General features: G+C 43.1%; 1 protein-coding gene, 1 long non-coding RNA gene and 1 other non-coding gene across 10 annotated transcripts; 1 reads left to right on the top strand and 2 right to left on the bottom strand.

Annotated features, from left to right (window-relative positions):
• Positions 1-13253: 13253 nt before the first annotated feature.
• On the bottom strand, positions 13254-13382 carry LOC112545144 (small nucleolar RNA SNORA5). The gene has a single exon (XR_003088577.1). It is a non-coding gene; the product is annotated as a small nucleolar RNA SNORA5 (small nucleolar RNA).
• An 8809-nt stretch (positions 13383-22191) lies between these two features.
• Positions 22192-33402, bottom strand: LOC142826998 (uncharacterized). Of its 2 annotated transcripts, none has more exons than XR_012901320.1 (3): positions 33261-33402; positions 29299-29422; positions 22192-25069 (listed from the first exon to the last, which is right to left on the bottom strand). It is a non-coding gene; the product is annotated as an uncharacterized LOC142826998 (long non-coding RNA). The 2 variants fall into 2 exon arrangements; XR_012901319.1 differs by having other exon boundaries at positions 29299-29418; positions 33261-33401.
• On the top strand, positions 30827-43258 carry PDP1 (pyruvate dehydrogenase phosphatase catalytic subunit 1). 7 transcript variants are annotated; one of them, XM_006111014.4, is made up of 3 exons: positions 33638-33734; positions 34383-34417; positions 39017-43258. In XM_006111014.4, exons 2-3 carry the CDS (start codon positions 34387-34389, stop codon positions 40666-40668), a joined length of 1683 nt encoding a protein of 560 aa, XP_006111076.1. In that variant the 5' UTR covers positions 33638-33734; positions 34383-34386; the 3' UTR covers positions 40669-43258. The 7 variants fall into 7 exon arrangements, with proteins under 7 accessions (XP_075776498.1, XP_006111077.1, XP_006111076.1 ...); XM_075920382.1 differs by lacking the exon at positions 33638-33734 and adding an exon at positions 33890-33996; XM_075920383.1 differs by lacking the exons at positions 33638-33734; positions 34383-34417 and adding an exon at positions 30827-30850.
• Positions 43259-72089: the final 28831 nt, after the last annotated feature.

Below are 72089 nucleotides of genomic sequence, written 5' to 3'. Positions count from 1 at the left end.
TGACACGCTCTAGTCTAGCCTTTTACATTGACAGAACACAACACTTCTGCAAATCCCCACGCCTCTTCCTGTCTACTGCAAAACAATCCAAGGGGACCCCGATCTCAACGCAACAAATTTCCAAATTGACTGTAGCATGTATACAACACTGCTATGCTCTTCATAATAAAGATTTACCAGGTCCAACTAGAGCACATTCCACTCGTGTCACTGTGACATCTACCGCCTTCCTGAACGGGTACCCCTCAAGGACCTATGCAGGGCTGAGACATGGTCATCCAACCATTCCTTCGCCAGGCATTATGCCTCAATTAACAAATGATACAACAGTGGCTATAGCGGTACTATAGTCTGCTATAAAGCAGTAACTTCAAATCCCACCATCCTTAAGGAATATTGCTCTGTAGTCCCCATCAGTGAAGCGCACCCACAGAGACATCACCCAAAGAAAAAAAAGTAAGTTATTCACCTTGTGCACTAACAACTGTTCCTTGAGGCGTATGTCCCTGTGGGTGCTCCACGACCTTCCCTTCCTTCCCTCTACTCAGAGTCCTTGTTAACTCAGGTGTAGACAGGAACTGAAGGGGAGGGTCAGGCTGCTACACGAGGCGTCCAACTGTCACCAGCGCAAGATGCCTGCTGCACATGTGCAGCCCAACCATAAACTTCTAGAAAAAACTCTGAATTGCGGCTCCAGAGATGACCCGTCACCATCAGTGGAGCACCAATGGGGGGGGACACAGCTCGAGGAACAGTCGTTACTTCTGTTATAATCTCATGGTTTTAGTTCATAATCCCAGAAAATTTCAGGAGAGATATTATTTTTTTAAGTTTGAGTAGTATTTTGCTGAGTATGCATTCTAGAAAGGCAAACACTGAACTTCCTGTTTCAAATACATTTTTCACTGCTTAAAAATAATCTGAATGCTACAATTAGAAATGCTTAAAATGGCTAATCTAAAATATATTTTACATGTGCATTGGTAACTTTGGTTAATGCTGGAAATTATAGGTTGAACCCCTTGTCCGGCACACTCTGGTCCAGAAATATCCGTGGTCTGGCATGATTGTAGTTAGCCGGATGTCCACTTCATTGTGTGGCCAACTTTCTCACAGTCCCTTACAGTTTGTTTACAGCCACCAGTCCTGGCTCTTATTGCTTTGTGCTGATATTTAGCTCTAATTTACCCCTAAATGTCTTCTAAGAGCCCAGTAAGCAGTGGAAGTGTTGGTAATGCTGCTAGATAATACTGACCTCTCATGGTCCAGCAAATTCGCTGGTTCAGCACTGGTAAGATCCCAAGGGTGCCAGACTAGAGAAGGTCAATGCGTAGTATAAATCAGAGCATTATCAGCAGTGAGCATTGCAGATAATATCAATATAGAAAATATTTAGTGTAAAATCACTGTCTGTAGACAGAATTCAGGGAAGAAATGAATACTGAAATCTTTCTGCTTCGGGCAATACTTTCTGAATAGATAAACTAAATAGATTGATCTCTTGAATTCTCTCACTTGAAGGCCTTGTTTCCCACGTTAGAATAATTTTTGTGATTCTTCAGCATTCTCTTCAATTTTCAACATCATTTTAAAAAATGTGAACACCAGAACTAGAGGCAGTATTCCAGTAGGGTGGTTTCACTTATAGCATATGCAGAGGCAAAATCACCTCCCTAACTCCTACTACTTTTTCGAGTGGGGTCCCCGTGGGTGCTCCACTGTAGATGTCAGGCTTGTCCTGGTGCCGCAGATTGGAGATTGATCAGCAGTGGTCTGCCAGACCGTGCATGCGTGTTAGGCACCTCATGCTGTTCACACCGTTTCTTAGAGCGTGCAATCCAGCTCCCGCCAGTTCCTCCTAACCGTCCTCGGTCACAGACGGAGTGAGCTCCCTCTCATCAGATCCTGTCAGAAGTTAAACAGTTGTTATTTAATCATTGGATAGGTAGTTGTAGTGTTAATAGTTCTTAGTTTAGTTAATCTTAGCAGTATAATCTAAGATTATAGCTGTTTTAAAAAAAAAGCAAAAGAAAGGACAGATGTCGCAGTACTGCGCATTTTTGTTTGTTTGCTTGCTTTTTAAGGAAGAACAGAGAGAAAAGAAGAGAAAATCACCTGAGGAAAACCATGCTGGGATCACCCCATTTAAAAAAAATGTGACACTTGCTAGGAACTCATGCCTGCTTCAGATGGGCACTCCCGCTGTATTAGGTGTCTAGGTGAGGGGCATATCCCACAAAAATGTCCTCTCTGCTTCACGTTAACAGCACAAGCACAAAGGGACAGGGAGATGAGGCTCAAAATGCTTTTATTTAATAAAGCACTACTGCCTTCATAGACAGAGCCCTCCCTGCCCAGATCGGACTCTGTTAGAGCCGAAAAGCACTGGGCTGTCTCGCCAGGGCCTTGTACTCTTGCGAAAAAGAGGCCCTCTCCAATTTGCTCGCTGCCACTGACTCGTATTAGCATCAGAGATAAGCCAAGCACTTCAGGGATGGCTCCTACTTGCCATCTGGATAAAGCGAAACCAAGCCATAGCACATCGGCACCTAGGCCAAGCCTACCATGAAAATTGCGAACTGCGGCACCGCTACCAGTCTCGGGGCCAGATTTGACACCTACAATTACAGCTGCACTGTCGGTGCAGTGAGCACAATTGGCACCGCTAGCACAAGATACACCAGCAACGTCTTTGGCACCACAGCCGGCACCGGCATCGCAGCCAGCTCTGCAATCAGCACCGGCACCGCTGTCAGCACTGACTAGATTTCACACAGTTCGTCGCGTGTAGCCGCGGGCACGGAGTCCGCACTAGTGGACATTTAAAAATGGCAGCGCCCGGCAACATGCAAATGAAGCCTGGGAAATTCAAATCCCGGGCTTCATTTGCAAGTTCGTATGACTACATTAACCACCCTAATTCGAACTAGGGTGGTAGTTTAGACATACCCTAAGGGTTTTCCTGGTTCTACTTGTAGGTTACAGGACATTGAGGGACACATGCAATCTGAGTGATCTTGGGCAGTCTGAAAAGAACCATCTTGGAGCAGCCTGTGGTGTACCTCAGTGGGCTGATTGGGTTTTGTTTCTTTGGGGAGTGCTTTCTGGGGAGAGAATGATGTGTGTGTTGTGTTATAGTTATAGTTCTGGATATGAAGGTTACTCACTTTGTGCAGTAACTGGAGTTCTTTGAGATGTGTCCCTGTAGGTCCTCTACACTTGGTCTGGGTGCTGTCCTGGCACCTGGATCAGAGATTTTTCCAGCAGTCCTGCATAGATCGTGCACGTGCGTGCCATCACAGTATGCCATGGTGGTCTAAACCACATGTGCACATTCAAAGCCTTCCAGTTCTTCCTGTATATCAGAGGCCACCATCTCCAAAGCAGAGGAGAAGAGGGTGGATAGTGGAGCACCCACAGACACATTCATCTAGAAGAATGCCATTGAGTGCACAAGGTGAGTAATCTTCACTACTGCTGTGAGAGATATCCTGGTAGGTGCTCCATGCTTGATAACTAAAGAGCAGTTTTCCCCTAAGGAAACTAGGGGCTTTGGAGTATGTCACAATGCTGAAGAGAGCATGACACGTTCTTCTTCAAGGAGTGTCCTTGTGGATGCTGCCGGTGTTGGTCAGAACCACAGTTGCTCTCCAGCTTTTCAAACTTTATCTTGTTCTTGCAGATAGTAGTGTGTGTTATAGGGTTTGTATTTAGTAATAGTAGTAGTTTTTTCTAGTTACAGTTAGTTGTATTTTTTAAAAGAGAGAGACTTCTATTGTTGTTAAGGCCATTTTTTGCCTTAGCAATTTTTTTTCCCCCAGGATGTCTGGTTCCCCAGGATTCAAATGCTGCCTCTCCTGCAGGCTCTCAATTCCTGTCTCCAGCACTCACAGTGTGTATGGTGTCTGGTGCAGACACACGCTACCTCTCAGTGCCGACACTCTAAGCAGTTAACGGCCTGCACGCACAAGGGAAAGGAGCTCCAACTTAAACTTCTCTCACTGGAGAATACAGTGAGGCCAACCTCAGACCCAGAGCACTCTACTCCACCTTGACAGCCCTGTTTTCCCACCTCTCCCCTAATTCTTGAGTGGTGGACTTGGTCCACCACAGGGGAAAACAGAGCCCAGCTAGAACCCTGCCGTATGATAAGGAGTGGAAGCGCCTAGATCTCATGGGTAGGAGAACATATTCCTCTGCATCATTACAATTGCATATACCCAACTACATGGCAATGCTCGCAAAATGTACGCATCATATCTTCACGTAACTTTCACATTTTATTGACAGCCTTCCTGATGACAAGAAGGAACAGTTCAGGGCAGATATCAATGAGGGCACCCTAGTCTCTCGTACGGCTCTGCAAGTGGCCATAGACACATCCGACCAAGGAACCTGGTCAATTGTGAATGCTGTTCTGATGAAAAGGTCACCATGGCTACCCCTCTCCAGTTTGCCCTGTAAAGTACAGGTCACAGTTGAGGACCTGGAGAGATGGTACATGTGTCTATAAGGGCATGCTTATCTGCTATAGTGCCTCTTACAGGATCCCCATGGGCTCTGGTATTGCCAGTGTGAGGGATATGGCATGAGCAGAGGTATATAGAGATGCCCATACCACGGTGGTTCCCAGGGGGTAGACACTGCCTTTGGGGATGGATGTCTGGTGGAGAGAACTGGTGAGGAGAAAAGATAGCCTCATCCCCATCATCATCTTCACTTGAAAAATGGGATGGTGCCAGAGATACATAATGTGGTGTAGATGGTTTAGGAGAGACATCGGTACCAAAGAGTGGAGATTGTGGCATTGAGGCAACTGTAAAATCAGCGTGACTCATAAATGGTGGTGGTACCAATGATAATGGTGCCACCGTATTTGAAGTTGTGAGTGGCAATGGTGTTGAGTGTGGTGCCGGAGTCGTTGGTGCCATTGTGGTAATGGTCTGTTTGGCAGTCAGTGCTGTTGTTTGGTGGTCAGTGTTTTGGCAGTAGCGGTCGATACTCTCGCTGTGGGTGGCACCATTGGTGCTAACTTTGAGGCAGGCGGTTCGGCACTCTTAGGCTTGGTACTGGTATGGTGGGTGCTGGTCATAGCAGCACTATGACTGGAGGTGCTGGGACTCAGGAGTGTCATAAGTGCTCACATGAGACTCTCTGTGTCGCTGAGCAAGATCTTGTGACTGACCATTTCTTAGCATTAGGGTCCCTCCTCTTCTTTGAGAAGGCTTTTGAATTCAAGGCGGCTGGAGGTGAGGGAGCCAGAGTAGGCTGCTTACCAGGGTCCGAGGCTGGACAAAGGGATCAGTACTAATTTCAGTGTAGTGAGCAGAGATGGTCGCTCACTGACCCAGACAGGGGAGGAACCCATCTCCCAGCCTGGATGGACAGAGCCTGGTCCTGCCCCTTTAAATCTCCAGAAGCCAAGGGACAGGGCAAATAGTATAAAAATCCAGCCTAGGAGCTCAGTAAGGCCCCAGCCACTGGAGGAGAAAGAGGCTTGTCCTAAGCTCCTGAGCAGGAGCACCACTGATGACCTTGCTGAAGCTGAGGACTGCCCTGGACTGCTGAGCCCCCACACAGAAGAGGAGACCTTGGCAACCCTGTAGGAGGGTACAGTATCCAATAACCCCCAGAACCTGCAGCAACTTATTTTGGTGAAGGTATAAGCATGAAAATAAATTTTGGACTCCTGTTATAATTGCTTGTCTATTGCCCCCTTAGTCTGTTCTTCCTGAGGTTGTTAATGGTTATCATGGATAAACATGACTGTTATAGTCAGGCAGTTTAGTTAAAATGGAGTCTCTGATGGGTTCCATTTTGTGTGACCATGAAAGCAGGGAAAGGAGTTTTCCTGCCAAAGCCAGTGTTTGCACTCAGTCTTCTTTTGCACCCCTCTCAAACGTTGTGCACTTAGCTCCCTAGAAGCTGCACAGCCCTTCACAGCTGCACACCATCCTGTGGAATCTATGCACACGTCACCGAATTATGCACTCAGCACCCATGGACCTTTTCCCGTCCAAATGTTAATAAAACCCCTCTGTTCAGTTCCATTCGGGTTCGCTTGGTTCACTTGTTGTGAGTGAGTTGTTCGTTTGTCTACTCCGTCTGTCTGTGTCTATGTATGAGTGAGTGAGATTGGTTGAGTTTTATCATCTTCATGAGTGTAGTAGTGTGGCCTCAGCTGTATAGCTATCCCGTGGCCACAAGTCCCATGTTTTGGGTTGAGGCTAGGGATAGTGGCAGTTAGACATTTACATCACCGCCGCCACCATTTTGGACTTAGTGAATGTACTGAAGGGTTATTCGCCCCTGGATACAGTGGAGAGCTACATTCCAAGAGGTCAAGGATTCCTGGACGGTCCTGTGTCGGAAAGGCCTGGATACCAGTTTTGAGGGATCTCCTCACTGATCTTCCGCTAAAGCTTCACACTAGCCACAGCATTGTAAGTCGTGAGCAACGGCTGTACATTAATAATTTGTAATGTATATTTCCTTTTGTTTGAGGCATTTTCTGTCTTCTTTCTTCTAAGTTTAGGGTGGGTTTGTATTTCTGTTTGTCATTTCCTGTGTATGCTGTTTTTGAACAATTCTGACAATATATGGTTTGGCCCTAAATTTGGTGTCTGCTTGTTTATTAAAGAAATCATCGGTGACAGATACAGATTTATAGGCGTTCCTCGCTTCTAAATCCAGGGACATATAACAACTTTAGTCAGAGCAAGCCTAGTTTATTCTTAATTAAGTTAAAATTAAACATTGCAGCGTTCCCTGTGCAACATTAAGGAAACCCTAACGGACCTAGATATAACTTCCTGATAAAGTAATTGACAAAAGGCAGTATTCTTTCAAAAACCAAAGTTACCTTTTTATTGATATAACTAATAATCTCCAATACAGTGTATCCTAAAAATCCTAAAGGAGGCACACAATTCCTGAGACATGAATCCCTTATTGCAAGTTAAAGAGCATTTAAGCTATAATAGTATATAGATAAAAGATTCTAAGTAAAGTAATTTATTGTAAGTGGGCAGTTTGCAACAAATTGCTGACAGATCTTAAATTGCTTTGAAGTATACATGGATGTTTTGCAATTAATAGACTTTTATGCATTCTTATAAACACACACATACTAACTCTATATACTATCCTGCACAAAATATTATACGACATTATAAATCCATTGCTGCTTCCTGTTGCTGTCCAGTTCCTGGTTAGTCAGCTGTACTTCACACCAGGTTTCTTTAATTTCTCTCTGCAGCAGTTTTTCTTTGGCTTCTCTTGATCTTCCTCCGTAGCACTTTCCTTCTCAGACACAGATTTCCTGACTAAATCATCTTCTCTTTGCACCATCTGATTGCTCTACTAAGTGTCTGGCTTTATGTACTGCTATTGGCTGCTTTTCCGGAATAAGCTGCGAGCTGTCTACACTGGCCGCTTGCTTTTCTGGAAAGCAATGACAATCTACTGTAAAATTGTCAGTGTTTTTCCGGAAAAACTATGATGCTTCCATTCGGGCAAAAGTCCTTTTCCGGAAAAACTGTTCCGGAAAAGGGCCAGTGTAGACAGCACAGTAGTCTTTTCCGCAAAAAAGCCCCGATCGCAAAAATGACGATCGGGGCTTTTTTCCAGAAAAGCGCATCTACATTGGCCACGGATGCTTTTCCGGAAAAAGTGCTTTTCCGGAAAAGCATCCTGCCAGTGTAGACGCACTTTTTCTGGAAATACTTATAACAGAAAACTGTTCTGTTTTAAGCATTTCCGGAAAAGGGTGCCAGTGTAGACGTAGCCACCTGGTTTCTGCCAACAGAACTGAATTTTTCACCCTGACTTAGTATTGAGCTTGCTCAAGGTCTGAAGCATCCATCTCAGGATGGAGTAACTTTAGTTTATTCAGAATAAAGATTTTAGGAAACTAAAATGGTGACTGGAAAATTTCTTTTGTAATACCTAGAGGCAGCCATCCCTTAACCCAGATTAACTACTCAGTTTTTATTAAGGTGTAGGGTAGGCAGGGCCTTGCTGAAGCTGTAGTCTATGTTATATCACCATGAAGTTCTCTATGACAGCTCTTACAGGAGAAGGAACCAAGGGCATTTTTTAGGACCTTTGAGCTGAACCTTGGCTGCTGCATATTGAGCTCTTTCACCTCTGAGCCCTTCTGGAAGCCCGCTAACACCTCCCCCCAGTCCAAGTTCATGTCCATTTATGATGACTCCCAAGATGTCACGAGAGGAAGTGTGGGTAAGTAGCCTATGCAAATTAAGCTCTTTTCCCTTTCTCCCACAGAAAAATTATAGAGTACTTCCTCCTTTGGAACTCCTGGCAGTAAGACTTACACAACCTGGAGTAAGTTTAGCTCAATATGTGTCTGAGGCATCTCTGAACTGCTTTTGTAAAAACTTGGTGACCTTCAGACAATAACTGAGGTTTTCTGCTTTAAAAATAATCCTCCTGGATTGTGTTGTGTGTTACTCTTCTGACAAGCAGATTCAATGTGACAATGGCTGCAAAGAATCACTTGCAGTTTAAAAAAATTATGAATATACATATTTTTTCTAAAAAGCACAACTCTGCCCAAGCTACATCTGTGTTGGAACAATAGTTCCCACCCTGTCCTTTACCATTCAGGTCCCAAATTTTTCTTTCCTACAGCAAGGAGGGAAGAGAGAGTATCCCTTTTCTTCTCCATTCTCATCCCGCCCAAAATGTTTGTCACACTCCTGAAGGCACTGTCCTCTTTTTCACTTTAAACATACATACAGCAGCACCGGAGGCTGAGACAAGGGACACTGACTACCTTCAGCCCTACAAGTTAATTTGGGTACCAGCTTATTAGAGAATAGCAGCGTCTGAAGAACTGACAAAAGCTCATGTTGAAACCTCATCAATTATTTAATTCCTATTTCTGTGTAGAGGCACAGACTCTGAAAGTGTTTGTTCCAGAAATATGTAGAAGTAAGATTAATTATTTAGTGGGGAAGTTATGAGTGTCCCGATTAAATAATGCATTTATAAAATATAATTTTTCTTTAGAGTATAAATGAATAATAAAATTGTAATCTGACCAAGACTGAAACACAGACATTTTTAAAGAGCTTTGCTTCAGCTTATGTAGTCTTGGAGCAGTATTGACTTTGAAATATTGTCTCACAGGTTTCCTCATATAAAAGTTTCAGTCTTTTTTCAACAACATGGTGAGAAAATTCCTAACTGTCCAGTTAGATGTGGTCAGATAATCCCTGTAGATTTTACGGTTCTGATTGGGTAACCCTCTAAATTCCACAGTCACAAGTGGGTGGTGCTGTTGTACTGAAGGGTGAATGCTTGTATTGTCATTGTTTTCCTGTATTCCATCCTGCTCCAACTGGATAATTCCTGCCTGAACCTCAAAATTGCATTGGTAAGGCTGAAGGGAGAATGCTTTTGCAGGGCACAAGGAAATATGCCATTTCTCTCACTTGTGGTTTTGAATGAAATGCTGAATTATAGGGGCTACCCCAAATTGAGCCAACACAGTAGCTTGGTCTCTGCTAAACTAAACCCAGATTTCCAAAATGTACAGTGAGAGTCAGTTAAATCAGAGGACTTGAGAGGGCAGCACAAGTGACAGCTTTTGCTAAGGAGATGAAGTGCTCTTTGTCAGAGTGAGGTTACTGTTAAGGCTTGGCTGCGCTACTGCGGCAAGCCTTAACTGAATTACAATAATTCAGGTATGTGAATAACATAGCTGTAGTCAACATAGCTTAGGTTAACTTACCATGGTATCTTTGGTGCACTGTATTAACGGGAGACTCTCTCTGGTCAACTTAGTTTACTCTTCTCTGAGAGGTGAAGCACTGAGGTGCTCTGCCATCCATTTAGTGTGTCTTTACTAGTCCTGCTAAATCATCAACTGCTGCATCGATTACAGCAGCATCGATCTCATCGGTAATAAAGACAAGCCCTTAGTGCAGAGTAGCTTCTAAGTGCTGCACATTCCTTGCAGGGCAGGAGGAGACTTCACAGGCTTCCCTCTGCTCCCTGGGAGAAGTCTTTTGCTCCCTGCCCTCCAGCATGTGGCGCTCAAAGTCAACCGCTAGTGTTGACTCTGAGCGCTGTGCGCTCTCCTATACCTAGGCCCTGATTGGCCTGGGGGCAGGAGAGTAACAGGACCTCTGAGGGCAAGATGAACCAGCTTGATAGGCCGGATCTGGCCCCCGGAGGCCCTTTTGCCCACCCCTGCTCTACAGCTTGAGCTAAAAGCCAGCTGATTTTCAGCTAAGCGTGTACCACACTCATTCTTTCTCTCTGTAAGTGGTGCCACTAGATGGGACAGTGAACTACACCCAGCAGGTATGGGGATTGCACTTCTAGGATTTGAATTCAACACATTATTTTATACAACAATAGAAAATGTAATTGAACAACAAATTGAACCGCTCTACTCCAGCACCCTCAGGACCTGACCAGTGCCAAACCAGAGAATTTGCCAGACCACAGGAAGTCAATATTGTCTAGCATCATTATAAACACTTCCACTGCTTACTGGGCTCTTAGAAGATATTTAAGGGGTAAATTAGAGCTAAATAACAGCACAGAACACTGAGAGCTAGGACTGGTGGCTGTAAACAAACTTTATGGAACCACAGGAAACTTGGCCATACCCATGATAAGTGGACATCTGGATAACTAAATCATGCTAAAATAGAGAGGTTCAACCTGTAGGGACATATTTCCTTCTTCAAAATCCTTCTTATCTTCAAAGTACAGCTTCAAGGTTCTAAAACCCACATGCTTTCTACAGCCTGCATTAAAAAAAAAGTGTAGGTCAAGTTTTTCCTAGGGCTATAGATTTTGAATACGATGGAGATGAATGAGTAAGCAGTCATTTTCTGTTTTGATCCTGAAATTCAGTATTGTACTCTTTTATACAGCACCACAAAAAATTATTTTAAAAAGGAAATTTGGACTGCATGCTTTTTGAAAGAATTCAATGGCAAAGTGAAGCAGCGATTGATCTCCACCCCCTTTTTTGTTAAACAGAAACACCCTTAATATTCCTAACACGCACCAGGCTCTGCTCCAAAAATATTTTACTTATGAGTAATTGGGGGAAATGTGCTTTTCCTCTGTGGCACAATTCCTGCGCATTTTACTTATATGACTCATCAGATGATTCAGAATGAGTTTGGAAAGCAGCCTAGAATAGGGATCATTGAACAACTGCATTTCTATTTTGCTGTGAAGCATATGCCATCACAGTGCATGTGTTGCAAGATAATTAAATATGTATTAATCTATTTCATATCATCAGTATGCTTTATTACTTATTTATACTTTTTTCTTTTAAAGCTTCATTTTAATATAGGAAGTCTGATAGATACAGGATTTCTTAATGTTATACCAGTACTGTGTGTAACAGTATAAATCCATACTTTTGGGAGATTTCCAAGTTAATAATTATATTTGCTAGTGTTACTTTATGTGTATTTGTGCCAAGTGGTCAGTCGATCAATATTTTAACGTAATCTGTGCATTCCTCTTGCATCAGAAAAACCCAAGGAAAACATTTACAAAGAGATGAAAAGTCTTATATGCACTGACTTCTGCCCTCTACTGAATGGTAAGTATTACAACCGTTCATAGGTATCAGTCGGGTGGTTGTGTTAGTCTGTAACAGCAAAAACAATGAGGAGTTCCCTGATACCTTAATATTAACCCATTTCTTTCAGCATAAGCTTTTGTGAGCAAAAACCCACTTCGTCAGATGCATTGGATCATGTTCATCAGCTGTCTGTTTGCTCTCACTCCTGGACCAAGATTCCTTAATGCACCAAGGAACAACTTGTATTTCTGCAGCCTTTGGTCACAACTTCTAACCTCGAGGCCACGTAGAGGAATTTGACTAACACCTGTAATTTCTTATATGACTATGGATTAGGCTTCTGTTTCCCAACGAAATCAAGGGGTAGAACAAGATACACTAAAAGCCCCAAAGTTAACAACATCATCATTGGTGGCTCAATGCATTTTCATTGTGACATGTGATCCTGGATTATTATCCATTATTCACAACTATGGAAAATTTCATAGAGACATCATTTTGATAAAAGGATATGAGAGTTATATTTCCATCTGAAGGAATCGGACTTTGTTTTGCTGTATATGTTGTGTCAAGTCAGACACTGTTCTTCTTTGCTATATTCCATCTTAGAGTCTCATCCAGAACCCACTGAAATTAATGGAAAGAATCTCTTATTAACTTCAGCAGGTTTTGGATCAGATCCCTAGTGAAAATAAATGCTAATATAATGTAATCCCATAAAGGCAATATAGAACATATTTTATAAAAATAAATCTGGAAAACTCTTGATTTATTTTATGGTATGTAAATATATGGTGTGTAAATATATATTTATTTATGACATGTTAAGCTACCCAATTTAAATCAGAAAAACAGGAATACAATATATTGTGCTACTGCTAGCTCATAGTAGGCAAGCTACCTTCTTGTATTTTCTGATCTAAAAATGTCTCTAAGCCATTATCTAGCCAAATGCAATTTTAAATGAATGAGAGGGAAATCTTCACTATCTGGTATTAGAAGGTAGCCATGTTGTTCTAGATCTGCAAAAACAACACAGATTCCTGTGCTATCTCAAAGACTAAAAGATTTACTTGGACATAAGCTTTCACATACAAAGACTCACTTGACAAAGTGGGATGAAGTGAGGCTTTGCCCATGAAATCTTATGTCTGGGTCTTTGCCCATGAAAGCTTTTGCCCAAAGAAATCAGTTAGTCTTTAAGGTGCCACAGGACTCCTCCTTCACTATCAGAGTTAATTAACTGCAGATACAGTTAAAAATGTGCACCAGAGAGTGAGGAATTGTAGTAAGAGGCTGGAATTATGATCAAATACATTTAATTTTCAAATTCAGCTGTAGCTATGATAAACATTCACTGTATTTAAGAGTCTGTATAAAGAACTGACATTTAACTAGACAAGAATGTCACATAGCTCTTACACCACCAGTGGTTTCAGTGGGATAGGCATAATTTAAAGCAAGTCTTAGTGTTCCCTTGTTCAAGAATCACTTGAGTGAAGCACTGGTTTCAGTGGTGGGTTAATGCATGGGCTCATGGGGCCCTTGCCCAGGGGCTCGCGCCAACCTGGGAGCCTCCAAGAGCTGCGGATCCTGTGTGGAAGTAGGGTGGACACAGGTGCTGGAATTGTCGTCCTGTTTCCTTCTCCTCCTTTTTTCCCCAAAGCCCTACTGCCTGGCCAGGCTGGAAGCTGGACCTGGGCCATGGTAACAGCTACTCAGGGAGCCCAAGTCACTGTGGGAAGCCTTTGATCCTCCACCTGCCCTAGGCAGGGCAGGCAGAGAGTCCAAGGCTCCTCATAGCAGCCTGGGCTCCTTGGAGGCTCTAATACAGTCCAGATCTGGCTTCTGACCTGGCCAGGAGATGGGCTTCAGGGAAGAGAGGAGCAGGGGTTTGTGAGAGGCCCAAATGTTCTTTATGCCCAGCGCCCCAATAAATCGTAATCCACCTCTGACTGACTTCAATATCCTAAACTTTGCCCAATACCTTCAGATTCCAAATCTTTCTCAGGTTCCCAACAACAAAGTACAGAGTGTTTTATTCTGATGGTGAGATGATTAATTACCTTGCTTGTTTCTTTCAGAATGCAACAAAGATCATGCTGACCTTCTTCTCCCATATCTGTCGTTCTGCTCTATTTTATATATCATTCTTGTTTTCTGCCTTTGTGACAGTTATATTGTCATGGGCTGGAGTTTACAAAATCAGAGGCTAGGGCTAATAAAGTGTCCTTTTGCTATTTTGTAATGGGCAGCCTGTGACATTTTAGGGATCATAATGAGGAATAAAATAGCCACGTGAGTCCCTGAATTAACTACTTATGTACTATCTGTTTTTATGTCAATTTCTTCTGCCTGCTGCTCTGTAACATGGGATGCATGTCGACACTAGGAAATTATTTCAAAATAACTTATTTGAAATAAAAAACAGGACTATGTAGCACTTTAAAGACTAACAAGATGGTTTATTAGGTGATGAGCTTTCGTGGGCCAGACCCACTTCCTCAGATCAAATAGTGGAAGAAAATTGGCATGACCATATACACCAAAGGGATACAATCAAAAAAATGAACACATATGAAAAGGACAAATCAAATTTCAGAACAGAAAGAGGATTGGGGGGGGAGGTAAATGTCTGTGAGCTAATGATATTAGAGGTGATAATTGGGGACGCTATCTTTGTAATGGGTAAGGTAATTAGTGTCTTTGTTAAGACCTAGATGTAAAGTGTCAAATTTAAGCATGAATGATAGTTCAGAGGATTCTCTTTCAAGCCTGGTGTTAAAATGTCTTTGAAGCAAGATGCAGGTAATCAAGTCGTTGAGACAATGCCCTTTCTGCTTGAAATGGCAAGAAACTGTTTTTTCTTTGTGATCCTGTCTAATATCTGTTTTGTGGGCATTGATTCTTTGGCGAAGTGTCTGAGACGTTTGTCCAATGTACATAGCAGACGGACACTTTCGGCACATGATAGCATAAATTATATTTCTAGATGAGCAGAAACAGTTTCTTGCCATTTCAACCACAAAGGGCATTGTCTCAATGACTTGATTACCTGCATTCTGCTTCAAAGACATTTTAACACCAGACTTGAAAGAGAATCCTCTGAACAGTCATTCATGATTAAATTTGACACTTTATACCTAGGTCTTAACAAAGACACTAATTACTTTACCCATTACAAAGATAGCTTCCCCAATTATCACCTCTAATATCATTAGCTCACAGACATTTACCATTCCCCCTCATCCCCCTTCTGTTTTGAAATTTGATTCGTCCTTTTCATATGTGTTCATTTTTTTGATTGTATCCCTTTGTTATATATGGTCATGCCAATTTTCTTCCACTATTTGATCTGAGGAAGTGGGTCTGGCCCATGAAAGCTCATGACCTAATAAACCATCTTGTTAGTCTTTAAAGTGCTACATGGTCCTGTTTTTTGTTTCAGCTAGACCAGACTAACACGGCTACATTTCTATCACTAGTTATACCAGGGATTCATTTGCTTTTCATATAAATTCATAAGAAAAATGAATGGCAAGAAAACCCTTTTTTTTTAAAGTGTGTAATGGGTGCTGATAGTTTTGAGAACTGTCTGGTTTCATATCACTGCATCCGATCACTGCTATCATTTCACTTCACATCACATCACACCCGTTTCATATCGCTATAGTACAACCAGCTTCTACATTTCTAGCACCTCAGCATATGTGCAAGAAAAAGCTTGAAGGAGCATAATTTATTATAATACCATCCTTTATGCTTGTTTTGTCCTTCACTGAAATGACTGTGGTGATCCTGATGTCCTCAGAGATCTAACAACTGGCAAGCATAGAAAATGAAAGCTAATATCTGGCATATAGCATTAGATACACAGCTGTACTGTATGTGTGCCAGGGTAAATTTGTCTGCAGTACACATGGTATTCCAGTTGCCTAACTTCTAGTAAGGTCAGAGGGAAATGGCTGTATAAACTTTTTTTTACTTAAGCTTCCATGTCATAAGAAAAAGTGTGTTGTCAGTGCAAGCAGTTTTAGTTAAAAATATGTTCAAATACTACTCTGCATATGTATCCCATGTGTTACCATTTTGGATTCTTTGTAAAGTGTCCCTTTCTCATTTTGATATGAGAAATACATTCAAAGTTTTTAATCACATATGTTATACTAGGAGACTTACCCAGCATTGGCTGGCTTCTTCAAGGCAGGGGGTGGTAATGTGGGGGTACAGGAGTCAGGACAGGGAATGTAGGGGAGGGAGGGCAAGGGATAGGGTTGTGGGGGGATACAGGACTCAGGGATTGAGAGGCTCAGGGTAAGAGACTGGGGATGGGTACAGGGTGCGAGAGTGAGTTGGAGGGTGAGGAGGGGCTCATCTGGTGGGGCTTCCCCCTCAGCCAACAGAGACCTTTCTCCTCCCAGACCTCATGGCCAGCAAAGGCCTTCTCCCCCTTCCCATCCTCCCCTGCCCTCTCCCGCCCAGCAGATGGGGGCCTTCTGTCCCCACTAGCCAATAGGAGCCTTTACTCTCCCTCCAGCCCCCTCCATCTGGCAGGGGCCTTTCCTCTCCCTGCCCCCTCCAGTGCTGCAGCCAAGGGTTTTGGGCAGGGAGGCTACTTACCTGGTCTGATGGCAGGCAAGATGGTGAGCCCCAGCTAACCACTGTCTTGATGGTGTGGTTGTGCCCAGTTGTCACTGCAATATAGCTCTCCCTGTGTTCACTGTCCTCAGTGACCACTCTCAGTATTGCATCCCTCCTCTCTGTGCCCCCTCCAATTCCATATTATGGAAAACAGTCCCATTCTCAGTACTTCCCATTTTCCTGGCACAGCCAAACCCTGGCCTTGCTTAAAGTTAGAATAAGAGGAAGGTGCCTACCAAATTTGGTGGTCTTAGTTATTACCATTTAGGATGAGGTCTTAAACAAACAGGCTCACAGACAGACAAACAGATGCACATTTCTAAAATATATAGATAGGTCTGTGGATGATTTAATTACAAAGGAAATGGAAGGGAAAACACTAGGTTTGTTCTTTATAATTCCTTCTGGGATTTGATTACATTATTTTTATTCATACTTCCTGATGCAAGCACCCTTATCTTATTTATGCTAATGGTAGATGCAATCACATGAAGATTACTAACATTTTGAAACATTAAACTGGAGATAAAGATTAGCAAAATGGTAGATGTTGGATTCAGCAAACCAAATTATTTCCAGATAATTCAGTATCTAATTATAGTTTATGCATTTTCATATTTCTTATCTGAATGGTGTTAATATCCTTGGGTATACAACTCACTGCAGGAGTTGTGGCGAGAAATTGAGGGATGGATATAACCCCCTGTTGTTGCTTTGATGGAACACACAGCTCAAAACAGGTGTTTTGATAACTGTAGGTTAAGAAGTTAATCTAGCTCTTGCCTTTGAAAGATAAAAAAGAAAAACAAAGGTTGAAGTAATTAACTCCAGTAATTATCAAAGGTGAATGATTATTTTAAAATGTGGCTATGATGGTGCTGCTTGTAAATATATTTGGTATTTTAAAACTACCATTAATGTTATCAGGGCTGAATTAACTCTTCTGGAGGCCTGGGGCTATTAGATTTTATAGGAAGCCTTAGACTCTGGGGTAGGGCCAAATGAGGGCTTCAGAGTGCAGCAGGGGGGCTGCGGGTTCAGGCAGAGGGTTGAGGTGTGGCAGGGGGAGCAGGCTCTGGATGGAGATACAGGCTCTGAGGTGAAGTTGAGGATGAGGTGTTTGGGTTGCGGGGGGTAGGGCGGGGGAGGACTCCAGGCTGGGGTCAAGATGTTTGGAGTGTGGGAGGGCCTCAGGGCAAGGGAATGGGGTGAGGATGTGAGATCTGAGTGGGATTTAAGATGCAGGAGGGGTTCATGGCTGGGGCAGGGGTTAGGGTGCAGATCACTTACATGGGAAAACCCCCCTTTGGTGGCACAGGCCCTGGGAGGGAGGGGAAGTTGTCTGCGCACAGCCCTGGGCTCATCTCATGGCCAATGGAAGTTGTTGGGCAGCAGAGCCTGCAAGCAAGGGAAGCTTGTGGACAGAACTTCCCAGCACTTGCAGCTGCAGCCAGGGGTGGGGCAATGGCAGTGTGCCGCATCATGAGCCCCTTCCTCTCCCATCCAAGTGGGATCAGAACAACAGGGGCGTTAGTGGCTGCAACCCAGGGCCCTAAAGGTGCCCTTCAAAAAGATCTGCATTTTTGGCAGCCCAGAGATCTTTTTGAGGAGTCCCCCTTAGCCTGTGGCCCTGGGCTGCAGCCCCTAAACCCCTTTCTTAATCTGACCCTGAATGTTATAAACATGTAAATACACATAAGAGAAACAGGAATACTTACTGCTACATGCTAGTGCAGTTTAACAAGCTGTCCTAAAGTCTGATTAGTATGTGATAGCTAAAGCTGAAATTTACACCATACGATGCCACCTCGAGTTTCTATGTACAGTATCTTATACTGGCTGGTCCCCAGCATGTGCAGTTTTTAAATAACTCATTCCCATGACCTTTGCAGCTCACCAACTTCTGCAACAGAGACAAAAACTTCAGAAAATGGTTACATTTGTATTATTTTATAGCTTACATGTAAAACTTGAATGTAATGAGTTGCTTCACCAAAACAAAAAGGCTGCCAAACACTAAACTCAGGTAATTGTAGGAATTAAAGGCCTTTTGGAGGTGCACAAGTTAGTGAGAAGGAGGTGCCAAAAACTTTCAATGTTTATTAATTAATACTATTTTATTTCAGAAGCACTGACAGGCCTTTGTCAAGACCAGAACCCCCTTGTGTTATACACGGGACAAGCACACCAAATGAGAGTTCCTGCTCTGAAATGTATAACTTAAGCAACCAAGACAAAGGGAACAATGCAGTGACATCATTTTTCAGAAGGAAAAATTGAAGCATAGAGAGATTAAGGTTCACATTCAAGGTCATGCAGGTAGAACCAGGATTTGAACACCTATCTCCCACCTCCTCAGTGCCACTCACTTTCCTCCCTTGGCCTCAATTTTCTCATCTGAAAATGGAAAGAAAATAATACTGCTCTCCTTTGTAAAGTACTTTCATCTCTACTAATGGTGGTATCTGAATTATGAAGAAGGCCACGTTTCCTCTCCTTATAAGTTAATTGGTGGGAAAATATACACATTCACATACACTCTCTCTCTCTCTCTCAAACCCTCCAACATGACTATGTAGACTCAAGTACAACAGAAGACTCAACTAGCTAAATAGACAGGGACACTGATGCTACTCCATTGTCTGAGCAATATACTCTCAGGCTTGAGGTGTATTGGTCATATTGCTAACACAAGTAACTCACTCTCTCACCAAACCTTTTCAGCCAGTGGACTTTGATTTTGTCTTACCTGTGGCTTCTTTAGTGAAGATAACACAGTGTATCTGCTACAGCTGACATGGAGCTGGTTGCAGCACCTGGACTAGCCAAACATCTAAAAGAGCCCAAAACACACAGCATCATCTACTTTCCATGAATGAAATGCAAAACAAAGGCACTTAAAAATTGAGGAAGATGGGTGGCTTACCTTATTGTTTAAAGAGATCAGGAACTAGTTTCAAATTTTGGCTTCTATGAGCTAATAGTTAAGATTAGCAGTCGTTATAATAAGATGGCATTGTTTATTGTCAATTCTATTTACATATCACCTGATAAGAGCCTGGTGGGATGGAAAGGGGAAGTAAACATATACTAACTCATCTATTAAGAAAGATTTCTGTAATAGAAAATTAAAAGCATAAAAATACTTAAAGATTGTAATAAGTGCTAGCAGAGATAGCATTTTTCTACTGTTATAAAATGCTAACTGCTATGCACAATATATTAGTTTACATAGTGAAAATTAGAGTAATAGCTCTGACAGGAAGGCAATATCTGTTTGTTTGCACAGCAATGAAACATGCTGTCAGTGGTGATGAATAAATAATTTACCCCTGAACATACTGGCTAGCCAGTTTCCTGGTTGGAGCCTGAATCATTAGAGCTGTTCTAGCTGCAGATGAGAGAGGAACTGGATTTGTGCGAAGTGGCGCTGGTACAGAAGTCAGACACACCCTGCTTTACTCATGGAATCAGAAAGAAAACATGGGGGGTGATAACAGTGAGTCTGTCCTGGTACAGATTGCAGAATTTGGAGGCTTGGCAGATAGTTGGGTATTTTTAAATGAAAATAGGGGTGGGGAGAAAGAAGGGTGTGGGAGACAAGAATTGACTTCAGAGGATGAATAAACTTATTCCAAAGTATGCTTCCCTTTAACCAACCAAACTTGAAAGAGGAGAAACTGAAAAATGTCCAAAATAGTTTAGTAGTAGTCAGTGAAATTATTCAGATCTATTAATATGACTAACATTTATCATAATAATAATAATGAAAAAGCTCTAATCACTTAACCTCCCAGACATTTAAAAATATTTTAAATACTGTATTGTAAAACCTTAGGAAAATTCTGCACAGAGAATGTTATTTCACTTCAAAGGCCTGATATTTAGAAGGGATCTTGCTTGGCCTCCTTTTTGGCCTAAACAAATGCCTGAAAGCAGAAGTAAGCACACAAACTGTTTTATGCCTCTGTTTACTTGATGTATAAAAACTTTTACTAGACATCTGGGCAAGAGACAGAAGTGGACTGACTATACACTGCATGGACCATCCACCTGCCCTGCCCAGCATGGTTTATTATAATTGCATCTTTTGGGCTTGTTTTGTCTTTCACTGAAATGACTATGGTGATCCTGATGTCCACAGAAATCTGACAACTAGCAAGCGTAGAAGATGAAAGCTTTTATCTGGCACATAGCGTTAGATACACAACTATAGTGTATGCATGTCAGAGATGATCTGTTTGCAGTACGTGTTGTATTCCAGTTGCCTGACTTCTAGTAAGGTGAGAGGGAAATTGCTGTACTGGAGTATGAGGCAGACACTTTCTCTTTACTGCTTTCTTTTCTTTTCCTTAAGCGTCTGTATCTTAAGAAAAAGAATGTTGCCAGTGCAAGCACTTTTAGTTACTAATATGACCAACCAAAGGTGAAAGTAAGCTGGTGTGCCATGTTGCAGTTCGCTGGTATGAGACTGGCAGCCACAGCCCCCACAGCCCCAGCGCTCAGGCAGTGTGTGGTCCCCGCCATCTCAGAGATCCAGCAGCCATGCAGCACAGTGGCTGCACTCCCAGTCCCAAGCTCCCCACACTCCAACCTCCCTGTCATCAACTCCCCCATACCCACACAACTCAGCTCTCTTTCATGAGTGTGCTTCCCCCCACCACTCCTTTCTCCCCTTGGACAGTACCTGAAATAAATTTGTTACTTTCACCTGTGTCCGAATACGACTCTGTATATGTATCCCATGTACTACAATTTTGGATTTGATGTAAGGTTTCCCTTTATCGTTTTGATATGAAACATACATGCAATATTTTAATCACATATATCTGTGCATGTATTTAATTGCAAAGAAAAAGGACAGGAAAATCACTGATTTTATTCTTTCTAAATTCTTATGGGATTTGATTAAATTATTTCCCTGATGCAAGTACGCTTATTAACTTATTTATGCTAAGGGGAGATGCAATCATGGGAAGATTACTAATATTTTGCTACATGAAACTGGAGATAAAGCGTACCAACAAAATGGTAGAGGTTGGATTTTGTAGGCACTGAGGTGGGGCTGGGGATGAGGCATTTGGGTTGCAGAAGGGAGCTCCAGGTTGTGGCTAAAGGATTTGGAGTATGAGGAGGGCTCAAGGCAGGAGGTAGGGATAGGGATGTGGGGGGTCTGGATGGGATTTAGAGTGCAGAAAAGGGCTGAGGGCTGGGGCAGATTGAGGTACAGATCATTTGTATGGGACAGCTACCCTTTCATGGCACAGACCCTGGGGAGGAGAGGGGGCAGGTGGCTCTGCACGTGGCCTTGTGCTCATCTGCAGGTGACCAATCAGAGTTGGCGGGGAGTGTGGGGGTGTAAAGCATGCAGGCAAGAAAAATGCATGGACAGAGCTTCCCAGCTACTGCGGCTCCAGCTGGGAGGAGGGTGGATGACAGTGTGTGGAGCTATATTCCCTTTTACCCCTCCCCCCCAGTCAGGCAGGGCCAGAAAGCAGGGGCTTTAGTGGCTGCAGTCCAGGGCCCCACACAAAGATGTGCACTTTTGGTGGCCCAGAGACCTTTGTGTGGAGCCCTCCTTAGCCCAGGACTCTAGACTGCAGAGCCTAAAGCCCCTTTCTCTATCTGGCCATGAACGTTATATACATGTCAATACACATAAGAGAAATAGCTGTATGTTAATGCAGTTTAACAAACTGTCCTGACTTAAAGTCTGATTTGTCTGTGATTGCCAAAGGTGAAATTTAAACCATAAGATGCCTCCTCAAGCTTCTATCAATCTTGTACTGGCTGGCCCCCAGCATGTGTCAGTTTTTAAATAACTCATTCCCATGACCTTTGCAGCTCACCAAATTCTACAGCAGTGCAAAAAGAGCTTCACATAAGTGCTTAAGACTGCCAACATTTAAGTCAGCATATCTCTAACTGATCAAAAGTAAAAGGAAAGTAAAATATTGATTTATATAATATCCAGTCAATTCAAAAAGAGTTCTACAATGGTGTCAAAGAATGTTACAGAGGTGAATCTGTAGTCTCAATAATTGCAGCTCTGTACAAGGACAGTTAGCTAGGCAAGTAAGCAGAGGCTAAGGGCAAGGACACAACAAGTAACTTGTATTTGTTTTTTTAATGCACATAAACTAAACAGGCAAAGTTTAAAGCAAAGAGTAAATATTTATGTGAAAGGGGTTTACATAAGATAATAGCTCTACTTATTAACCAAGAAGGAAAACATTATAGCTAACTCATCAATCCGTTAATATCAAAGATGTTCCTAAACAAATAAAGTTGTGGGAGCACAGGGCTATTGTAAGTAGGTTTTAAATTAGAAACTCTTATAAACTCCTTTTAGATTTTGTTTAGTGCTATTGCAATAGTTGACAGAAATCTTGAGTTTACACCTCCCTGTCTCCTGCCACTGAAAGAAATAGTAGTGGGTAGCAGACCACTTTTGTCTAGTTAATATTCTAATCTCCATTGTTATAAGTGCAGATGGACCTAACCTAAAACCTTAGTTCCTAAAAACTTTGAACTCTGAGACAGTGGATCAGAATTCAAACCTGAATCCAAATCTGAATTTCTGGGCTATCCTCTATTTCCATAAGTATCTTCAACTCAGAAGCAGACCTCCATGCTAAGAAAAAGCACTGGACAGTACTTAGCTGAGAGACAGTACCATTTGCTTCCCAGAACGGCTATAATCATTGCTGTTTGGTTTCATAGCAGCAACTGCACTGACTGAATGCTGGCTGAATATTGTGCAATCTAATCCATCTACTCCCACCCTCCAGCTTCCTCCACAAATACATAATGCATAGCACATTTAACTATTGGCCATATGTCAACCCTGGATATTTTATAGTGTTGTCAAGCTTTTAATTAAGGTTTTGTATTTTACTGTAAAAGAAACTGATATGTCTATTTCTTTATCAGCTGAAGGCAGAAAGTTCTGTGTGACAGTGTGGAGTCTGTTATTAGTGGAAGTGGGCTGTTTGGCATTAGGTAATGTTAAGAGGTATCCCATAATTTGTTTACTTGCTTGTAGAGTTTGCAATGGTGAGACATCACATTTAACCTTATTTCCTTTTTTAACAAAATTTTTGTTCATGGAAAAATCAATCTATGTCTCTATATCTGTCTATCTTTAGCTAGATAGAGAAATATAATATGGTGCTAATCTCAGCAAGTTAAGAGTGCTAGCTGAACACATTTCTATCATCTTCACTTTGATGGGATTCAAAATGATCAACTATATAGCATTTTAAATGTACCAAATTAGTAATAAAGTCCCTAGTTCTAATAGCTAACAGGCTAACAGCATGAGTGGAAATAATGCAGTACAATACAATAGAAAACTGTGTCTGTGACCCTAATGCTTCACTGAACAGATGACTTTATTGAATAGTTTTAAAGCAGGAAAGAGAAGAGGTTGGGCTCCATAAATCAGGAAGTTGGTCAAAGGGAACTGGAAGCCTTTATACCAAGTGGAGCTGTATCGGTTATTAGTAAAAATGGCAAAACCATACTATTAGAAAAAGCTAAGAGAACATTTTATTGGTGAGTCTCAGTGTCCTAGTCCCACAAAGTGCTGAATGCCCTTATCTAACATTCAACTCAATGGAAGTTGAAGGTGCTCAGCTCCTGAATGCTGTAAATAAATAAAGGATTTCAGAACAGATCAAAGTGTAACAGTAAGGTGAGTCTCCTCATACTGCCCTCCAATGTGCCTTTAGTCTGACTTGGAGCACCCGTTCTAGCCGGGAGAGGATAAATTAGTCTCCATGCTCTTCCAGACCTTAGTTGTCCCATTTAGAAAGAGCACTGGATTGCAGCCAGACACATTTTTGGAGAGAAGAATTCTTTCTTGAACTCTCCAGTGCATGGGAGCAAGAGCACATCCACTGCTATTCTTTTTCATTAACTACAGGATATTCTTACTGTGCTGCACTGATCCCGCTCTCTGGGCCAGTGCAAGGATAAGGGATCATGACCATCTCTTTCTTTCCTACTGGAATTAACTTCTTAATTTCTTCCTCTTGTGTACTAATAGAACTGTGAGGCACATTCTGGTCCTCATTCCTTAAATTGCCCTTGCTGCAAGTCCACAGTGGTACCAGTTATGATGGTGGTTTCTATAATACTCTGAATTCATTGATCCTGTTATGAGGGAAGATGACCTCATGCTGTTCTTTCCTTCCCATGAATTAGGCCTCAGTTGGGGTAGTGTGTCTAGTTCTGGCCTACTGGTTGGATGCTTGACTTCCTACCATTTATTTCTGTGTTCAAAGTACCACAGTCTTTAAAGCAGGGGATAGGGGAATCCAGGACATCCTACTCTACTGGGACCCAACCCAGGGCCCTATGTAAATCAACCCTGAGTTGGGGAGCTCTCAATAGGGAGTCTACGTCCACTGCCCTGGGCTACTTCCTACTTTTGTCCCATCAGTTTAGGGCATGGCTTTATTGTCCAAGTGCCTGTGGTGGCTTTTTCTATTAGTGCCCCCTTGAGGACTGCAGGCAGCATCATGCTTAGTCCTGTGTTCCTTTGGGTGGAGCAACCATAAATTTGATGGAGTCATAACCCCCATAAAGTCTCCAATCTTTGGTCACATGTGTTCTTCTTCGGGTAGTGTCCCTGTGGGTGCTCCACTGTGGGTGTCGGGTCCCACCCCGGCGCCGCAGATTGGAGATCTTTTAGCTGTTGTTTGCTGGACCGCGCATGCGCGGTGGCCGTCTTGCGTCTTTTCGCACTGTTTTCCATCGTGCGGTCTGGCTCGCCAGTTCCTCTTAACCGTCCACGCACGCAGACGGAGAAATAGCTCCCTCTCCTGTTCTTTAGTTTTCCTGAGAGGAATAAGTTAGTTTAGTGTAAATAGTTCATAGTTACTTGTATATATAGTTAGATATTGTTAAAACAAAAAAACCAACAACAACAAGATTTTTTTCATAGTTATTAGTTAGTTAATTCTACAATGCCTGGCTCTCCAGGATTTAAGAGGTGCTCACTTTGTAAAGACTCCATGCCTGCTTCAGATGGGCATTCGGCGTGCATAAAATGTTTAGGTGAGGGGCACATACCACAGAAGTGCCCTCACTGTTCGAAACTCATGGCCAGGGCTCGCAGAGACCGCGAAATGTGCCTCAAAATGCTGTTATTTGATAAAGCCCTCACACCGCAGTTGGACCCTCCGGTGGAGGCGCTTCGTCATGTCCTCACGAAGCCCACTTATAAGAAGAAACCTTCCTCTCCGTCTCGCTCTTTACCATCAAGAGTGAGTATGGCTGACAAACCGGGCACCTCAGGCTTAGGCTCACTGGTGACCTGCAGGCCCGAAGGACAAGCACGTCCGAAGTGCATCAGCACCAAGTCCATCCGAGCGCGCACCGCATCGAACTAAGTCGGCTACAGAAGCACCGTCTTCGGCACCGGGGTCCGCGGCACCGAGACCCTCATCCTTGGACTCTTCCCCACAGAGAACCAGGACACCGCCCTCGTCACCGGCACCGAGAGACAGGGCACCAGCATCGCCGCTGGCACCGAGAGACAGGGCACCGGCATCACCGCCGGCACTGAGAGACAGGGCACTGGCATCGCTGCCGGCACCGAGAGCCATGGCACCTACGAGTGTGTCGGCACTGAGACCCACAGTGCCTCCTCCTACTAGTACCAGCACGGCGCCAATACCATCCCGAAGGTCGACCCCCTCTGCATCGCCCATCCAGAGGTCCAACGGAGTGAGGGCGAGAGCTCAGCGGCTTCCTACTCTGTCTCCTAATCCAGGACCGGAGACATTTTCACCTGAACCACCTTCTCCACCGCCCCGCTCTCCTAGGGTGACTCACCATCACTCTCCTATCACGCACCACTCTTGTTGTGCCTCCCCTACACAATGTTACTACCGCAGGTGCTACTCTCCATTGCCCTCTTATTCTAGGCGACACTCCAGATCCCCGAGGTCTCCATCATATCACATACCCTCATATTATGGGCACCGTTATGTGCATCACTATGATTATGCGCCATATCATGACGACCACTGGTACAGGAGATATGACTCCAGGGATCGGTCGCCGCGATCACCGTCTCACTCGGTGGCTATGTCATTGTCACTGGCTCCATCATCCTCAGTACCACCCAAGGCCGTATCCGTTTCCCAATAGCCTGACAGACTACCCACACCTTCAGGCAAGCAGTCCATGCCTTTTGAGCCTATGCAACCAGATGCAACCTACCCACCCGATACAGAGGATTCCCATCGTCAGTCCCCAATGGAGGTGGCATCATCGTTCCCTGATGATGCTGTATTCCAGGGGGACACCTCTCCCATGGATGACATCAAAGATTTTCAAGATTTTTTCAAAAGGGTCGCTAAGAGTCAAAATATCAAAATAGGAGAGGTACAACACAAACAACATCACTTGTTGAGAAATCTTCACCCCTCTCAGTCTGCAAAGATAGCTCTCCCACTAGATGATGCTATCTTAGAAATAGCCAATCTATCTGGCAGACGCCAGCCTCTGCCCCACCCACAAACAAAAAGGTGGATAGAAAATATATCCCTGCTACTGGCATGGAATTTTTGTTTAACCACCTTGGGCCTAACTCTCTTGTTCTTGATGCAGTCCAACAAAGAGCAAAAGCACCCCAGGATAAGAACACTGCAGGGGATAAGGATGTTAAACGGCTGACCTGTTTGGCAGGAAAGTCTACTCATCCGCTACCTTGTCGCTCCGAATGGCTAACTATTCCGCCTTGTAAGCTAACCATACCTTTGACAATTACGTCAAACTGGTTCCTCTCCTGGAACATCTTCCGGAGTCTAAGCACCAGATACTAAAGGGCATTATACAAAAGGGCTTCACGTCCTCACAATCAGCGCTTCACATCGTGCTAGATGCGGCGGACAAGGCAGCCTGCACCACAGCGACAACAGTCGTTATGTGACAAGCATCCTGGCTTCACATGGCGGTGACTCCCAAGGAGCTCCAAACCAAAGTAGAAGATTTGCCTTTTGATCGGCAAAACCTGTTCGCAGACAAGACGGACCAGGTTCTGCATTCTGGAAAGTACACGCGTACTACTTTAAAAACTTTGGGGATGTACACCCTGCCTTTCAAGCACAAACGCTACATGCCTTATCAGAGGCAGAGACCATTCCCATAAGCACCACACCAGAGTAGACAGTACGATGCTCAAAGAGGCCGTCAACGTCCCCAGAGACATCGCCCTCAGCAACATAGACCAACACAACAGCAGTCGAGCAAACAGCAAGTTTGACCTGAACGTCGAGGGGTTACGAACCATTCCGTTGATACCCGACTCCAACGTTACCAAGGCATTGTTCCACCATCGCTTAAGGCCCTTCCAACATCGCTGGGCCGCCATCACGTCAGATCAATGGGTCACACAACTAATAACATCTGGTTACGTGATTCCATTTCTCTCGTTCCCTCCCACCTCCCCTCCCTCTTCAGGGACACTTCTCACAAACCTCTTCTCGCTCAAGAGGTATCCCCACCTCCTCGAATTAGGGCCTATAGAGAGGGTCCCACAGCCCTTGCACGGCAGGGGGTTCTATTCCTGTTACTTTCTAACGGAGAAGAAATCAGGTGAGTGGAGGCCTATACTCGACCTTTGCCAATTAAATCATTATCTCTGCCGACAGTGCTTCAGGATGGTGACACTGGCAAACATCGTTCCAGCACTGGAACAACACGATTGGTTTGCATCCCTCCATCTCCAAGATGCCTACTTCCATATCGCTATACACCCAGCACACCGGCGGTTTCTGTGTTTCATAGTAGGAAACAATCATTATCAGTACAAGGTCCTACCATTCGGACTATTGTCAGCTCCGAGAGTTTTCTCGAAGATTCTCGCAGTAGTTGCGGCTTACCTTCGTCGCCTAGGAGTTATCATTTTTCCCTACCTAGACGACTGTCTTCTCAGAGCACACTCGTTTGAAGAAGCCTCTGAAGCGGTCACTATTACCACCCAGCTATTCGATATACTGGGTCTTATACTCAACATTCAAAAGTCTACACTGACTCCTCAACAGTCCATAGAATTTATTGGGACCCACCTAGACTCCACGACGGCACGTGCGTACCTGCCTCTCTCCAGGTTCCGCACCATCCAGGACTTAATACAGATTCTCACCACAAGCCCCACTGTAGCTGTCCTCACGTCTTCAACTGTTAGGTCATATGGCGGCCACAATGTTTGTGGTATCCAATGCCAGGCTCCACCTCCGCTGTCTTCAGCACTGAGAGTCCAAGATATATGCACCTGGCAGACGCAGCCTACACAGGTCCGTAGTAGTTCCCGTCATAGTCAAGCGTTCTCTTCATTGGTGGACGGCACCAGGCAGCATCATGACGGGCATGCCCTTTCACAAGCCGCAACCCACGATACAGCTTACAACGGACGCCTCGTTGATCGGATGGGGAGCGCACACTCAAAGCAGTCAGGTGCAAGGTCGATGGTCCCCAGAGGAGTCTCTTCTCCACATAAACTTACAAGAATTACAGGCCGTCTTGAATGCATGCAGACACTTCCTTCCCTGCCTTCGCAACAAGGTTGCCACAGTTCTGACAGACAATATTACCACCGTTTATTATATAATCAGACAGGGAGGAATTCAATCCCATTCCCTGTGCATGGAGGCCATCCACCTCTGGAACTTCTGCAATCTCCACAAGGTGACTCGGATTGCTGCTTATCTACCAGAGAAAGACAACACTACGGCCGTCACACTCAGCAGGCAATTCACTCACCAGCAATAGTGGGAGATACACCCACACATACTACGTGCTATATTCAACAAGTGGGCTCACCCACTAGTCGATCTCTTTCCACGCAGTACAACGTGAAATGCGCTCACTATTGCTCCAGAGCGGGCATAGGCTGAGCCTCTCTAGGGGATGCTTTCCTTTACAACTGGAGCGGGAAGTTGCTGTACACATTCCCTCCTATCCCACTAGTAGCCAGAGTCCTAGAGAAGATACTTGCGGACAATGCAATGGTAATTTTAATAGCACCATTCTGGCCCCGGCAGATGTGGTTCCCTTACCTCTTTTGGGTGTCTCCACATCATCCCTTCCATCTTCCGAATCTTCCGGACATTCTCACGCAGGACCACAGCCGCACTCTCCATCCACAACCATATCGCCTTGCTCTTACGGCTTGGCTCCTGTCTGGTTCAAACAATCAGAGATTACTTGTTCTCATGAGGTAGAGAATGTACTTCTGTACAGTAGAAAACCCTCAACACAAAATACTTACCTTCATAAATGGCGCAGATTCCAACAATGGTGTACTGCTAATAAATTACTTCCAACCACTTCAACATTGCAGTCCATACTGGAATACATTCTACACCTTAAACAAACAGGACTCGCTAATTCCTCACTCAAAGTACATCTAGCGGCAATTATGGCTTTTCATCAGCCTGTAGAAGGATTCACCCCCTTTTCTCACCCAATTACGAGAGGTTTCTAAAAGGAATTACTAATCTCTTCCCTGAGTACAAGCAACCCGTGGATTCTTGGAACTTAGAGCTTGTCTTAGATACGCTGATGCTCCCTCCACTTGAGCCCTTAGCTACATGCGACTTTAATACACTCGCCATGAAAGTCATATTCCTTTTGGCTATTACTTCAGCCAGACGGGTGGGCGAGTTGTCCAAACCTCTGTATACCATCTTCACCCCTCAGGCAGTTATCCTTTGTCCTCAACCATCTTTCCTGCCAAAGGTTAATTCTCCCTTTCATATAAATGAACCCATCATTTTACCGGTTTTTTATCCAAAACACCATACCTCTGAACAGCAAGCAAGGTTGCATTCCCTTGATGTACGTAGAGCCCTTGCCTTTTACATCGAAAGAACTCGAGAAGTAAGGAATTCCCACCACTTGCTCGTTTCCATGGACGCTCGTTCTAAGGGTTCCCCACTTTCCTCGCAGAGAATCTCCAAAATAATCATTTCCTGCATAACTCAATGCTACAAACTGAGAAATAGACCATTTCCGCACACCATGACAGCTCATTCTACCAGAGTAATAGCTTCTTCAGCAGCTTTCCTTAAGGAAGTTCCTCTCAAAGACATCTGCCGAGCAGCTACTTGGTCTTCGGACTCCACATTTGCAAAGCATTACGCTCTACAGAATATCATCATGGCTGACGCGGCTGTAGCCACAGCGGTGTTAACCTCAGCTAAAATCCACTGATTCCGAACCCGCCGCCTCTGTTAGGCTACTGCTGTGAAATCACCCACAGTGGAGCACCCACGGGGACACTACCCGAAGAAGAAGTTACTCATCTTGTGCAGTAATGATGGTTCTTCGAGGTGTGTGTCCCCAGGGGTGCTCCACTACCCGCCCTCCTCCCCACTTCAGAGTCTCTCTCTCTTATGTCTTTCAGACTTCGACGGTCACGAGGAACTGGCGAGCCGGACTGCATGATGGAAAATGGTGTGAAAAGCCGCAAGATGGCCGCCGTGCATGCGCGGACCAGCAAACAACAGCTAAAAGATCTCCGATCTGCGGCGCCAGGATGGGACCCAACACCCACAGTGGAGCACCCATGGGGACACACACCTTGAAGAACCATCATTACTGCACAAGGTGAGTAACTTCTTCTTCCTCTTAGATTGAGTGTTTCTAGCTCTCTTCGGCTAGGCTAGGAAGCCAGTGCTTGGTTCCTAGTAGCTAACTCTACTGGAATACTAGTGAGCCTTCCCCTCAGATAGGGAGAAAACTAGTTCCTGCCTCTTCACCAGTCAGGTCCAAATTGAGCCAGGCTCCCATCTTTTTTCCCCCCTCTCCTGGCCTAGCACTGGCTAATTGTATAACAGGGTGGAGCTAGCTGTGCTGAAAGGCTCTATAACTTCTGTGGTGGTGGACAGTTTCTCCCAATAGCCAATTTTACAGCCAGAAGCAAACTTTCTGGCCACTGTGAATGGGGCAAGAATCTGTCAGTCTCATTCTTATTTGTAGTGAAATGGACTTGGAGATTTAAGAACACACCCAAATACAGTAACACTTCTTTTGGCCTCTGAACAAAGAGATTGATTTGGCATAAATTCTTACACAGATACTATGTCAATCACCCAGCACACCACAATATTATTTTTAAACTGTGATGTTTTGAATTATTGGAGTATTATTTTTAAGGACTGTTCTATTATATTCTACTGTTTGACCTTTATATGAAGTGTTACCAGAAGTTTCCAAGTACACACATTCTGACATCTCAAAAGTACCTAAGTAACATAACCTAATTTCTTCTACTGCTTTCACTGCAGAAACGTTAAATATATTGGCAGATACAAAGAAGCATAAAGGTGCAGATAGTGCTAATGTTTTAATTTTATCATTTTCAAAAAGATTACTTCCAACATTGCACAATCTAGTTATTTAAATGCATCACCTGCTGCCAGAGCAAAGTTTCAAACAACTTGTGAGTGGTCATTCTGCCAGCCTAAAAATAGTAATGGGTGGAGACAATCAAAAGACCATGTATGTGTTAGGGAGCAAGTTAACAAAAGCTTTGTTCATGTTAAGTAGTGTACTTTAAAGTTTCTGGTACTAAGTGAGGACAAAACAAGAATAAGCAAAGTAAAAAGACAGAATATCTAAGCTAGTGCAGACTCCAATTGTCTGCTGTGACGTTAAGGTACTTTGCAAACACCAGAGGAAAATTATACTGTACTGTAATTTTAAAATTAATTTATGCTCACAAACAGTACTCTTGCCTCCTCTTTCTCCCAACAAACAGTTGCAGCAAAGGCAATACTTTGAGTAAAATACATTCCCCTCAGTATTCCTCAAGCACATCAAGATGGGCAACGTCCAGGGTTGAGAAGATAATTTTGTTTCCAGGGACAACACAAAATCACAGTTTTAATGATGATTTTTCAATCTGAACACTATCAAGCAAATGGGCACTTCCAGACATTTCCTTAGCTTTAACTTTTCAGTCTTCTTCACATCACCCTTTTTTGTGACTGATAGGAATCCCAGCAATGATCCCCCTAATATCTTCTCAATGATTGTACATGTCTAATGTTAAAAGATGCCATCTCTAGTTCTGTAAACTCAACATTTAATGCCAAATAGATATGATTAAACTGCAATGTACAAAGAGGGTAAAAGCTGATTGAAAGGATTTCCTCTCTTCTTCTCTCTTTATGCATAAAATCTCTTAAGAGGGAAAAACAAAAAAACCTCAAGTTTCCACACTTTAGCTGACTGTTGTGAGTAGCACTCATTAATGGATTTCAAAGTCACTGTATTATTTCAAACCAATGTCAAAAGCAAGCTCAACAGGGAAGCTACAGAATTAATTTAGTTTACGAGTTTGATACCTATAACAGAAATCTAAACAAAGACATTGGCTGGATAGCCTGCTACATTCCACATCCTAATGACATAAAAAAGGGTACTTAGAGTGGGTACTTAGTACTCTTATCACCTTAATTTAGCATGGACACTCTAATTGACAATTTCCCCCCTTTTTTTCCCCTCTTCCCCCCATCTCCTCTCTGTGCTATTTATTTGAAAACTGGACTCCTTAAATTCCATCTGAAGAAGTGGGTTGTGCCCACAAATGCTCATGATACCATCTATATGTTTTGTTAGTCTCTAAGGTGCTACTAGACTGTGTTGTTTCTTAAGTTTTTCCAGTTACAGGCTAACTTGCTACCCCTCTGAAACTATGGGTTAGCAGAGTGTGATAGAGCATAAGGGGCCTTAGCATATAGAAAGAGTACAGCAGTGAGTCTGAAGCCCATCCATAAACCAGAAGTGCAAAATCAAAAGGGGATTTCTGAAATTTGCAAAAAGCTCTTATTCTCCAGTCTGCTGCCAGGCCCAGAAGGTACCTCTGGTGATTTTCAGCAGTGGCATGTAAATGGAAAGGCAGTAGGCAGGTGTTAAATCAAATGGTGCTTTACAAGAAGCTCACTTTTTGAGCCACGTAGCTAGTATTGTAATGAGCAGAAGGAAATCGGCAAGCACGCCAGGAACAACCCACCGCAGGCTGAACGCAGGGGGCGACCGGGCTCGGGGTGCCCCAGGCTGAGGGAGGAGACAGGGCAAGCACCGAGGCGGGGTCACTGAGGCTCGGTCTCTCTGCGTCTGTGCCTGTCAGGAGGAACATTGCTGCCTGGCGCGGTGCGTGGAAGAAGCCTGGGGAAAAGCAATTACCCCGCACGCAGCGCGTGAGAGAGGAGAAGCGAGGCCCGGCCCAGCCCGGCGACTGCTCTGCCGGAGAAGGCGGGCGCGGAGGGTGCGAGGGCGGCTGCTGAGACAAAGCAGCCGCATCCTCTCCCGTTAGGCGGCCGTTGAAAGGGGGAGGGATCCGTTTCTCGAGCGGCCGGCCCCGCCCTAAATGGGCAGGGCTGTGAGCGCCCCTCCTGCGCGCCGGCCCCGCCCGCTCCGGCCGGGTCACGCCCGGGCACTCGGAGGGGACGGGGCGCTACGCTGGGACCGCTCCGCGACACCGCCGGTGAGTCCAGGCCTCCTGCGTCACGCAGCCCCTTCCCCTCTCGGCCAATGGGCGGCCCGGCTCTAGCGGCCGGGGGTTATAATCGCGGCGCGTCACGGCTGCTTGTGCGGGGCTTCTTGCTCGCTGCCGGGAACGGGGCGCGCCGGTCTGGTAGTTCCGCGTCCTTCCCCCCCCCCCCCCCCCGCTCCGCTCCCGGGCGCGCAGGCAGCGCGGAACGAGTCTCCTCAGCTGCGGGTGGCAGCGCGTCCCTAGAGCTGGCCAGGTGCGTGTGTGCATGGGCCGGGCCGCGGGGCTGCGTCACCCCGCCGTGCCGCTCGTCCGGGCGGGGGACTGGCGCGGTCGTGGTGAGTGGCGGGGCGACGCGCGCTGCCTCCCGGTGCGGCGGGGGAGGCCGATGTGCGCGGGGCCGTGCTGCGGGGGCCGCTGTGGAGTTATTCGCGCTCGGTCCTCAACGATGCGCGGCGCTTGCTGCTGAGGCTGCTCGCTGGCGGCGCAAACCGCCGGTGTGTCTGTCGCCTGGCTCCTTGGTGGGTTGGAGAGCGGCCGCTGCTCCTCTTTCTTCGTGCTCCTGTGTGGTAACCTCTCTGCCTTGCTTCCCCGGGCTGCTGCTGCTGCTTTGTGGATGTTGGCGGCTTCTTGTTGTGACAGGAGAATGTGTGTGTGTCCTGGGCCGAGGCGGATCGGTAGGTATCTTGTTGCGCTCTTCTTTGCGGAGTGGCTGGGACCGGGGTCGGGTGGGAGTTAAGGAAGGGAGGGATGCGCATACTGCACGAGAGAAGGACTCTAGCCTCTGATGGGGGCTAACACCTGAGAGGCTAAAACGCCTGCTTTTTGGTTCGTCTCTCACCCACAGCCTTCTTAATAGGGGAGACTGGTCGGTTCACTTTTAAGCACAGGTCGATTTAGCATTTGATACTGGCACGTGGTAGCTTTCATACTGTAAGATATGCAGTTAATAAAACATACAATTAATAAAAACCAGCAATATTTTTTAGAGAGGAGCCATTTTTGTGTAGCACCAAAATCCGGTGACTTAATATCTTGACTAATACAAATGTCCCAATGCCTTAAAATGTTATTAAACTATATATGTATCTGTTATGATAGTGAGTAGCCCTGTAATAAGTACTGCACAAAATCCAGAGGCTCCACAGCTATGAATACAATATCTACAGAATGGTATAAGACAGTTATGCACTTATAAAAGCATTTATTGTATGAAAATGTTATTTCTAAGCCATTTGTGTACTGGGGGGCTCTTTTGAGGTAGGCTTGGCTCTAAAAACTTGAGAATTGGCTAGGAATATTTCCAGCTAATTTTGCTTTTGAGTTTTTCCTGTGTCTCTATCTTCTCTTGGACCAAATTTCTCAGTACTTGGTTTTTTTAGAATACTTTGCGTAGGCCATCATGAAAGTGTCCTGTAGGGATGTAAACGAGTAGTCAAATATACAATTAACTGAAAACAAGCCTAGGCTTCTCTGTTAATCTTCTCCATTACTTGCCTCTCCCCCATTGCCTCTGTATCGGGGGGGGGGGGGGGGGGGGAAGCAGGAACCAATGCTGGGGGGGGGAGGGGAGAGCCAGCTTTAAAACAATTTTCCCTTAGCACCAGCTCCACGATGCCGCCTATCCTCTCCCCACCACTGCTGCCTCTTTCAGATGCAGCAGCATGAGTTGGGGAAGGGCTAGAGGAGGCTGCTTTGCAGTAGCAGCCCCTGTCCATGGGGGATCCGAGCTCCAGGTAGACAAAGGCTGCTCTGCATCCCATGGAGCAGCCTCTCTCCGCGGCAAACTTGGGCCCACTGCAGACAGAGTCTGGTCTGCAGGGAGCTGGGATGCCACCCTCCCCCATTCCCATATCAGAGGCAGCAGCGTGGGACAGCAGGCAGCCAGTCCGTGAGGGGGACTTGGTTTTTAAACTGGCTCCCCTCGTGGACCAGCTCCTGTCTGGCAGCAACACAGGGTAGCAGGGTGCTCCCCGGGAGTGGGACCAGTGTGTACTGGCTGCTGGCAACTATAGAATAATCAAGTAACCGTGCCATTACTCAACTATTCTGTTACCCACTATCTAACATACCTAGGCTGTGTCTACATTGCTGGCTTTTGCCGGCAGAGAGTATGCAAATGAAGTGCTGATTACTTAGCATTGTCACACTTCATTTGCATCATCTATTCGAGCCGTTTTTGAGCAAGGGATTTTTGCATAAACCTCTTTTTTTGAGGAAAAGCGGCTTTTCGACAAAGGGGGGGAAGGGTCACCAAAAAAAGCCGCATCTAAACTACTTTCACTTTTGAAAGCTCCTGCGGAATTTGCATATCCTCTTTCAAACCTTTCCCATAGTCTAGACGAGCCCTCTACGTCTTCCCTATGTTGTTGAGGGTGTGAAGTTTTTTAACTGATAGAGATAATACGGTTTTCAGTAACTTAACCGCTGGTGGCACTGCAGAGCAATTATAGCTGCAAAACATGAGTTGTGTTTTTGCTTCATCATGGAACAAACAACAAAAACTGTTAGAGTTCTCTCTACAAAACTGTTCAAATAGGGTGATTTGGGAACTGAACACAAGTTTGAAATTAGCATTCATAAAATCTTAATGAAATAAACTTCTGACGAAAAACAATTACATAACGCCCAATATCCACTCTTCTGACCATAAAAGTACCTAAAGAACCTATTGAGATGTTTTTCTCCAAAAAAAAAAAAAAAAAAAAAAAGACGCTACATAAATAAGGCACTCAAAACGAATATGTATATGAATTTTTTTGCATATGTCTGTAATGGAGGGGACCACTATAATTTGTTGGAGAAGTGATAATGCAATGCTTTGTGTGTGTTCAAGTATGTCCTTTTCAACCTACTTGCTCTGGTCAGATTGGAAGTTTTCTTGAGTTAATACAATCATCTTGTACAAGTTATAAGCTTTCATTCTAATTTAAAAAATAAATCAAGTAACTAGACTGTATGGTCCATATATGAATTGTGTGGAAACCAAATAGAGAACGATTAGAGTAGGAGAGACATCATCCTGGTAACTGAATGCAGAATGATTAAGGGAGGGGCAAAATAGTAGAGACCTTCACATCTACTTAGCTCATGGCAGCCAAGGGGTGGAGAACATGACATGGCATATTATTTCTTCTAGAGCAGAGGTGAAGGAGAACTTCAAATTTGACAAATGCCTGTTATCATTGGATCAACCTACAGCTAGAGCCCATGAGTAAAGCCAATGAGACTGAGAGTAGAATGGGTAGAAGAGACTGAGAAGCTAAAAGAGGAGGAAGATAGGGAAACTTTGACGGGAAAATGGAAGGGGAAAAGCGTAGAGAGAGAGAGAAGGAAATGTGCTGCTGATATGAAGAAGAGATGCCATGATCATATAGAAAAGAGGAAAAAGTAGAATGAAACTGAGAAGGAAAAAGAGAGAGAATGGGGATGGTTGAATTCTAATCACCAAATGTTACATTGACGTTGGTCAGTTTATTCAGAAAATACTTTGTTCATCATGTGACTACTTTGATAACTGGGCAAATGCATACTTTTTAAAATGAATACTTTTACTGTTAGTTGCATCAAACAACTCTGATTAGTAACATTACTTATGTTAAATTTTTTGACTGTATGACTTTAGCAGGGACCATGATCTGGAGCAGGCGTGGGTAATAATTTTTGAAGGGGGGGCACTTCACAAATTTCTGAAGTGGCTGTGGGCGAAGCCGGAAGGGGCATAGCCTTGGGTGGAAGGGGCGGGGTGTGAGAGTGCATGAAGTCTTTTCCCTCGTCCTGCCTAAAGTGACCTGCCAGCTGTTCTGAACATCTGATAGTTCCCTCTGGTGCCTCACACCCCTGGAGGGGGAAAGAGAGCTTGCACAAGCTCCCCTATCCACAGGTCTCGATGGGTCTGGGAGCAAGGGAGCAGCAGGGTGGCTGTGGGCTGGATCAACCTGCTTGACGGGCCACATCCGGCCTGTGGTTGCTCTCTTGCCCACCTCTGACCTGGAGGGATATGGTGTTTAGTGCAGGCATTTTCCATCTAGCTTCTTTGTAGGAGAGATGGTTTTGGGTCATCTCTTCTGTTGCTATGTAGAATACTTCTGTTTGATTCCTTTGTAGTAGATCTGCTTTGAACCTTTCTAGCAAGAAGCTACTTCTTAATTTGGGGGTGAGGATATGAAATCTGTCCTTTTACATAAGGCTTGTAAGTAGAAGGCTTAACTTAAAAAAATCCATTTTAGTTGATCAGTGAGAGACTTCTTTTGTAATGTTTGTTCTTTATAAAGAACACTCATCTTATTTGGGACAGATTTCCCTGATAATAAGACATTGGAACAAACTATAGTTTCTGTTAATAGTATGTACATTTGCAGTTAAGTAGCTTCTACAAGACTGAAGGCTATTGTTTTAAGACCAAACCTACAGGGTATGCTTCACTTGGCTCAGTTGTTTGTTCTTCAATTTAAGGGGACATTCCTAAAGTTAAGACAATGGTCAGTACAGATAATTTTGTGTAGGCTTCTCCAGAATGCCTAATTTAGACAGGTAAAAGTGCCCCACAGAGTGTATCTAAGTGTTGTTCTCTAACTCCTCCATGTGGACAGTGAGGGCATAAATCTAAAGGTGTCTACATTTGCACTGAAGTTCTCTTCATCTAATAACTTTAATAAGGAAGCTTCCAAATTATATTTCGATAGTTTGTTTATTTACTAGCAGGAGCCTCAACATTGGAGAGGCTTCAGATGTAGAAGAGGCTTTAACTCTCTTAAGAGACTAAGTATTTCTGCAGAATCTTCAGAGGACTACATTAGTGTGCACTTTGTACCTTTAAGTTTGCACCTGCAGCATTCGCATAGGTGAGTTAAATCCCAGCACTTTGGTGTGTACTACTTCTTGTGCCTCCGTTAGTCTGAATGTATATTGGTAACCTGCCTAACAGTACAAGGATGGTATTCATTTAACTTCCTTCCTTGTGTCTGGTTCAAAAGACTAAAATATCTAAATCAGATATTTAAATACAATATAGTTCATGTTGCTCCTGAACAGGATGATACACTTCTGCAAGCCTTTCTTACACTGCCTTTCCCTCTTCCCTAAAAGGACTCTGGGTATGTCTGTATCATAGTGTACAGTTTCATCAGCTTTACCAATTTTTCTTTACTGCCTCAAAACACTAATTTATTTTGTTCTATTATAGCTAAGATTTCTGTGATACAAATCTATCTATGCTAAAGCTCACTGCTTCACTAAACCTACTGGTGTGGTTTTTTTTCCCTCTTGTCTTTCAGCAATTCCTGTCAGAAGCTCCAGACTGCCATTATTTTCTGATGCCATGCCAGCACCAACTCAACTATTTCCATTGATTCGTAACTGCGAGATTGGCAGGATATACAGTACAGTGTGCCACTGCCATCACAAACATCTTTGTTGTTTGTCACCTCACTTGGCTCACAATCATTTGAGATGTACGCCTCAGAAGAAACTTGCAGCACTCTGTTGTCCAAAAGAGAATTTTAATCCCTTTATCCATACAAGGAGTTACGTTTCCACACCACAGAGATTTTACCTCACCCCTCCACAGGTTAACAGCATTCTGAAGGCAAATGAATACAGCTTTAAAGTCCCAGAATTTGATGGCAAAAATGTAAGTTCTGTTCTTGGCTTTGATAGCAACCAGTTGCCTGCTAATGCTCCAATAGAAGACAGGAGGAGTGCGGCCACCTGCTTACAAACAAGAGGAATGCTTCTAGGTGTATTTGATGGCCATGCAGGCTGTGCTTGTGCTCAGGCTGTCAGTGAAAGACTGTTCTACTACATTGCTGTCTCTTTGTTACCTCATGAGACTCTACTTGAAATAGAAAATGCAGTGGAGAGTGGTCGTGCCCTGTTACCCATCTTACAGTGGCACAAGCATCCCAATGATTATTTTAGTAAGGAAGCTTCCAAACTGTATTTCAACAGTTTAAGAACTTACTGGCAAGAACTCATAGACCTCAACAGTGGTGAGACGACTGATGTAAAAGAGGCTTTAATTAATGCTTTCAAGAGGCTTGATAATGATATTTCATTAGAAGCTCAAGTAGGAGATCCAAACTCTTTCCTGAATTACCTGGTATTACGAGTGGCCTTTTCAGGAGCAACTGCATGTGTGGCTCATATAGATGGTGTTGATTTGCATGTTGCTAATACTGGTGACAGCAGGGCAATGCTTGGTGTTCAAGAAGAAGATGGATCTTGGTCTGCAGTCTCTCTGTCCTGTGACCATAATGCACAGAATGAAAATGAAATAGAACGAATAAAACTGGAGCATCCAAAGTCTGAAGAGAAAAGTCTTGTAAAACAAGACAGGCTTTTAGGCTTATTGATGCCTTTCAGAGCTTTTGGTGATGTAAAATTCAAATGGAGCATTGAACTTCAGAAGAGAGTGATAGAATCGGGCCCAGATCAGTTGAATGACAATGAGTATACTAAATTCATCCCTCCTAACTATCATACTCCTCCCTATCTCACAGCTGAGCCAGAGGTCATACATCACAGATTAAGGCCTCAGGATAAGTTCCTGGTGTTGGCTACAGATGGCCTGTGGGAGACCATGCATAGGCAGGATGTGGTTAGAATTGTAGGAGAGTATCTCACTGGAGTTCATCACCAACAGCCAATAGCTGTTGGTGGTTACAAGGTAACTTTGGGACAAATGCATGGTCTCTTAACAGAAAGGAGAGCCAGAATCTCCTCAGTATTTGAAGATCAGAATGCAGCAACTCATCTAATACGTCATGCAGTGGGAAATAATGAGTTTGGCACTGTTGATCATGAGCGGCTGTCCAAGATGCTTAGTCTTCCAGAAGAGTTGGCTAGGATGTACAGAGATGACATTACAATTATTGTGGTGCAGTTCAACTCTCATGTTGTAGGTGCATGTCAGAATGAGGAATTCTGAATTTTAAATGGATGTACAATTTACCAAAGTTATAACAGTGACTAGCCTGATCAGAAGATGAAAATGTATGTAGTGAGCAAATCAGAGGGTCTGCTCATTGGAATTAAAATGTGTGCAAGTGCATTTCTCCCTCCATTGCCCACATTTTTATTAGCAATGTGGAAAGTGCTATTGAACTAACACTGTCTTCCAAGAAGATGGCACAACTTGGAAAGAGAGACTTGAAATGAGTTTGTACTATTAAATCAATGAATGCTGCTAGAACACTATTTTTGGGTATGGTAGGGGTAAATAAGAGGGAAAGGGATAAGTAACTGTTAATCATCACATTGTTTTGACTAGTCATAAAACAAAGCCCATGTAAATATCAATACAGCTATCTTACTAGATAAAGATAGGAATATCGTTAAATATAGGAATTGATAGCAATGACATTTGTCTGCAAAGTAGATTTGGTTATTCTGCATGTGTGTGGTTTTTTTTTTTCCACCCTATGGAAAGGAAGTTGCTTTAAGTAGTAAGAAACTATCTTGATAAACTCTTCCCTTGAGTTTTCCCAATTTTGCTTAGTCAATGTCATTCTTCACTTATATATGTATTTTTAACTTCAAATGCAAGTCTCTTAAGCCATACTCAGCCAGAACTTAAGATAACTGGGCTAAGCATATTAGGATCTCGTAACTTACACAAATGCAGTCTTAAATTCCTTCATGTTGACAGTCTTCTGAGGTGTGTGTTTCTTGGAGGGGGGATTTTTTTTTGCACAACTTTCAGGGCAATATCATTTTTTTGCCATCACTGAATACTCAACTGCATAAGAAAATTCCATTATGGAAGATTTCAGCTCGAAGTATGAAATCACAGCTCTGCCTTTTGCAAAACATGGAAGTATTTTCAGTCAGAACTGTAATGCCTGTCCTAAAGGTCACATCCTTGGCAGTTCATATTATTATCTGGTACCAAAAATCTCCTCTAATCGCCTGATGAAATCTAATATGAACTTCTCAAGAGACTAGAAAATCACTGTTGCCTATTTGGTGGCTTAGTAATTAACATTCCTGTTAACTTTGTTTGTTGTAGTAGTGTCATCTGGGTCACTTGTATATCTTAAATATTAACATCAAGAGAAACTAACTCATGTTATAAGTTGGTAAACTGAAAACTTCATGAAGATTAAAATAGTTTTCTCTATTAGCGCACCTGTTTACAAAAACTAACTGGCCTGCATGCTGTATGCATAACAATTGTTTGGCATTATAGCATCAGTTACTGTAAATCCTTTGAAAAGTCAGTAAATACATGTTTTCTTGCATCCACAATTTCATGATAGAAGTCTCTTAAATGGCTCTCTATTGTAATGACTGAATTTGCAGAGTTAAAATGAGGAGATTACATGGTATTTCATAGTAAATTTTATACAACTGTTACAGCTGAGAACGTGACTCTAATAGGCATATAGGCCTCATAAAATGTTTTCAGTCCATCTTCAACTATATCCAAATAAGCATAACATGAAAAAGAAAGCTCTCAATTCAAATTGGCCCTTTATGCACTTAGTGATGTTCCTGGAATTGAAAAACCTTACAGTTCTGACTTGTTTAAGAAACCTTTTTGATTACATGTATTCTAGTAATTAGCTGTGATCTTGTTTATAGAAACCCTAGAGCAGTTATAGGTCAGCATGTTCAGTATCTTCTATGTTGCATTATTAAATACCTTATTGACTTTTTTTAATTCCTTTTTGGGAGTTGTCCATTATCTACTTAGGGAATCTTCTGAGTCAAATTAATATTTATATATGTTGTCAAAGCAAAGTTTATTGTCTGTTGGTAATTAAGCTATTTGAGCTTTCCAATAAACATTAGCACTGCTAGATAAGCTTACTGTTACATATAATACTCCTAGGACAAACACCTGAACTTGTTTATAGCACACACTTTTTTTCATCTTACAAATGCTGTGCAGCCTTAACAAAATATGCTGGTCTTCCTGTTCTCTGGGTAGAAGAAACTTGATCTTTTACGGCAGATTTTACTTCATTCCCCTCCTTGATATCCTCCCTAATTGAGAATGTTGTCAAGATGTTCATATTTTTTTGGAATGTAAATGACAAACTGGCCCTTCGAGAAAAGTTGAGAATGCTGTCCCAAACAAATACTGGTTGTTATAATCATTGATTTTTATGTTGCTTATTGATGACTAAATGTCATTAGATAGGTCAGTATGCTCTTTTGTCGTCCTATGTTGTCTTTCAACTACACAATGTATTTAAGCTGTTACATTACTTAGACTTTACACTTTTTTACTGTTAAACATAATATGTATATTGAAATGCTCAATGTGTGACTTGTTATGGGTTTGGTACAGTCATAATTGGTCAAACCAACACAATCCTATGTACAGCATTCACTTATAAAAGGCTTTCTTTAATACAGAAATTACATATAGACAGGATCAGTATTTCTATATGGGCTGGCAATTTACTCATGTATGCAGTGAACTGAAGCAGTATAACTGTACTCATTGAACACCATATAACAATCTGCAGCCATCGTCTAATAGACTTCAATAAAAAGATCAGTTATACAGCTATCGTTTTAAGATATTTTGTTCTACACCCTAAAAGGAACATTATTTCACCTTTTGTCCCCTAAAAGCTTAGCTATGGGTGTACTAAAATTACAGTACAGGCAGTCCCCGGGTTACGTACAAGATAGGGACTGTAGATTTGTTCTTAAGTTGAATTTGTATGTAAGTCGGAACTGGTACATATTGTAGGGGAAACTCTAGCCAAACATTTCTCCAGAACTCAGTTTTAGTCTCCCGCACCTCATTTCCCTCAGTCCTTTATTCTCAAGCTGAGAAAAGCCGCTCTGCGTCTCCCTGGTCTGGGCGGGAGGGCGCTAGCTTCGCGTCTCCCTGGTCTGCTAGGGGGAAGCAGCTAGTGCGGGGTTGTCTCACCCCGTTTGTAAGTAGGGATCCGATGTAAGTCGGATCCATGTAACCTGGGGACTGCCTGTACTACAAAAATTGAAGCCACATTCTTAGGCCTTGTACAAAAATGCCTAGTGTGACATTCTCTGTTCTAAAGAACTTATTCTAAATAGACAAAGCAGTGGGTAGGGAAATGAAGTGGTTTAACTTCTTTGCTGGGGTAATAAAGTTAGAGCTAGTTTAAGAAAGCTGATTTCAATGTACCTCATTGGGCCCTGGGTACTTGATCCTATTGAGGGCTCTAATTCTGATTCCAGCTATCTTGAAGCTTGTCTCTCCCATGCATGTTACAATGGTGTGTATCATATAAAGATCTTCCTTTACTTGTCATAGGTAATGACACCCTTGCGGGGTGAACATGGGTATAAACAGGCAAGAAGAAAAGAGGGTAATACCAAATGTCAAGCTCACACTATTCAGCTGTATTAAACGTGTGTCCTGCACCTTTTCTACTAAGACGACGACATGCAGTGGAACATCCTCAGATAGAGTTTAATATGCACAAATAATAGATGTAAGTCGTTGCTGTGAAATTCCCAAATTTTTTGGTGGTGAGGTTTATTTCCTCTCATCCTCTTCTTCCACGTTCTATTTCTGAAGTCAGATGGAACTAACTTCTGGAATAATTTCGACTATAAATAAAATGTAAATGATCACACTTAAATGCTGTGGAAGACAACCCTGTTGTAGAGTAAGAACTGACATTTGGAGGCACTCCTGCTTCCTAGTTTACCTGAAGCAGCTTCACAGTTACTATGACAGTTTAAAGCAAATATGCCCTTACCATTCTTTGTCTTGCTGTAATCTACCTTCTAAATAAGCTGTGTTTACATCTAGCTGTCTGATATGACATGACTTGAGCTCCAAAGCACTGTGGTTAGTTTTCTACCACTCAACCCACCAGTTTTGTCTCTACTGCAAAAACTAATATCTTCTAGATGGCAGTACTAAAGAAAACAGGCTATGTCCTGAAAATAATCAGCTTAACGGCATTGCGCAAAAGGGTTTTTCTTGCGCAAGAAGGGACAGTGTAGACAGCTCCTTCTGGCGCAAGAGCCTCTTGTGCAAAATGGTGGCTCATTAGATATGCAAATGAAGCTCGGCAATATTCCAAACTCATTTGCATACTTCTGGCACAAGATCGCGCCAGTGTAGAGACAGCCTAAATTTGTAGAAGTTGCCTTGAATAAACTTACTACACTTGATAAATAGTAATTAAGCAGAATATGAATCAAATATAAATTGTGAAGATACATCCATGTTAAAAGTGAATTTCCCATCTAAATCCCCCTTGCTGCAATTTAAACCCATTGCTTTTTATCCTATCATCAGAGGTTAAGAAAAATAATTACTCTCCCTCCTCTTTGTGACAACTTTTTAGGTACTTGCAAGCTGTTATGTACCCTCTCTGTCTTCTCTTTTCCAGACTCAAACCAATTCTTTCAATCATACTTCATGTTTTCTAGACCTTTTAATCATTTTTGTTGCTCTTCTCTGGACCTTCTCCAATTTGTCCACATCTTTCTTGAAAGGTGGTTTCCAGAGCTGGACATAATACTCCAGTTGAGGCCTAATCAGCATAGAGTAGAAGAATTACATCTCGTGTCTTGCTTACTACAACACTCCTGCTAATGCATCCCAAAATACTGTTGCAAAAAAAAAAAAAAAAAAAAAAAACTGTCACACAGTTGATTCTTATTTAGCTTATGGTCCACTATGACCCTTGGATCCCTTTCTGCAGTACTATTTCCTTAACAGTCATTTCTCCAGTTTGTCCACATCATTCTGAATTATAATCCTATCTTTCAAAGCACTTGCAATGCCTCCCAGCTTGATATCATCTGCAAACTTTATAAGCACACTCCCTATGCTGTTATCTAAATTATTAATGAAGATATTGAACAGAATTGGTCCCAAAACTGATCACTGTGGAACCCCCACTCATGCCCATCCAGCATGACTGTGAACCATTGGATAGCCATTCCCAGAGAATAGTTATCAATCAGTTATGCACCCACCTTATTTAATCTGGAATAAACAACTTGCATCTCAGGGCATGTCTACACAGCAGGGCTACATCTAGACTGGCATGATTTTCCGGAAATGCTTTTAACGGAAAAGTTTTCCATTAACATTTTCGGAAAAGAGCATCTAGATTGGCATGGACACTTTTCCGCAAAAGCACTTTTTGCGGAAAAACGTCCGTGGCCAATCTAGACGCGCTTTTGCGCAAAACAAATCTCAGCTGTCTACACTGGCCCAAAAGGGACTTTTGCCCAAACAGGAGCAGCATAGTATTTCCGCAAGAACAGGGACAATCTTACATGAGATCATCACTTTTCTTGCGGAAATTCAAGCAGCCAGTGTAGACAGCTAGCAAGTTTTTCCGCAAAAGCAGCTGATTTTGCGGAAAAACTGGCCAGTCTAGAAACAGCCCAGGGCTAGAGCCAAAATAAGCTACATAACTTCAGCTATGTCAATTGCATAGCTAAAATCAAAATAGCTTATGTTGGCTTTGTCTACACAGCAGGAAGTCTGAGGAAGAGCACTTCCTCATAAAATGAGGGTTATAGGAGTCTGAGTAAGAAGTTCTCCAGCTTGACATTAGACATGTCACATTAGGAAGGTCACATTATGTCAAAATAACTGCTTGTAGAGTAGATGCAGATTATGTTATTTCAGAACAACACCAGTTATTCCAAAATAACACTGCTGTGTAGACGTACCCTCAGTCTGTAAGTGATGGAATATTTTGCTTCAACCCTTTGTTTGGTCTAGGGAGCAGTAAAAAGTCCCACCATTGTGTTAGTATACATGTTAGCTGATGTGTGTTAGTGTATCTGTAACCATTGAGAGGGGGCATTAGCACTGTGCTTCATTAGCAATAAAGCTGGCCCAATGCCTTCACTGTTAAACCAAATCTTTTGGTCTTATTGGACAGTTGGATGGGAGCCTGCTGTACAGGTGTCTGGCCAAACCCAGTATAACACACAGAACACACGCACACAGCTGCATGTCTGACAACCACCTCAGAGTAAAGGTATGTCTAGGCTGCGTTGCTATTTCAGGATAATGGAAGTATCCCAAAAGGGCAACACCACGTCTTTAAAAGTGCCCACTCTTTCCTGAAACAGTGAGCACGCTATTCTGGCATCCCTGTAACCCTTGTTCCACGATGGTTAAGGGATGTGTCAGAATAGTGCTTTATTTTGAAATTTGGCTCTGTGTACACAGCATCCGATGTCAAAATAAGCACTTTTGACTTAGACTGAAATTGCATAGCTTATTCTGACAGAAGTGTCTAGACACGCCCTACGAGAAGAATATTTCCTTGACCATGCTCCTCTAAGGTAATCTGCACAGGCATTCTCTTTGGCTGTCCAGAATAATCAGGAGCTCTCCCCTTCATCCATTCAAGTTATATAGTCAGTCCTCTCCTGTCACTTGTCCAGATGTCTAGTAAAAGTTTTTATACACCAGGGAAACAGACAGTACATTGCCTTACCTGAATCTGCACAGATACAAGACAGTTTGTGTCCTTACTTCTGCTTTCAGGCATTTGCTTAAGCAAAAAAAAAAAAAAAAAAGGGGGGGGGGGGGGAACCCAAGCACAATCACTTCTAAATACCGAGCTTTTGGAGTGAAATAACATTCTCTGTGCAGAATTTTGCTTTGTTTTTCTTTTTAATATTTAAAATATTTTAAATGTCTGGAAGACAAAGTAGTAATTAGAGCTTTTTCATTATTATTATGTTAAAGGTTAGTTATATTAAAAGGAGATTTGAATAATCTCATGACTGCTAAACTTTGACAGTTTTCTGTTCTTCCTCTTTAAAGTTTGCTTGGTTAAACGGAAGCATATTTTGGAATGTGTTTATTCATCCTTTGAATTCTTCATTGGAGTCCATTATTGTCTCTCACACTCATCTCTTCCCACTTCTATTTTCATTTGAAAATACCCAACTACCTGTCAAATGCTGAGCCTCCAAATTCTGCAATCTGCATGAATACAGAATCTCTGCTGTCACTCTCCATGTTTTATTTCTCCCCACTTCACCAAACTGGCAAACACTTTTTTCCTCTCTAGCGCTCATCCCCAAACTTTTTGATTGCAACCCTCCATCTTCTACTGTTTAAATGAAATGGGTTGATCAACTAACTGCCACTCCTTTTGCACTGTTTACACAAGGAACAATCTCTCTTCAACCAAGAAGAACCCAACTTGAAGGGAAGTAGTATCAGGAGCCAGATAATGGTCTGGCCACTCTGTTATGGGCAAGGGCATTACCTAAATCAGTGGTCACCAACCAGAAGATCAGGATCTACCAGTAGATCTTGGAGCCTCTGACCAGTGATTCTGACTGGTTTGGTTGGGAGTCTATAGAGTGCTGGCACTTCAGCTTTCCCTCCCCATGCTGCCTTGCTACTCCTGCCCAGAGCCACCTCCTGGGAGCCTCCTGCTTGTTGTGCAGAGTGGGGGAGACCGAGGCAGGGGGCACTGATGTCAATCTGTCTCCCTTCCCTGTACCCCATCTTGACAGAGTAAGGAGGGCAGGGCCTCAGCAAAGAAGAGGGGCAGGGCCTCGGAAAAGGGGCAGGGCAGGAGTATTTAGGTTGGAGGTAGATCCTGGACTGATTTAAATTCAAAAAGTGATCTTGTGCTTTAAAAGGTTGGAGACCACTGGCCTAAATGTTTGTGAGAGGCTGCTGATTTAGGTCAGACAGGTGCAAAGCAAACATGATATTGACTAGTTTTTTTTTCTGTAAAGATTCAATGAGACTAGAAATGGGAGTGTGCAGTTCTGTTAGTAGCAGCACATACAAAATATGGTGCTAACTTGAGTCCTTTTCATTGTTCAGGTTGTTTTTCTTGCTTGTACTCTTATTGAACTCATTGTAACTTGCATAGATACAGACAGAATATCACTATTCTACATGCAAGGCACCAAATTTAGCCCTTTGGAATGGAAATCCATCAACCATATGAAAAAACTTGCACAGATACAGACATATCACTATCCTACATGAAAAAGTAATGTTTGCCTTATTTCCCTGTGAAGGTAAAGCACTAGTGATTCCTCGGAGTCCATGCAGAGTTCATAACTGATAATCCATAATCAGAGTGTGTTATGCACGGAAGCCATATGAATTACTCCAGCTTGAGAGCAGAAGTAGACAGAGAAATTTTTAACAAGAACCTGAACCAGATTTTTAGTTGTAGGATTGTGCTAGAAACATTTGTATGGTTGCATGTTTCACTTAATGTTTTTGTTGTGCTTGGAGGGATACCCAGCAATGCCCATTCTATCCCCTACCTCCTGTGAAGAGACCATGTTGACAGTCTTAAAAGTCAATATAGCATAAACTTTTTCCCCAAAAAATTCAGATTGAAGTTGAATTGTTTGATAGAAAAAAGTTAATTTCTCCAAAAAAAATCAAAAGTATTAATTTGACATTCTCTGAACAAACTTTTTCAATTTTTTTGTTCAAAAATGACTTAATTTCTAAATTTAATTCACTTTTATTAGAAAGTATTAAAGGGTTAAAAAAAAAAAAACCTCAAAAAGTGAAATTTTTTTTACCCTAAATATTTTTTGAGTTACTGAAAAAAAAAATTCATTTGATGTCAAACAAAATTTTTTTTTTCAGTTTAACTAGAGCCAGTGAACTGAAGAATCAGCTGTTCACACAGCTGTATATGCAAACAATTCATTACTTTTCAATACCCTGAAGCAAATGTGAATGCTGCTGTTTCACGTTGCAAGTTGTGGTGAGGACTGGCTCTGAGACACTACAGTGATAATTCAGACAGTTCAGTTTAAGCTCTTTCAAGTCATGAATGATTAAGTGAACTGAGCAAACCACAAAACGTTCCATGTCTAGAGGTCTATTGTGCCTCACCAGAACGTGGCAGTGCAGAGAAAGAAGGTAAAGAGGACTAGTACCTGCATTATAGGCAGTAGAGAGGAGTAGGGTGCTGCATGCCTGATATTTTCTGAGGTGGTGGGAAGAGAAGAATGAGAATTCCTCCCATTCTTCCAACAGATAGCAGGAGGAGAGAAGGTAAGCATTTTATGGGTTGCAATGTTACTTCATCTCCTCTTCTCCCTTATCCTGGAACAAGTTTGGAGCAGGGAAGTAAAGATGATTCTTTCTGAGGTATTTTCCCCTCCCTCAGCGCTCCTCTTAAGCTAATGCCCCTGCTGCCCCTTACTCAGGAGTTAGCTTTTGCTTAATACAGCCCTAAAGGAGTAGGTCATTCATTGGATTGACTTCATAGTGCCTTGAGACTGTCTAATGCAGGAAGCACATTTGACTATGCCAAAGGTTCTCTGCCTGTACCATCCCACTCTTGCCTCACTGTGATATATAAATAACACTTTCCAGGATAGTAACAGAGAGGTAGCTGTGTTAGTCTGATCTTAGTAAAACAAAAGGAAAAAATATGTAGCACTTAACTATCTTATTAGTCTTTAAAGTGCTACGTATTTTTTACTTTCCAGGATGACATACATCCCCCCTTAGTTTCAGACAAACACACAGGATACTCATCGAGCTACCCACAGCTTGTCAATGGAAGACTGGGAAACTGCAAAACTAGTATCCAAAGGGGCTACAATAGCTGTAACATGATATTTTCTCATTAGGGAAGAATTTGATTTGTCCCTCACATCTTAATTGCAAAATTAATCCAATTTGACTTGGCCCTGCACACTGTCAGAGAGGCTGAATGCTGGCAGAAGGACAGCAAAAGAAAACATGATGAGAAATAGCAGGAAGGTGATCAATGAACTGGCACAATGATTGTATTATGCCCAGTATTATTCAAAAACTGTGCTAGTGATTTGGATGAGGGTTTCCCATACCATTTCTGCATTATAATGGCAGCGAACATGTAATCCTGGATTTCCTGGAGCCGGTGCATGCCCATCCCCAATGCCACTATATAGGCTGATTGCTGATTCACCCACCAGGAAAAGAAAAATAAAGCCCTGCTACAAGTCTCTTCACTTCCTTTTCTTTAGGGCTTCTTTTCTTTCCAAAACAAACTCAAAACCAGAACAAATCAGTTCAAACTACTAGGTAGTAACCAGCCAAGGCCTTACCAGTGTCAGCCAGCTGGGAGAGGACAGGACATTCTCTTCCTTGTGGTAGCAGGTGCCTTGATGGGAGAGAAGACACATTAGCAGCCTTTTCTGTCTACCATAACGAAACACCTCCCACACTGCCACCACCAGGAAGGCTGCTCTGACCCTGGGTTTGCCTTTTTTGCTGCTCTCAGTTAAGAGTCAAGAAGCCTTATATTTTCCTGGAGGTCACATTTTTTATCTTAATCATTTATCCTCAAGCTACCGCTCCTAGTTTTAAAGGGTCCAAGGGCAATAGTAGGCATGCTCCCCCAGGCCTACTACCTAGTTACATACTCTTTGTACCAGCCTACAGAAGTGGTACAGGGCCTTTCTCCTTGGCTTGGTTCTCAAGGGATGCAGAAGAGGGGTATTGCATCTCCATTCCACTCTGTCCCTCTGTAGAATTCTTAAATTGCCCAATTTTGTATGGGTCCTCTATGCAGGATGTATTTCATCTATGGTAAGCTACATGTCCCTTGTCATAACCTCCAAGGACAGTCCTTCAAGAGAGTTCACCATTACTGTACATTGAAACTAGTAAAGCACCATAATGACTAAAGGTTATAGTACCATAAATAAACTTTGTATGCTGCATTGCTCCTTCCACCACAAAATAGGAGAGGATTCAAATTAAAGTCCGTGTGAAAACAGAATCCATGCTTAGCTGTCACTGCTTCCCAAGATCAACAGTGCTAGTCACCTAACTGGTGAAGCAAAGAACCCTGCCCAAGAGAGTAGCATAGTACTTAAAACGCCAAAATATGAGTCATTAAGAAGAACTAAAGCAGCAAAATATTAAGCTGCTACACAAGAAATGCCACATTAGCAGACAACCCATTAGAGTGAAATGTGCAAAATGAAGGTAGACCCATCAAATACACAATTAATTCCCATAATCTGGAAGCAGAAACCGGCAGGTACAATGTACAGTCTGAACCCTGAGAAAAGCGATTGTGCAATCCTTATGACAGAGGAGATATTGAGACAGAGAGATACTTTCTACTCCAGCGTCATAACAAGTGTAAGAAAAAAAGTGCAAGAAACAAGCAAACAAATGCAAGGAAAAAGTTCACATATAATAAGATATTTCAAAAGGTGACTGTGTCTGACCCTGGAAGGAAGAAGAGAGATGAGCAACTTGCCAAGAGATCAGAAATGAGCATTGCTGACAAGTAAACACAAGAGATCAAACACAACATGCAACCTTAGCCTGTGTAGAATACAGCTGCCTCTTACTGACAGACATCTGCAGGTCTCTCTCTCTCTCTCTCTCTCTTTTTTTAATGTTTTGGCAACACTTGTGTCCCATTTCATGCCAATTGAGCCTTAATGAGTTGAACTGAATTCTCAGACTTCAATTTCTTATAGCTCTGGATGATTACTGACTATCCATGACATGACAAGGGTGTGAGAACTCCACAGTGGCAACTCAACAAACCATGAAATAAACAGAGAAAAAAACAGAGTAGAATGGATATGATAAGAGTAAGTCTACAACAACCCTGAAATTAATTAGAAAGATGGACGGCAGCTGGCAAGCATTCAAACTGGTATTATTAATTTATAGCCACTGAGCAAACAAAAAGTTTGATAAACTAACAGTGGCCTTATAATTAATTGTGGCAGGGTTTCAAACAATTGGAATATACAATATTCTTGATAATAGATACAATCCAGACAATTTAGATGTCATCCTGGGCAAACATGATGCCTATTGTTCTCTCTAACCTGCACTAAAATAGAAACATCAGAATGCTGAATGCTGTTTCCAGATGCAGCAGTCTGCAGAAACCTTTGATGCTTGTCACAGAGGTGAGATTAAAAGCTTATTCCTGAAGTAATGGAGTCATGAGAGCCTTTTTGATATGACATCAAGTGTTCTTGGGGATGAACATAAAGGAGGCTTGGGAGCACTTGCTTAGAGAATCAGCTAACTCTGGGGGTTACACTAAGACATCTGTCAAGCTAGTGACTTGAGAGAAAAACGCATTATGATCTTTGGGAGAGGCCCCTGCAAAACAACAGGCAGAAGTGGGGACACAATCATAGAATAGGGAAAGCACTGAACTGGGCATTCTTTCTACAACACTGAGGGAGGCAAACTGTGAAACTATCCCTTAAAAAAATCCTTCCTATAGTCAAACATTTACAGGGGGGATATTATTTTATAAGAATATCCTTTAAAACAATGGAAGCATACATGTGTTCAGAAAGCTGAGGACAGAGTTATTAAATTTATAGGGGACACCAAGACGGCAATGCAAAAGAAATGAGAAGAGATGGCTGTAAAGACAACTGGACTATATCACTCATGGCTGAGGGGACAGTACTGTCTGGACACAATGCAAAAGCAAACCAGACTATACTGAAGGATCAGAAATGAATAAAGTTTAAGACATAGATAATGGAGAAACAGGAAATCCTGAAAAACTGAGCAATTGACTGAGGCACAGCCTCCATTATTATAATTGTTAAGGACCCTTAACCTAGTCTCCCTTTTGCACCCACAAGTAACTGCGCACAACTGGGAACATGTCAGAGCCTAACTTATTGTGAGTGCATGAAATCAGACTCAGTTTTTAAAAATTCAGTCCCTACATAAATTAAAGATACAATGCAAGGTTGCTGGAACAATTTTTATAGTGGGAGTCCTGAGAGCCATTGAACAAAACTGTAATCCCTGTATGGGATGAAAATCACTTCAAGCCAGAGAGTGCAGTAGCACCCTGAGGCTACGTCTACACCGTAGGCTTCTTGCGCAAGAAGCTTTTTGTGGAAGAGATCTTCCACAAAAACTTCTTGTGCAAGAGCACATCCACACTGCAAAAGCGCATCGGAAAAGCGATGCGCGCTTTTGTGCAAGAGAGCGTCCAGACTGTATTGACGATCTCTCACAAGAAAGCTCTGATTGCTATTAACAGAATGGCCACCAAGGCACCTGTGCTTCTTTTGATAGGCTGTTTTTGTGCAAAAAGCCGCTGCTGCCCATCCACATACATTTTTTTGCACAATAACTGTTGTGCAAAAAGGAGTTATTCCACGTAGAAAGAGGAATACCTAAACCGCAAAAACTCCTCTGTTCTGTTGATTGTAAATTTTCTTACGCAAAAATGCACTTGAGGTGTGGACGCTCTGCGAGTTTTTGCGCAAAAAACAGGCGTTTTTGCGCAAAAACTCTGCAGTGTAGACATAGCCTGAGTTCCAGCATGTATGATACAACATGAGGGACAGTTTTTTCTGTAAGTGTAACTGTGGGAAGGAAAGGAAAAGGGGGCAGAAAGAAGCTGACTTATATGGATGACAAAGATGCAAATGAGAGGCACACATGGAAAAAGAGAACAAAAAGAATAGAGAAATAGAAAGAAAAACATGTACAGAAAACAATTGAAACATGCTACAAGTGAGATTTGCTTTGTTCATTTGTTTAGTACACTTTGGAGGGATAACATGCATTGAATATTCACTGTTAGATTTCCTGTATTCTTTCTGTTTCCCATTGCTAAGTTTATATCTCCAGCTGACTCTTTCTGACTTCTATATTTGCCACTTCATTTTCTTTAATCAGGCTCTTCACAAATTTTGTGGTCCTGAGCTAGGCTTCCATAGTGATGGGAAGGCGTGTCTATATTTCAGGCATGGTTCAAATGAATCATGTTCTGCTTTTCATGAATAATCATAAAAACATTAAGTGAGAGAGGTATTTCCTCCCTAGTGGTCTGGCCACATATTTATGGCTCTCACCACTCTGCCAGGTTAGAACATTACTGTGCAGTGTTTACTGGGTAGACAGTTTTTCCAGCTCCCTCTATTTAGGGGGAGTATGGGTATTCTTAAGCATTATGAATTGTTATATTAAGTGGCATAAAATAAATAAATAAGCTCACTACAGGGATGAGTTTTGTTTCTCTGTGTCTTTTTTTAAGGGCCCTCAGAATACTCATGGATCCCAAAGAGCCTACTGAGAACATAAGCCCCCAGTGTATTGTTAAATACCATTTAGTAATTAAATAATACTGAGATGGCAGAGGCAGAGCTGCTAACAAAAACTAAATGCTTTACAGATCTGCAAACATTTGAAGAGTTTGTTGGCTCTATGCCAGACTAAGTTTTCAGATACTTCCTTGGAGATCTATTTAGTTCTAGAATATTCTGTTAACAGATTGTAGCTGAGTCTATGCTGATGGTGTGGTCACCTGGGTAAAACCTGTAAAGAGCATAACCCCAGCATGCAGATAGTCTTGGAGTTATATGAGCTGGAATTCCAATATAATAATAATGGCATTCCTGAAAGCCAGATTAATGTCAACAGTAGTGTAGCCAGACATGAAATACCAAACCCAGAAAATAAAAAGGTGTAGGTGTGATAATTATATAGGCAATGTTATCCCTAATTTGACAGTTAAAACATGGGTCTTCAGGATAAGCTGAATATAAACTGTGCCTAGGTGGGGCTTCTAACTCATCATGTGGAATAGAACTAAAACAGTACTTTGCTACAAGCCCAACGTTAGTCTTTTTCCATCTATATAAAAAGAAAGCAACTTAAAATAGACTGGATGTGGTCCTACGCATAACTTCGTAAAGGGAAGCTAGTAAGAAGGTGTAATTTGTAATTTACTGTAAAAGATCAACACAAATCTCCCAGGAACAATTTTCCCTGGACCTCCTTTGAGGAGGTCCCCATCTGAGTAGCTTTGTGACCCAGTGCATGGGGTCACAGCACCACTTAGGTTTGGCCAAGCCATGCCTCTGTCTCTGTCTTCAGAAGGGAGGATGAGCCAAACTGTTACATCTAGACTACATGCCTCTGTCGCCAGAGGCATGTAGATTAGGGTACCAGGCATAGGAAAATGAAGCAGCGATTTAAATAATCGCCGCTTCATTTAAATTTACATGGCTGCCGCGCTGAGCCGATCAGCTGTTTGTCGGCTCAGCGCGGTAGTCTGGACGCGCGGATGTCGACATTAAAGGCATTTGTCGACCACCCAGGTAAACCTCATTCCAGGAGTAATACCTGGGTGGTCGACAAATGCCTTTGATGTCGACACCCGCGCATCCAGACTACCGCGCTGAGCCGACAAACAGCTGATCACTCAGTGCAGCAGCCATGTAAATTTAAATGAAGCGGCGATTATTTAAATTGCCGCTTCATTTTCCTATGCCTGGTAGCCTAATCTACATGCCTCTGGCGACAGAGGCATGTAGTCTAGACGTAGCCTAAGACTGTGTTCCACTTTAGTCACCTGAAATGCTGGGAGATGTGTTAACACCACAGAGAGTGTCTTTGCAGGCTGTTTCTTCAGGGTACAATGTAGTGATTGCACAATCTTCAACAAACCTCCCAAAAAAACAATGCAATTTAATCTAACAGCTTATTTTCCCCTGACACAGGCTTCCTTGTCAGAGCCCTGTCTGTTCCAATTCTCTTTAGGCTATCTGCCCAGGAGTCCTGCTCCAGGACCTGCCACTTCAGTTAACCTGTTTCTTGGAGCTTCCCTTCCTCAACAGAGCTCTTGCAGTCTTTACAGAAACCAAGTGCTCATCGGGCAATCATCCAGCCCCTTCCTAAGTGACGAGCTACTCCAACAGGCCCAAACAGCTATTCTTAAAAGGGTGCTATTAGCAGAACTGGCTGGTTCCAAGCTCCCTGGCCCTTCAGAGGGCAGACTACACCTGCCTGCTCTTAAACTTTCCCTAACCCAGGGCAGATCTACAGCTGCCTTACATCACAGAGTCTTTTTCTTTCATCAAGTCTCAGGTTTCTGTATAGACTGAATCATTTTTCCTGTTCTAGTTCTAAACATCCTGCTTGCATTTTACTCAATGGAAGTGATCCTTTAGCTCAGGGATGGCCATCCTAAACCTGAGAAGGAGCCAGAATTTATCAATGCAGATTACCAAAGAGACACAGATCTATGTCACTAGGCCTGATCATCTCCCCACCATCACTCAGCACATCCCACCCATGGGCAGCCTCACCGGTCAATGCCGCTGCCTCCTTTCCCTCATGCCCACTGTGATCAGCTCTTTCTCAGTGGGAGACACTGGAGGGGGGAAGCATGGGTGTGACAGGCTCAGTGGAGAGGGTAGGAAGTAGCAGGATCCTTGGGGGAAAGGGCCTAGAGCAGAGCCTTGGGTTGAATAGTGAGCACCCTCCAACCCAGGAGGAGTTGGCACCTGTAACTCCAGCCCTGGATTAGGTACCTATGTAAGGAGATGCATATTAAGTTCTGAAGAGCTGAATGTGGCTCTGGAGCCACCGGTTGGCCACCCCTGCCTTAGCTTGACTAAACTTTTTGTAACCTCAACATTTTTAGTAATACTTCCTTCAGTGTATCTGTGCCTGTCACCCACTGGTTTTGCCCATCTGCTAGACAATATTTCACCTTTAACTTTCAAACTTTCCTACTTTAACCAAAAACTATTACAGTGGTATTCTGAGGAGATACTACATTCTAAGAAGGCTGTATTTGCCACTGTCAGCCGACGGTCAGGGCAGTGTGTGTGTGTGTGTGTTTCTGAGAAAAGGTTTAATGTCCGTGTCTTTACTGCTAGGACCGGGGTCCCATCGCAGAGGGTAGCCAGCAAGCCAACAGACGCCCCTGTTTATAGGAAGAGCTTATTACACCTCAGAATTTAGCTGCTAGAACACAGGGTTCCTTCGCAGCGGGAAGCCTAGAGAAGGCTGAGAAGTGCCCCAGCGGACCTGTCACCTGGGAGTGACACAAATCCAAACGCCCAAGCTCCTCCTATACCTGTCCCTTATGACCAGCTGAAGTTCTTTTAAATTGTGCTTGGTTCTGTTACAGCAACTGAAGGAGTCAGGTTAAAAACGTAAACAGTTACAGGTTTATTTAAAAGAAGTATAAAAGCATATGGTTACAATGGCTATTGCTCTATTTCTTAACTACTAGCAAATATAGATTTTAAAAATGGTTACAAAGAAAGTAAAGATAGAAAATAGAAATAATGGTACCAAGTGACAGCTTAATCTTTAAAGAGCTCTAAGTCTATGTGTACACTTAAGACAAAGGACCACATCCAGGTACAATTTTTACCCCTTTCTGTGCCTCTTGACTCCAGCGTGTCAGGCCAGGGCTGGTCTCTCAATTCCTAGGAAAGACGAATATGAGGTGGGCGTCCCCTCTTGAACCTCGGGAGATCAAACACCTAACCCGACCAGCAGATAGATGGTAGATTGACGCTCAGAGTAAATGTGCTGCTGGACCCATCTTTATACCCCTGGGGGCCCGTATCCTCTTTCTTATCTAAAGATGCCAAATTGTACTGGTCCATTTTGTGGCGCCAGTTCTTACAAGCAAGTTTCAAGTTAATTTACACTTGCAAGAGAGATAACTAAATTGTGAGTACTAGACATTTTTTTACTGGGCGAGAGATTCCTCCCCCTGCGGACGGCTGTGTGTTCGTATCAATATGGGTTAAGTCAAGGGCGCTCCTTGGCAGCCTCTTGGTCAGCAATTGGCATATCTCTGTTTACAGCCATTCACGGTCACACAGCCTGGGCCTTCTGCTCTGTGTGCCCTGTATGCTCCATGCAAGCAAAAATGGATGTTACAGGGGGGTTCCTGTCTGGCTACAGCCACGTGATCTTCCAGTCATTCACTATCATGATGTCTGAATTCTTCTCTTCGGGAAGCTTTTAACTGCTTGCAACTATTCAGTGGGTAAATCAGGAATGATTGCACTTTGGCAGACACGGGGAACCAACAGAAAATAGATGGGGTTGTGGTTCTATTATAATATCATATACGGAAGATACATTGGAGGTCTACTGAGAGAGACAGAGTGAAGATTTACTCAAGTTGATGCCTAGCCTTGTCTCTGAAAAATGTCCCCGTCTTTCCAGGATGACACAAATGAGCATAAGTCACTACTAGCAATATCTAAACAGCATTTCAGTAGTATGTCACCTTAGTGTTAGTGCTACATGATGGCTTTACAGTAGCATGGTTACATGTTCATGCATATGCCAGAGAAAATAAGTGTGTGTTAATAAAGAACTGGATCCAAGAAACAAGAGGCAACAGCTATCCCCCAAAAATGGGCAAGTCATGTACACACAATTAAGGTAGTTGTAACAGAGTCCACACAGAGGCCCCTTGACCTTTGGCCCCTTTTGTGTCCACAAACCAGCCAGAGACCTCTCCTTTAGTGCAATCATCTATGATCTTCATCAGGGGCGGATGACAGTTTTGCGGGGCCCAGGGCACGGGGCCTATTGAAGCACAGAGCCCGGGGCAGCACAATTTCACACATGTGCCACGGCCACAGCCGACAGGTAGTAGCGCGTGCACAGGGCCTGGGGCAGCCGCCCCGCTTGCCCTGCCCTATATCCTCCACTGCTCTTTATTGTCAATGTCAGTGCCCATCACCTTCTATGAACAGAGCTTCAGAGCAGTCAGCTCAGACACTGCTAGGTTCGCAGCTAGCTGGGGAGCACAGCTTTCCACTTCCTGGAGGAGGCAGCGGCGGCAGCACCTGCTGCCCTCCTTCCTTTCATCTTTCCAGTATTATATAGCCTTGTGGGGAATGAGCCCTGCAGCTTACTCCACCAACTCCAATTACCCTTTCCTGCTGGAGCTGGTATGACAGAGCTCTAGCTCAGGCTTCCTAGCCAGAAACATGTCATATGCTTCCCCCCTTATGAACTACCAGTTTGGCCATCCTCAGCCCCTGTGGCCTCTGCCAGTGAAGGTCTCTACAGGGAAGTTCCTCTCCCTTTTCAGGCAGCCCCTCATGACATCTCCTGGGGGTTCCTTCATCCCCCAATCACAAAAAGTACATTGATGGAGGTGAGGGAGGATATCCCCATTATTCTATCTCCACCTGCAGGTAATCACACCAATCACATCCCTGCATGAGCTCCTTCTCCTGTAACCCCTTTACTCTGGATAGGAAGCCCCCTCTCTTGTAGGATCTCTGGGTCTCAGTTTCCTGCAACCCTCCTTGAAGGGGTCAGTGTCTCCTCCCAGGCAGCTGTGTTTTGGGGAGATCCAGTTGTATATTCTCTCCTTCAAAGCTGTCTTCCCTGTACATCCTTCACCTCTGTCCACATCCTCTGGGCTTTGTTGTCTAGGGTTCCCTCTCTTACTTCCATGAAGACTTTTCTCCTTCTTCTCCCTGGAGTGCCCCAGTCTAGGAGTCCCCTTCTCTTCCTTTGAGGCACCTTTTCTTTTTCTTTGGGTGGTGGGTTCCAGTTTCTACCTTACACCACTGGGTATGGCGGCAACTCTACTTCCCCATCCAGTGCAGTTTTACCACCCCCTTCTGTATAAATGAACAGTCTGAGGTTGTATCTACTTGACCCCTCTGTAGTTTCCTCCCCATCCTCACTGGGGTGGTGGACAGTCTCTGCCCCTTTTTCTGCCCTCCAACATGAATCCAGCCACAAAATCCACCCTGCTCCCATTCAATATCTGGGCAGTCCCATTTTTTGTGTTCTGCTCTCCTGCATTGCCAGCAAACCGTTGTGCCAACCCCGCCAGGTGTTCTGTGGTGTAGCTTCCTCCTTTCTAGGCCTTTCCTGGAATGGGGATCCCTTAGTTTCTTTCTCAAATCTTTGTCTTTATAGGACCTTCAATTGCAATGGCTGTCGTGGTGCAATGGAAAGCATAGAAGCCAAAACTAGGGATACTGGGAATACTGCCACATCCCTTGGCTTGAAGTGGTTTTCATTATAGACAGATAAGGCCCTACCAAATTCATGGCCACATTAGTCAATTGCACAATCATAGGATTTTGAAAATAATGAATTTCATGTTTTCATTTATTTAAATATGTAATTTCATATTGTTGTAATTGTAGGGGCCTGATTCCTGACCCAAAAAGGAGTTGTGGGGAGATGGTTAAAAGGTTTTTGTGTGGGAGGGTTGTGTTTCAGCTATCCTTACTTCTGCACTGCTTCTGGGAGCAGCTCTGCTTTCAGAGCTGAGCAGCAGCTGCTTGCTAGGAGCCCAGGTCTGAAGGCAGAGCCACTGCTAGCCGCAGCCCAGAAGTAAGGATGGCGTCGTATGGTATTAAACTTAAAACAAAAACTGGTCTGGTAGCACTTTATACACTAACAAAACATGTAGATGGTATCATGAGCTTTCATGGGCACAGCCCACTTCTTCAGATGACCAGAGTTTTGAGTTTAGAATGTGCAGACCCAGAATAATTAGCAGAGAAGGTGGGGGGGAACAAGGAGCAGAGGTTATGAAAATATCAAATGGAAAAACAGGAAGGCAAAACTGGCAATCAGTAAGCACCTGAAGATTGGATAGTTAAAACGAAGCAAATGAAGATCAAATTCAATAGATAGGAAGCGTACTAATGCAAAAATCTACACAAAGAGGGTATGTCTACACTACCCCGCTAGTTCGAACTAGCGGGGTAATGTAGGCATACCGCACTTGCTAATGAAGCCCGGGATTTGAATTTCCCAGGCTTCATTAGCATAAGCGGGGAGCCGCCATTTTTAAATCCCCGCTGCTTCGTGAAACTCCTCGTGAGGAGTACCGGTAGTTCGGAATAGGCACCCTAGTCCGAACTACCTAGTTCGAGCCCCGTGTAGCCGTGCTACACGGGGTTCGAAGCAGCGGGGATTTAAAAATGGCGGCTCCCCGCTTATGCTAATGAAGCCCGGGAAATTCAAATCCCGGGCTTCATTAGCAAGTGCGGTATGCCTACATTACCCTCCTAGTTCGAACTAGGAGGGTAGTGTAGACATACCCACAGCTATTTGCACCTTCATTGAATGTTAGGTTGGTAATGTCCCAGCCATCCCTCATCCCGACTGAGGTCATTAGCATGAAAATTGAACTTGCAGATGAATTGTAATTCCAACACTTCTCTGTGTATTTGACTGGTAGAGTTTGTTTGTGACAAGACAGTCACCTGGACATCTTTTAAAGAGTGATTCCGTAGATTGAAGTGCTGTCCAATATATATAGCAGTGGGGAATTGATGGCATTTGATGGCATAAATCAAATTACTGGAAGTGCAGCTGAATGGTCTCTTGATTTGATAGGTTATGTTGTTGGCTCCAGTGATGAATTTGCTTATATAGATATGTGGACAGAGTTGGCACCGCGGCTGATTGCAGGGCTGGGTTCCTGGATGCTTATGATGTGGTTGTGTAGCATGGTTACCAGAAAGAATTCATTTACAGATAACCTCCCAACCTTAAACAAGAATAGGCTTTTCCCCAAAGACCTCTGGGGAGTGAGGGATAATTTTCCAAAATGGATTGCAGATTGTGTATAATGCGTTGGAGGGGTTTGAGTTGTGGACTATAGGTAATAACAAGTGGACTTCTGTTATTCTCCCTTTTGGGTCTGTCTTGAAGTAGTTCATGTCTGGGTACTTTTTTGGCTCTGTCAATTTGTTGTTTCACTTCTCCAGGTAGGTATTTCAGTTTTAGGAATGCTCTATAAAGATCCTGTAAGTGTTTGTCTCTGCCTGTGGGATCAGAGTAAATCTGATTGTATCTTAGGGCTTGGCTGTATACAATAGATTGAAAAATGTGTCTGGGATGGAAGCTGGAGGCATGAAGGTAAATGTAGCAATCAGTGGGTTTCCAGTATAGGGTGGTAGAGATTTGTCCATTATTTAATTGTACTGTAGTGTCCAGGAAGTGGATTTCTCATGTGGACTGGTCCAGGCTGAGGTTGATGATGGAGTGGAAGTTGTTGAAATCCTTGTGAAATTCTTCAGAGTCTTTTTTCTGTGGGTCCATATGATGATGTCATTGATGAAGCATAAGTAAAGTAGGAGTGTTAGGGGATGAGAGCTGAGGAAACATTGTTCAAGGTCAGCCATGAAGATGTTGGCATATTGTGGTGCCATGCGAGTGCCTATGGCTGTGCTGCTGACTTGGAGATACAAATTGTCTCCAAATTGGAAGTAGTTGTGGGTGAGGACAAAGTCACAGAGCTCTGTAATCAGGTGTGCAGTGCTGTCATAGGGGATGGTGTTCCTTATAGCCTGTAATCCATCTTCATGTGGAATGTTGATGTAAAGGGCTTCCATGTCCATAGTGGCCAGGATGGTATTTTCAGGTACATTACTGATGTTTTGAAGTTTCCTCAGGAAGTCAGTGGTGTTGCAGAGGTAGCTGGGAGTGCTGGTAGCATAGGGTCTGAGGAAGGAGTCGATATAGCCAGATAATCCTGTGGTAAGTGTGCCAATGCTTGAGATGATGGGCTTTCCGGGATTTCCAGATTTGTGTATTTTGGGTAGCAGATAGAAAGTTCCTGGTCGGGGATTCTGAGGGGTGTTAGTGTAAATTTGTTCCTGAGCAACATCAGAGAGTTTCATGAGCAGTTTTTTCAGGGGTTTTTGGTATTCGTTAGTGGGGTCATAGGAGAGAGGCTTGTAGAATTTGGTATTGGTGAGTTGTCTGTTTACCTCCTGTTCATAATCTGTCCTGTTCATGATGACTACAGCACCTTCTTTGTCCACCTTTTTTATTATGATGTTAGGATTGTTTTTGAGGCTGTGAATAGCATTGTGTTCTGCATGGCTGAGATTGTGTGTTATATGTTGTTTGCTGATAATGTCAGCTCAAGCACATTTGTGGAAGCAGTCGATGTAGAAATCAAGTCTTTCTCTTGTTGGATTGGTGGGGGGAACAATAAGGTCAGTGTGTTGTACATCGGTTTGTTGGAAGTATTCCTTCAGGCGGAGGCAGCGAAAATAGACTTCCAGATTCCCACAAAACTGAATCATATAAGTGGGGGTGGTGGGGCAGAAGGAGAGTCCGCGGGCTATGACAGATTCCTCTGCTGGGCTAAGAGAGTGGTTAGATACACTGATGACATTGTTGGGTGGGTCAAAAGTTTCTGGAATGAGAGATCCTGAGGCATGTAGCAGTTCGGATAGTTTGTCCTTTTTCTTCAGAAGGGAGATGAAGTGGTTCTTTTAGGTGGTTTGTTTAATTGTAGTAAAATCTGGAAAGATGAAGTGTGTGTGAAGGCTTGGTTTTTTATGATGGTTTATAATGTTGAGAGTGCCTCAATTTTTTTTCTGTTTGTTGTAGAGAATGCTGATAAGGTGGTTCCTTAGGTTTTTTTGAGAGAGTGTAGTATAATCTCTGGCTGTAATCCGTGGGATATGTAGATTGTAGTGGGTTTTTCACCCTTAGGCTCTTAGGTATGATGTCCATCTGTTTGCATTTGGAAAGGAAGATGATGTCAGTTTGGATCTGTGCTAGTTTCTTTGTGAAGTTGATGGATTTCCACTCCATACAGCTGAATGCAGTGCCTCATATGTTCAGAAGCTTCAGGGGGTAGCCGAGTTAGTCTGTGCAGGATAAACTTAAAAAACAAAAACTGGTCTGGTAGCACTTTATACACTAACAAAACATATAGCTGGTATCATGGGCTTTTGTGGGCACAGCCCACTTCTTCAAATGACCGGAGTTTTGAGTTTAGGATGTGCACAGCCAAAATAAATAGGGGATAAGGGAAAGGGGGGAGAGGAAAAAAAGGATGGGGGTGGGAAACAAGGAGCAGAGGTTATGAAAATATCAAAAGGAAAAACAGGAAGGCAGAACAGGCAATCAGTAAGCACCTGAAGACTCTTCTGCGCTGCTTCTGGTGAAGTGCTGCCTTTAGAGTTGGGTGCCCAGCCAGCAGCTGCCACTCTCCAGCTGCCTAGCTCTAATAGCAATGAAGAAGTAAGGGTGGCAATACTGTGACCCCCGTAAAATAAACTTGTGACCTCCCCTTCAATACCTTTTTGGTTAGGACCCCTGATTTGAGAAATGCTGGTATTCCCATGCAGAAAAGACAAGAGTTTATGAGAGAGGACCACATTTCATGGAAGATCACCAGATTTCATGGTCTATGATGCATTTTTTCCTGGCTGCAAAACTGGTAGGGCCCTATATATGGGATTTATAGATTGGTTCAATGGCTCTCAACATCCCACTATACAAGTTACTCCAGCAATCCCAATGAATAGTTAAACTATCTATGGAACTATAGGTTTTAAGCAAACTTAGAACTGGCTGAAGATGGCACATAAATGTGTAATACTAAGATGGCAAATAAAAGTGATACTAAAAACCCTGAGAAGAGAAACTACTAGAGCTAGGTAGGCATTGGATTTTCTATTTCACAGAAAATTCTGTAATTTCAAAACATTTTCCATCCTGAAATGAAACAAAACCTAAACATTATGGCTACGTCTACATTGGCCCCTTTTCCGGAAGGGGAATGGTAATTTTTGAGATCGTAATAGGGAAATCCACGGGGGATTTAAATATCCCCCGCGGCATTTAAATAAAAATGTCCGCCGCTTTTTTCCGGCTTTTAGAAAAGCCGGAAAAGAGCGTCTACACTGGCCCTGATCCTCCGGAAAAAAAAGGCTTTTCTAAAAGCCAGAAAAAAGCGGCGGACATTTTTATTTAAATGCTGCGGGGGATATTTAAATCCCTTGCGGATTTCCCTATTACGACCTCTGAAATTAACATGCCCCTTCTGGAAAAGGGGCCAATGTAGATGAGCCCTATGGGTATGTCTACACTACAAACTTAATTCGAACTAACGGATGTTAGTTCGAATTAACTTTCATAGGCACTACACTAGCGCTCCGCTAGTTCGAACTTAATTCGAACTAGCGGAGCGCTTAGTTCGAACTAGGTAAACCTCATTGCACGAGGACTAAGCCTAGTTCGAACTTACTAGTTCGAATTAAGGGCTGTGTAGCCCCTTAATTTGAACTAGTGGGAGGCTAGCCCTCCCCAGCTTTCCCTGGTGGCCACTCTGGCCAACACCAGGGAAACTCTTCTGCCCCCCTCCCGGCCCCGGAGCTCTTAAAGAGGCACGGGCTGGCTACGGTGCCCGTGCCAGGTGCAAGCCTGCCAGCACCCAGCCAGCAGACCCTGCACCTGGCACGCCATGAGCCACCCACCCGATGCTCCCCAGCCCTCCGCCTCTTCCCAGGACAAGGCTGGCGGCCCTCGGGAGCCTGGCCAGGACCGCAAGAGGCGGGCACCCTCCTGGTCTAGTGCAGACATTGTGGACCTCATCCACGAACTCCGCACTAGGCACAGGAAAGTGGCCGTCTAGGGCAGGAGAGCTGCCAGCCTGGCCACTCAGGAGAAGGTTTCCATGAAAATCAGGGTGGTCCACTGAGACCCCCGACCCTGAGCCCTGAGCTTAGAATGGCAGTACTGGGTCAGACAAAAGGTCCATCTAGTCCAGTAGCCTGTCTGCCGACAGCAGCCAACCCTAGGTACCCTGGAGCGGATGGACCAAAGACAGTGACCAAGCCATTTGTCTCGTGCCATCCATCTCCAGCCTTCCACAAACTTTGGGCAGGGACACCATTTCTACCCCCTGGCTTATACCACTCCATGGACCCAACCTCCATGACTTGATCTAACTTCTCTTTAAACTCTGTTCTAGTTCTAGCCTTCACAGCCTCCTGCAGCAAGGAGTTCCACAGGTTGACTATTTGCTTTGTGAAGAACAACTTTATGTTACTAGTTTGAAGCCTGCTACCCATTCCTTTCCTTTGGTGTCCTCTAGTCCTTCTATTATGGGAACTAATGAAGAACTTTTCTTTATGCACCCTCTCCACACCACTCTTGCTTTTATAGACCTCTATCATATCCCTCCTCCGTCTCCTCTTCTCTAAGCTGAAAAGTCCCAGTCTCTTTAGCCTCTCTTCATATGGGACCTGTTCTCAACCCCTGATCATTTTAGTTGCCCTCCCCTCTCCCAGCCTCTCTCTTCCCCTCTCCCATCTCTTTTACCCAGTCTCTCCCAGTTTTGTTCAATAAAGAAAGATTCTATTTTTAACACACGTTTTCTTTATTTTGTACATCAGGAAGGGGGGCTAGGGAAGGATAAGTGGAAGGAGGTGAGGGAGAAATGGGGTACGTCCCCGATGGGGAGGACTGGGCTGGCTCTGCGGGCTTCTCGGGGTGGAAGCTCTCCTGCAGCCCCCCCGATTGCTCCCTGCCCCCGGATGGCAGCCTGTGGCAAGTGCAGCCGGGGTGATGGCCAAGTGCTGTGATGGTCCGCGTGTGGGCACTCAGGGCACTCCAAGCCAGGACTGCTTTGCAAGCGGAGAACCCTGAGAACTGTCTGTCTGGGGTGGGGGTCGGGTCCCTTTAAGCACAGCCCTCGGCTAGCCTGAGACAGCAGCTCCACGCTCTATGTCCTCATCTGATGCCCTGCCGGCACTGCTTCCGGCCATCCTTAACCTCTGTTCAGGGTCCACTCTGTGTGGACATGCTAGTTCGAATTAGCAAAACGCTAATTCGAACTAGTTTTTAAGCCTAGCTGCGCTAATTCGAATTAGCTTAGTTCGAATTAACTAATTCGAACTAAGTTAGTTCGAATTAGCACTGTAGTGTAGACATACCCTATGAGATTTCCCACTAAATGAAATGCTAAAAACTAGTGATGTGTGAGTTAAGACATTTTATTTAACTAAAATTGAAAAATATCCTTCAGATTTCAGCTTTTGAAACATTTATAATATATTAGAATATTTACCCAGTGTTACTTGGGTCCTTAACTCAAATAAGTTTTGTCTTCATTTAAATCATTATTCTGTGGTTTAGTATGCAGACTGCCCTGGGGAGAGAGGACTACTCCAGCCCTCTCTCCATAGCAGCTTGGAACCAGGTGAAAAGCACCTCCAGAAAAATGCTATAACTTCCAGAATTCAGGCTTAGGAACTAATTTTTTGCAATGCAATAACTAGGAGTATTTGCTGCTCATAAGTTATTATTTGAATATGCCAGCAGCAACATTTCTAAAACTCTCATCTAATACTTTAGTGCGCCACATGAAGAGTCTATCTTTATCAGCCATAGTATTCCAAAGATGAATAGAACACATATTGTCAGTCAAGACTTCAAACAACTTGCAGATTCCTGTGAATTTCAGTATGTGATAATAAGTCTACATTAGAGTTTTTTCAAAGCCTCAAATACAGTGTGAGTGAACATTAATTTTGAGTTCCAAATGGATATGGCCATTTTTATACCTTTTATTATCTGGTGTTTTCAAGCATTCACATTAATTTTTTTTCTTTCAATCAGAGGTGAAAGTAACTTACAATTTCTTAGAGATACTGTCCTATTGCAACCTGGGTTCCTGCCAGCTCTTTAAATAGCTCCCTGATGGCTTTTGCCACAGCTCAGCCAGCTCTTGCCAAAGCAGTGCCCCAGGGTGCACCCGTTTACTTTCACCTCTGCTTTCAGTGAATGTCTGGAGAAAGGCTTTATTCCATTCAAATATCCATGTAAGAGAACAAAATTCTGTGTATGATCAAGAGTGTTTGCCATTCACTGATAATTATTAGTTATTTGTTATTTATTGTGCCTTAGAGTTTCAATAATTCATTCAGAGAACAGAAACAATGCCATGTGAATAATCACACATTAAAAATGGTGACTAACAAATGGCTGCCATGAAGAAATCACAGGCTTAAAATAGTTCATTAATATTATTTAGTGGATCAAGAAAAGGGGGAAATCACAAGGATTTTTGGAAATTCCTTGTTATCATTTTACATTTCATTTAAATGTCAACATTAAAAAATATTAGCTTTATAGTTAGTTAAAAATGTGGTAAATTCCAAACAAATTTAAACTAATTTTTAATATCAATATTTTGTCAACATTTCAAAATTCAAACACTTTGACCATGTCTATTAAAAATAAATACATTTACAGAAACCAGCATCTGCTCATGAATGATTCAGCAACAGAACAAGGACTTAATTAATTGGATCATTAATCTTAATGCAGAACTCAACCAGTTTTATTCCACAGTGTCAGCAGGCAAGTGGGAACATAAAGAACCAATAAAAAATGGTAATTAATATCTGAAAATGAAGAAGAACTCTCTCTTGCTCCGATTTTTGGGCAATCTTTTGCACTAATCTGCATTCTTGGAGGAAAAATCTACATCTCTGCTACAGAAAGCAAACCACTGAAAATGAAGCAAAACCTGCTTTGTGATTATACAACAAAACAAATCATGGATGAAATCCTGGCACCTTTGAAGTCACTGGTAATGTTTTAGTGCCAAGATTTTACCCCTTGTCTTTAAAGGTACAAGACATAGTTAATTTATTGTCCAAGTAAAACACAAATGAGTCTCAGAATCAGGAGATATGGGTTTTGATTCTGACTTTGCCACATATATCGGTTTACTCTCAGACATATCACTCAGGCCATCATTTGAAAACCACGAATTTTGCATGACACCACATTTGAATTTTATAAGAACATAAAAATGGCCATTCTAGATCAACCCAAAGGTCTATGTAGCCCAGTATCCTGTCTGCCAACAGTGGCCAATGCCAGGTGCCTCACAGGGAATGATCAGAACAGGCATTCATCAGGTGATCCATCCCATGTCACCCATTCCCAGCTTCTGGCAAATATTCAGTCTGAAAATCCCAGGCCCTAATTTTCAGAGGTGCTTATCACATGCATATCCTATTGACATCAACTGGGGATGGGGGAATAAGTATATATGAAAATCAGGCCACCATAGACTCAAAATGGGCTCCTGAAATTAATGGACACTTCTTAAAATTTGTGACCCATTTTCTCCAAGTCTCCATTTCCTCATCCATGAATTAGTCATAAAACTACTTTGAGTGTGATGGTGCTTGTGAGCCACATTGAGACCCTAGCATGAAAGTTCAAAATAATATTATAAAACCTGCTTTTACTCACGTATTTAACAATTATGCATTTAGCTCTGTCAAGAATAATAGTTAATCATACTTTCTTCCCCAGAATTTATGCAGCAGCCATAACAAGAGCCAAACGAAGCTAATACCTTCATCCCTGGAAAATGTCAGCGAATGTGTCTGGCATCATAGCTAATTGAGTTTAAGGGAAGATTTGGCAGGCTAGAGTATTCCAGTGATTGGTTTGCTTAATTTGTGTGTTTCTTTATTTCATTTTATAGCTCTTTGTCATAAATAGTTTGTCTTTGATGGTCTTTCGTTTTTTTGTTTATTTCTAGTCATAAAACATCTGTTCTCCACATAATTAGGAACAGGCCAAATAATACATTTAGGCAAACACTCACTAGAGTATGAATCATCTTCCTGACTGGAAGGTAGCTGGTAGAAACCCTCTGTTTTATGCAGTATTGATCTGTGTGAGTTAGATATGGTTTAGTAAAAGGTAATATATATTTTTTCTTAATGATGTCTATGTAAACTTGGCTCCTCCTGGTGGATAATCTATTAAAACACAACACCAAGCAAACATGGTGAATAAGAACAGCATTAATGAGACTTGCTGTTCTTTCTGACTCAACAGAACAATACTGTGTGGATTAAAGAAAATATATATAAATGGCATAATGGGATTAAAGTCACTGCACATGGGTGCTTATGGAAATAGGAAGGAGAGGCTAGAGCACTAAGGAGTTGAGCTCCCTCTCCCATTGCCAACTGCAAAGAAACAGCTCTCACGCTTCTCCCTGGCCTTGGGAAGTGCTGTTCCCCTGCATGGGCCTGTGAGGTAAAGATTTACCAGGCAGGAGAATGTGAAGTGGGAGAAGCCAGAGGAACTGCTGCCTGGCTGTTTGTGGTGACCCCAGTCTTTCTTGCCCATGAGGGAAGTAGCTACAGCACCCAGGAGCACTGAAAGAGTGTGTATATTGGGTGTACTGAAAGACACTGAATCAAATTGTAAACCCTGTAGATAATTGAAACCACTTTAAACTAGGGGGTCATTACAGTGCCCCCCCCCCACCCCCACATCCCTAGTTCCAGCACCTATGATAGCACCTAACAGGGAATGACAGGAGTCCTCTTATCTGCTTCCTCTCCTTTAAAAGGAGATCTTCCCAGTATTGTCTCCTCCCTGCTTTCAGAAGGAGAGGGGAAGCAGGAGATGCCAAAGTACTTTCTCTCCCTGGCCAGCTTCCTTTCTCCTCTGGAAATACATAAAATTTGGCATAAAATCTCTTTTGAAGTGGCTTTAAAGTATAAAAAAATGTGCTGGGTAGAGGGCACTGCTTAGGGAAAAACCCCTGGAAGCTTTGTTGACTTGTGCATAAATTCAGGAATTTAAATTTTTAACCTAAGCAAGTCTCAATAATTCAATTTAAAGGAAATCTGTGGATGTGAGGTGAGGAGTAGGTGTAGAAACAGGAATGTGGCCTTGTACAGCTCCACATACCGCAGGCCTGGACATATTTCTGCTTGAATGGCAAGACATCTGCCTAGCAATAGGAATTCCTTTCGTATACATTGCTTCTCTTGTCCCCGTTCTTTTCCCCTACCTGCATCCCATCATTACCAGAGGATGCAAAGCCATGTCACCACATAACTTTGAGACCATTGTTACATGTTTGGAACAAACTACAATAGGACATAAGCCAATTGGAGGAGGCTCAGAAGAAACTTGCCCTATGGATAGGTTATTTCAGCATTGCCCACTATGGATATTCTTGCACCTTTTTCTGAAGTGTCTGATATTGGTCACTGTCGGACACAGAGTACTGGATTAGCTGGACCATTGGTCTGATCCACTACGGCAATCCCTGTGTTCCTAAACTTGACCAGTTCAGGGAAGTATTTGGAATAAAGCTGGAAAGGGTGAGTAAGAGTACACCTGTGGGAGTTAATAAATGTGACTCGTGGGAAACAGGTTCACCAGTAAGGAAGCCAAATGAGCAGGCCTATCTGCTCTGAGTACTGTCCTGGGCAGAGAGCTATCAATTAGTTAAAGAATCCAGTTGGTTTTTTTTTTCAGAAAGCAAGTAGACATTCACAATCTTGAATTAACATTTTAGAATGCCTTGAATATATTTGGTAGCAAAATGCTGTCAATCATAAGAAAAGAGCAAGGGAGGTTGAAGTATGATGCAATCATGGGACTGTCTTTTGTTTCAGATTTGTTACATTTGACATAAGCTTTAGCCCAATTAAATTCATGCCAAATATTCTAAAAGCAGAGGCAGTCTTGAAATGCGAATATAAACTACAAGTTTTGAGTATGGTGGTGAGTGACTAGCTCACAGACATCTAATGACTCCTGTGCCAGGAATGTATTTTTCAGAACAGCTGTAAGACTTTAGATTGTTCTCATTCTGATATGGTACACCTGCTTTTCAGTTGAAATCAAGGAACATCCAGGTATATCTGATAATGATTTTGGATATCCTTGACCTGCACTTATTTTTTAAAACTAAAACTAAAATTTTGCATTTCACAAACAAGAGTTATTTTAGCCTTTGAAAATGAATATACATGTAAACTTTGTCAGTTTCTTTATAAGTCCTTCTCCCTCCATTTGTT

Source organism: Pelodiscus sinensis, chromosome 2 (genome assembly GCF_049634645.1).
Source record: "Pelodiscus sinensis isolate JC-2024 chromosome 2, ASM4963464v1, whole genome shotgun sequence".
NCBI lineage: Eukaryota > Metazoa > Chordata > Testudines > Trionychidae > Pelodiscus > Pelodiscus sinensis.
The sequence above is the reverse complement of the archived record's forward strand: the minus strand, read 5'-3'. Positions and strand labels throughout refer to the sequence as shown.

Excerpts from the sequence above, each read along its gene's own strand:
- PDP1 (XM_025182576.2), top strand. The coding sequence starts at position 34,357 with ATGTTGGCGGCTTCTTGTTGTGACAGGAGAATGTGTGTGTGTCCTGGG. Across the intron at positions 34,418-39,016 it reads TCCTGGGCCGAGGCGGATCG|CAATTCCTGTCAGAAGCTCC; the intron begins GTAGGTATCTTG and ends CTTGTCTTTCAG.